At 29.6% G+C, this 64,079-nt stretch overlaps 6 protein-coding genes across 6 annotated transcripts; 3 read left to right on the forward strand and 3 right to left on the reverse strand.

The window, feature by feature from the left end:
- Positions 1-3,368: 3,368 nt before the first annotated feature.
- Positions 3,369-14,399, forward strand: LOC139093014 (dual specificity tyrosine-phosphorylation-regulated kinase 2-like). Its single transcript, XM_070643597.1, has 11 exons — positions 3,369-3,639; positions 5,248-5,494; positions 5,898-6,061; positions 6,131-6,408; positions 10,141-10,256; positions 10,333-10,355; positions 10,437-10,608; positions 11,610-11,753; positions 11,862-11,991; positions 12,054-12,385; positions 12,453-14,399. The coding sequence occupies exons 1-11, from the start codon at positions 3,622-3,624 to the stop codon at positions 12,683-12,685; spliced, it is 1,857 nt and encodes a 618-aa protein (XP_070499698.1). The 5' UTR covers positions 3,369-3,621; the 3' UTR covers positions 12,686-14,399.
- An 11,627-nt stretch (positions 14,400-26,026) lies between these two features.
- LOC139092956 (eukaryotic translation initiation factor 4 gamma-like) lies at positions 26,027-30,341 on the forward strand. The gene is made up of 6 exons (XM_070643533.1): positions 26,027-26,041; positions 27,023-27,277; positions 27,338-29,747; positions 29,814-29,918; positions 29,977-30,192; positions 30,253-30,341. Exons 1-6 carry the CDS (start codon positions 26,027-26,029, stop codon positions 30,339-30,341), a joined length of 3,090 nt encoding a protein of 1,029 aa, XP_070499634.1.
- A 333-nt stretch (positions 30,342-30,674) lies between these two features.
- On the forward strand, positions 30,675-31,946 carry LOC139093007 (putative inositol monophosphatase 3). The gene is made up of 3 exons (XM_070643590.1): positions 30,675-31,008; positions 31,068-31,471; positions 31,528-31,946. Exons 1-3 carry the CDS (start codon positions 30,750-30,752, stop codon positions 31,873-31,875), a joined length of 1,011 nt encoding a protein of 336 aa, XP_070499691.1. The 5' UTR covers positions 30,675-30,749; the 3' UTR covers positions 31,876-31,946.
- Positions 31,896-35,050, reverse strand: LOC139093005 (GATOR2 complex protein MIOS-like). Its single transcript, XM_070643589.1, has 3 exons — positions 34,889-35,050; positions 33,160-34,653; positions 31,896-33,095 (listed from the first exon to the last, which is right to left on the reverse strand). The coding sequence occupies exons 1-3, from the start codon at positions 35,016-35,018 to the stop codon at positions 32,137-32,139; spliced, it is 2,583 nt and encodes an 860-aa protein (XP_070499690.1). The 5' UTR covers positions 35,019-35,050; the 3' UTR covers positions 31,896-32,136.
- A 377-nt stretch (positions 35,051-35,427) lies between these two features.
- LOC139092989 (histone H2A-like) lies at positions 35,428-35,931 on the reverse strand. Its single transcript, XM_070643568.1, has one exon. It carries the CDS (start codon positions 35,929-35,931, stop codon positions 35,428-35,430), a length of 504 nt encoding a protein of 167 aa, XP_070499669.1.
- Positions 35,932-36,080: 149 nt separating this feature from the next.
- LOC139093008 (small ribosomal subunit protein bS16m-like) lies at positions 36,081-36,689 on the reverse strand. The gene is made up of 2 exons (XM_070643591.1): positions 36,475-36,689; positions 36,081-36,420 (listed from the first exon to the last, which is right to left on the reverse strand). The coding sequence occupies exons 1-2, from the start codon at positions 36,637-36,639 to the stop codon at positions 36,160-36,162; spliced, it is 426 nt and encodes a 141-aa protein (XP_070499692.1). The 5' UTR covers positions 36,640-36,689; the 3' UTR covers positions 36,081-36,159.
- Between the last annotated feature and the right edge of the window lie 27,390 nt (positions 36,690-64,079).

Raw genomic sequence — 64,079 nt, forward strand, 5'->3', positions numbered from 1 at the left:
CGACACTGTCAACTGTGGCTTTTCAAAAAGTCAGACAGACTTTCAAACTTGAAAAGATTCAATAAAATGATTTTATTAAAATTAAATTTAATTAGATATCGCATGTAATGCAATATTTTCTTATTATTATTTGACGCAACTTTTCAAGCTGTTAATTTAAATTAAGATTTCTTCTTTAGTTTGCAAGGACTTTTGAGCTTTGCACAAACTATAACCATTGTTATGACTATATGCAAACTTGTAGTCGTGATCGAAGGTGTCTCTTTGTTAACTGTAATTTACCTATTGAGTCATAGCGTGAACAATTAATCATTACTTGGACAATACTTCCTTATGAATTGGTTTCATCTAGATGTTATATTCACACTTATCTGTGATTAAAATGTCAAGAACATTCCCAAAGAAAGTACAAAGATAGTCTCATATTCAATAATTTCATTTTACAATAGCTGCTTTCTGTGCCTGTGCAATAAATTTCAAAACAAGTTTCAACTAATCTTTGCTAACGGCATGTGTCTATATAATCTCGTAAAATTCATACTGGCTCTTAAAGTAAGATAACAATAATTCCAAGTTCAAAAATTGTTTCATCATATAATTAACTTTAATTGATTAAAAAAAAATCAATCATGATGAATTTAGTATTAAAGTGATATAATAAGTAAAGTTAGATATGATATAGACATTATTCTTTGAACGGCTTCTGATCCATCATACGTCAATAGATATTAACGTTTACACATATATAATTTCAAGTGCATCAAGATGTGTGTGGGTATATAGGAAGCTTGACTTCGTGAACTAAGTGTATACTGCTTTTTTGTCGAATTGAGTTTATTACGCTATGTCGTTCCAATTTATCTCTTCTACATTATTATTTTTTTGTTTCTGTTGTGTTCATTGACCGTAAGATTGCAATACATTTTCACATTTACATGTAAAAAACAAAATTTGTGTGTAAAGCACTTTATTTCCATTTCAGTTCCAGTTTGTTTTTTATTGCTTATATTTAGCTTGTGTCATTTCATTTAGACTTTACTGTTCTTTTCTTTTTTTCTTCTAAAAATCTTTAATTTCTTTTTAAATTCACAAGTTTTTAATGAATCATAAAGAGACGTCTACCTGCCATCACGTACATATGCGAATGTTTCATTCACTAATGATGCATAAAAATGTGTAATTAATCCACAGAAAAAATTCACAAATACATACACATAACATAAATAAATAACGATGACTGATAAGAATACAGCCATACAGCGACACATTTATTCTCTTTAATGTGTCAGTGACACGGTTCTAAAATAAATCCTATTTTTCGTTTCCAAAACAAAAACAAAAAGATTCGTCTTAAGACTTCAGTATATAAATTTTAATTTCATAATAAATCAACACATGTAGATGATTCCATAAGACATATTGACTTAACATATTAAATGTGAGTCAACACAGATAAATCTTTTCATATTTCGTAATTTTTGAAAAAAAAAAAAAATGAGAAATTTTCGAGTTCGCATATAAATAGAAGTGATTTTATTTGTGTCGTTTGAAGCTAGTTGTGCAATATTTTTTTTCTTACATACACTAACAAGAGGAAACGCGAGACCCGTGATGGGCTTGCAAATTTTAAAAAATAATTGAATTTTAATAATATAAATATTATTGATGTAGGAAATATCAATACATTTTATAGCTACATTTTAACGTGCATTTAAACAGTCGAGAGTAAACAAATGAACAGTATACTTAATTGCATTTAAAGTCTACAAAATAAATAGGAACCCATAAATATTTTTTTATACATATTAAATGTTCCCCAAATGCTGTATTGAAAAGCAAATGTCATGAATTTCAAGATAATAATTAAATTTAACAATATATCTCTCCATATTTGCAACTAACTAGTGGGTTAGTATTACTATTACTTTTATTTTGTAGTAAGAGAAAGTTGAAGTGATGGACATAGATAACTCGTTTGGTATACATATGCGAATTCCCATATATCTATGATCAATGATTTTCACTATTCCTCTCATTAAAACTACAGCTATTTTAAGAACATCACTTTAATTTCACTTTTATTTAGTCAGCCTAGTTATGACCAAGAGTTTAATTTAAGAATCGACCTCAATAGCTGATACTTGACCATGAAAACTCACAAAAATATAATAACATGGCAAACACATGCCTGGGAGTCCCATTTAATCTCCATGAAAATGTGTGTATTGTTTTTGTTTCACATATGGGATCGTTCAGTAGTAATGGACAATTTTAAGAGGAATACTGAGGGTGGACAATAAGGTGACAAAGTTTGTCACTTTTTGGCAGCTTTTTTGTCATTTGCTACTTAAGTTGACCAACCCCCAAAGGAATGCGTGTCTGTCTCGCGATAATAAAGAAGAACGAAGACAAAAGAAGTGAATTGACTAATTTTTTTCGAAGGAAATAATTTATAAGATTTTCTTAGAAGTCTTCGGTGATCATTCTCAATTTAGACAGTATGAAAGAACCCAACACATTATTAATTTCCTTATTTCTACTGATTTTCATGATTTTTAATTTGATTATCACTATTCTGGTTTAATTAAATTAAAAGCAATAAAATATCTGTTTAGCATATTTAGTGAGACATAAAGCCTTCAGCTAGAGTTCCCCGATGGAGACCTTTTCAATCTATCATCATTTCTTTTTCTTTTTTCATTATTATCTTTACGTATGAATATATACATCTGGCCGAGAAATAAACATTAGTGTATTCTGAAAATACTCTATGAATTATAAAAAAGATTTTCTCGGGAAATCCTCTCAATTCTTAATGGTGACAAGTTTATTGCTTTTTTCATGGCATGAATGAATGAGTGTATTACTGTATTTATCATTTGTCGCGAGTCGTGGTTTTTTATTTTGCGCTTATGAACTCACATTAAGAAGAAGAATGAGAGCAAGTAAAATAAATTTTGTGTCGCGAGACTTCCTGAATGAAAATTTTCATAATTTAGCTTTTCATAATAATATTATTTTATTCATTTACGTAAAATAAAGTCATTACTTATTTATCTCTTATTTTTTATTATACAATAATAAAGTTGTTCATTAAATGGGTCACACATTTGCTGATAGCAAACATTAGCATTGGGTCATTCGATGCGGAAATGTTTATGCTTTTATTGATATAAAATTTGAAATATTCATTGGATCATCTTAATCGTAATAAAATAGTTTTGCAAGCTAATCAATTCTATAACTCTATAAGTGTTCATTTTTTATTATTTCTACAACAAAAACCTCTTTTTATTCTTTTTCTTAATTTAGATTATTGTTCAATGCTGACATGATTTGCTGAGTTACACAAGAGCAAGGGGAAAAAATTTTCTTTTCACTGTTTATAAGTAATGCTTTAGAAGCACATGCTTTTGAAGAAGAAAAAGAATTACGCTCGATTGTGTTGAAGGAATATTTAAACTTAAAAGTAAACAATTATTGGTCTAAGCGTGCATAAAAGAAAATTAATTTAAAAATAGAATAGAGAAATAGAAAAATTACATCTTGGATTACTTATACAATCTTATTAAAAAAAATTACAACTCTACGATCATTCAACAATAAATTATAAAAGTTGACATGTTGGATCGAGGACCAGTAAGTATAAATAGTTAAAAACAAAACATTATTATTCACATGATCTAATTGACAGCTGCTCATGTGATAAGATGCAAATAATTTTAAACAATATTGGAATGTAAACTAAACTCTTGTTCCCATTGATTAATTGAAAATAAAAGTTTACATGAGTTCAATATGTAGATTAGCTCTACATACTAGTAGCATGTAACTAGATCGTAACTATAAATAATGCAAATTAATGAATTTCATTCATTTACTACTAATTTAAACATTCTTTGTTTTGTCAATCAAACTGAATAATATTTTCATTATTGCATCATAAACTTTGATTAGAAATCGAAGAAATTAAACTTACCTTAAACTTTATACAATGTCAAAGCTTTTATACTGAAACCCTAACAGACAATGAGAGTGCCTTAATCATGTGAAGATACTCATCGATATAATTGAGCATGCTAAAATGTGTGGATATGCACATGAGCACCCTCATTGTCTGTTCGGAAAGTCATTCAAATGTGAATGTTCTGAAAAGAATTTCAATCTAATAATCTCTAAACAATTTCATCCTTTGTTCTAAAACACTTGTTTGCTAGTTTTTCTTGCATAAATTATTGATAAATTATTATCATCAAATATAGAATACTAATGAAGTACGAGGGCGTGTTTGAAAGCTTATGAGCTTCACAATATATTAGAATTAATATTGATTTAATTAGAAATTCCAATACAGTGAGTTTTTCATAAATGCTCCTAAAAGACAAAGAGCATGCTCCCGGGAACTTGCTCACTTTAAGTATAGTAGATGAGCTACCCTACTCTGTTCTTGAAACCATACTCTTTGCATGCAAGGGAATTTTTACATGAAATTGCGATTAAAACATGCTCTAATTAATTAAGTATATTTAGTTTTTCTGGTGTTTATGATACAAAGTATAATTTGAAAACATTTTGATAAAATATTTTGCCTCAGTTCTTCCTATGTTTACCTAACGAATGCGCGTCAAATTTATGTAAACATTCAACAAAACATTAAATGTTATGAAAAGCCTCCCCAACTTATCGTTTCATACATGTATGTACAAATTAAAAAGAACTGAAAGAGAATTATGAATACCAATAGAGTGTAGCGGAGATACGGCATGTGAAAAAAGTATCTAATAAAGCTAAACAAATCACATATACAAAACGTTTTTCTATAAAAAGCTGAGAAAAATGCTTTTAGGAAACGAATGAAAAAATAGCGAAATAGTAAAGTCATATTGCTTAACTTCTATATATATATTTTATTGTATTCAAGTATTTTTTTCGTCAAACCTGTTGCTTGTACTTAGATATTGCAGTAGAAAGATACATAATAATATATTCAATTATTTTATCACATCACGACATGCTAGCAAGCAATTCTTTTTATATTGAACATAAGAATCAATTTTATTCGTGCGCATAGTAAGGTCTATACTTAAATGCAAACAAAGTAAATATGTAAATCATATGAAGTGCATGTTCTATGTGATGAAATTGATAAAATCATAATTATACCTTATTCCTTATAATGCAATAAAATATGCCTTTATGAATAAAACTTTATTACAATATTTTTTCCTTATTTTACTATTTTTCTAGGTTCAATTAGAGAACGATAAATTGCGTCGTGATTCACGAATTGATTTGTCAAATTTATGTGTATCATCAAATGCAATGAGACAACATAGTGATCAAAAAACGTCAACGACACGTGTTCGTAATTCCAATGGTCTCTTCATAGATTCACAGGGAAACAGCATCCCACTAAGTCCAGTCAGTAGTAGTAATTCATCAAGTAGCAGTGATAATGTTGAACACCATAAGCCAGTTTCAATGACAACATCAGGTAAGCTTAATACCTTTTCATATTAAAATGATATGAGTTAAAATCAAAAAAGAGCAGTTGCGTGGGAAGTAAAAAAATATTTTTCGCCCTGGTTATTATGGATTTATGAAAAGTCTTATTAAAGGTTAAAAGAAGAAAGTTGAGGCATACAAAAGTTCAAAGATAAAACTTTTAGAATTGAATTCGTTCCACATATTTTCTATACTGTATGGATATTACCCTTTAACTGTTTAGCACCGCTTTTCTTTATACCATACAATTATTATGACTTTTTTGCAAAACTATTCCTATTTTCACTTTCAATTCTCCTCAGTTTATGACTTAATTTGATTAGAAAAAATCATAATGTAGTTAAATACAATGGTGTCATATGATTAATGATGTTATTTTTAATATTCTACAGAGGTTCTTAAACAGTATGGAAGTAGACTTAGTGATTATGAGAAGCAAGAGATTGAAAAGTATCCAGAAATATGGTACGTAGGATTAGAATCGGTAAAGATTAATGCAAAACCTGGAACTCCATTAAATTGCGGATATGATGATGAAAACGGAAGTTATAATAAGGTACAATATTTATTTAATGACTAATAATGACATACTTACAAGTATTATTTTTCATTTGAAATAACACAGGTCATTCATGATCACATTTGCTATCGGTATGAGATTTTGGAAGTGATTGGCAAGGGAAGTTTTGGTCAAGTAATTCGTGCATTAGACCATAAAACCAATCAGTATGTTGCAATCAAAATCATTCGTAATAAGAAACGATTTCATCATCAAGCTCTAGTAGAAGTTCGAATTTTGGACGAACTTAGAAAGAAAGATGCCGATGGATCTCATAATATTATCCATATGTTGGATTATTTTTACTTCAGGAATCATTTGTGCATAAGTTTTGAGTTAATGAGGTGAGTATTTTAATCATGAAACATGATACTTTTATAGATATATAAAATTATACATTCCCCATATGACAAGCGTATTAAGTTTAATATATGCAAAACTATCGATCAGCTTTAAACGAACAGAAATTGATAAAATTTTGGGGTTTCTTGCATAGTCACTTGGTGTTTGAAAGGAAATTGTTCTCTTGTCAATTCTCATTCAGAAGCTTGCTATTTATAGACAGTGTAATATAAGGACAATAAAAGCAATAACAATAGTTGTAATAATACGGAAATAGAATTTTATTTCATTTTACTATATGTAAAGTAAATTCCTTGTAGAATTTTATTTCTACTTCTTTTCCATTTTTAGTCTATATTCTTCCTCAATCAGTAAATATGAAAAAAAATATCGAGACTAAACTTATCGAATATAATTTATTGCATTGTTTTTATTGTCACGATATTAAATAAAGTTGCACCCTTCTAATAAAAAGAGCCGCGCAATATGCGACTTCTTCATTTTTCAAAAAAACAAGATAAATGTTATGTAGAAAATCAAAGAAAAAAAAAATGAAAATTATAGAAAAATTATTTACCCACATACATATTAGATGTCGTTTAAATATGAAATAAAAAATAAACAGAATAATGGAATCGACAGACAGGATAAGATTTATATATAAATACAAAAAAATAGGTACAAAAACAGAGATAGTCAGACAGACATGACAAAAATCGATAAAATGTCAGCAAGGACATTGAAATGTGCACACGATTATCATTACAACAAATTTTCTTCCTTTATTTTGCACGAGGAAGAAAATGCCTTTGTTTGGCATATGAGAATGTTGCAAATCACATGCATATGGTACAATGTAGATGCAAGAATCTTCATTATTAAAGGATGATTATAGGAATCGTGATTAAAGTTCTATTTCTGATAATTATAATATAGCATGATGGGGATAATCAAGAATATGAGGATAATGATAATGGAAATGGTGAAATTTGTTCAATCAAACTTAAATCTAACTTTCAAGAGTCTTCAATTATAGTTCGTTAAGGGATTAAAAATGTCCTTCAATATTTCTCAGCTTATGAATGAAAAATATCCAAAATCGTTAGAATTCCTCATTAACTAGGCATTACCAATTATAACGACTTTTGTACTATATAAAGAAGGAGTTAGCTTTTTATTCAGACTTCAAATGTGCAGCAAGTAAATTTCTTAAGGTTGCTCATTTCCCCACATTTCATATAAAAAACAACAATAGTAATTTCTCAAGCAAATCTATTTTAAATTATGCCAAGATTCGTAATCAGTACTTTTATCAAGAATAATGATAAGTTGAATGAATTTAAAAAATTCCGTCTTTAAAAGTGACTGACTACTAAATTTTTTCTTTTTTTACTTTCGTCGTTACCGATAAGCATTGAAATTTTTACTGTTGTAGCACGAATGAAATTAAAAGTTATCATGGAATATAAATAAAAAATTTTACCGAATTCTGTGCAAAGTATTAACTTCAAAATTACAAACTGATGTAGTTGCAATAAAACTCAAAGTGATTAACAACAATCGATGTTGTCAATGAAAAATCTGTAAAGGAACTTTCAGAACTTACATTATTTTGATTGTTTAATGAACAAAAATTTGTTTTCAACATTCAAATTTTATTTACCTCCAATAAATTATGTCCTGATTTTTTTTAAATCGCATCGCGTCAATATTTCATTTGACTGTATGCTACTTTTCCCTTCAAATCAAATTACAATAAGTAAAATTTTGATGATAAAAAATTGGAAGGGAAGTCTTATAATATTTATTACATTTTATTATATTCCAAAAAGCTTCATTGAACTTCTGTTGAAAAACATCACAATTTGTAGTGCAAGTTCTTATAGAAGAACAAGGTTTTAGTGTGCAGTTTTTCCTGTCTGTCTAGAACAATGGTGAGCAACCTGTATGCAGCGGCACACTAGTATGATCACTGCTGATCTAGAACTCTAGAGTTCAGAATTTTGGATCTTATAGCTTCGACTCAGAATAGCACAAGTCGGTTGATCGATCAAATGTTCGGTAACATGGTCAAAAATGCTATAAGTACAAATCTTGGTGCTTAATTTCAGAGTTTTAATTGAAAAAAAATGGTCAAATTCTAACCATGCAAACCCTGAACATGAAAAATCGTTCCAGAAATATCCAATGTTCGTGAAAACAAAAATTATGAAAAAAAGTAAGAAGAAAAATTATACTTCACTTTATTCTTATAATTCCGAACCTGAAGACATTAGCATAATCGGAAATAATCTTCTCGAAACGGTACCATCGTGTAACAAGAAAGGAAACTTTGATAAGGCAAAATATGAGCAGTAGTTTTTCATTAATTTTTATGTCAGTTTAATTAAGTATTTGTATAAAGTAAGAAAGTCAGCAATGAGAAGTAACAAAAAAGAATTTTTTTATTGAAAAACTTTTTTTTTTCTCATAATTTTTTTTCCAGTCGTTAGCAACAAATTAAATTATTTTTATTGTAATGTCCTTTTGTAAAGTTATTTTTACCATACTGGAAAATTTGTGTATGAAAAATAGGGTTGTGCATGATCATAAAGTTTACTAACAATATAATGATAATGCTTCTATTATTATCACAACATAATATATATGCACATGAAAATTATCAAGGGGTAGAACAAATCAGTTCTTCTTGACATTCTACAAGGCTTTATATCTAATTGATTAGATATGGATTATGCAGCATAACAAGCTTAGTCAACTTTAATAATATAGAATAAATTTTCATAAGTTATTAATTTATCACTTATTTTTGGGATCAAGTTTATAAATCTTTCTAAAGTACATAAAATGCTTAATAACCACAGTATATAATAAAGTGTCTAGTTAAAAATTCAAAAAGTCTTAAGTATTGAAAATGTAATTTGAAAACATTTTCATTAACAATTTATGAGATAACAGATTTATAGCCCGATCTACACATAATTAAATGTTGCTATCATCACGGCGACAAAAAGGCAGTATACCAAATGATTTTGTAACTTACTTACTGCAACTAAGTACCGATGTGAAGCTTAGGTTACAACAAATGGCTTTTCATCGGAATCTGTTGCTGGCTCTATTGCCTACTTCTTCTTCTTTGCTGGCAGTAACGATCAGTTGTGATTCATGACCTTCCTTAGATGTCACCTATTTTGTACAATACCTAGTGACAATCAATTTCCAAATTCGGTTGTTGTCGCCAAGCATTTTGCTTCCAAATATACTTCCAAGTCTTTGTTGTGGTGGAAACAGTTCAACATGTGTCGCTTGGGATGATTATATTGCTTGGCATTATTTCATGAAAATTTATATGCACAAACTTTAAATGAGGTTTATTATCGATAGTAATTTTCATTAGATTTATTGCAATAAAAATTATCAAAATAATAAAAACAATAGGAGAGTGTGAGTGACAAAACCAAGGAACTTAAAAGTCAAATGTAGTATCTTCATCGTGTGAAAAAGAAATTAATTAGTAAAGAAATACGTTTTACTTTCATTTCTGTAAGTTCAAATTCACGTCTTTCGTAAGCAAATTCCCTTCATACACGAAAGCTGACGTAGTTTGGAAATGTGATTCATTAACTTATTTTGAAGGGGAATACGCCAAAAAAAGAAGTCAAACACAAACAAAAATGTAAATCAAAATTTCATTAATATTTATTTTTTTCCTTTTTTTGTTTCTTTACTTTCAGCTTAAATCTTTATGAACTAATAAAAAAGAATAATTATCAAGGCTTCAGCTTAAGTCTAATTCGTCGTTTTTGCAATTCTATAGTTAAATGTTTGCGCTTACTTTATTATGAAAATGGTAATGACTAAATTTATTTTTACCAATTTTAACGATAATTAATTCCATTTTTTTTTTTTTCTATTTTTGTTTTCAGTAATTCACTGTGATCTCAAACCGGTAAGTTCAATGAAATTCTACTTTTATCTCATCTTACGGAATTATTTATTTGCAAATATTTGCTTATTTTAAAATTCACAGGAAAATGTTTTACTAAAGCAACGAGGAAGTAGTTCGATAAAGGTTATCGATTTCGGCAGTTCATGTTATTCTCATAGGAAAGTTTACACCTACATCCAATCTCGCTTTTATCGTGCTCCGGAGGTTATCCTTGGACTCTCTTATGGTACAGGAATCGATATGTGGAGTTTAGGTAATTTATAAATGTCAAAAATTTCCATTTTGTCGAGCTCACGTCAAACATTTTCCCAAGATCATTGATGTACTTGCTGTATTCGATTAAAGCTTCAGAAATTCTAATACATCACGAAAATGTCCTTCCATTTAATAATAATTATAGTCTAAGGTCACTTACACAAAAATGTGTAGTTAATATTCATCATATTCTTACTTCGCACCTAATTGATTTAATTTTTAAAAAAATAATGATGAAAAATGAAAATCAAAACATTCACCTATTAATTGATTTACACGCACGTTGTTCAAACGGTTGTTCCTTGCATCGCACGTGTTAAAAACACAATAGTTGAGATTTATTCTACTATGTAATACAATAGTTAGCTTATTTGACGGCTAGAAGAACAATTTATATTATTTGACCATTATTTTGACCTAAACGTACTCCCTGAAACATCGTGTGCGCTATATTAGCTTGTCATGTTATTTCATTTCTTTTCTAATTAAGCTTGTGGTCAGCAAGGGCAAATAAACTTTTTTTTTCTAGCATTTCTAGTCACAATGTTTTATGCTAACGAAGCAATTTTTTGTTGTTTACGTCAAGGAAAAACGTGGAAAAAGAGAGAGAGAAAAAATTAAGAAATTTTGGTTAGACGGTTGACGCAAAAGTGCTCACTATAATTGAATAATAATGTTTTCCTTGTGGACAACATTAAAGTAATGTGCTTTGAGAAATCTGATTTATTTTATATATTTTCGTTATTTTCTCATTTGCGTAAGCAAATCAATGCATAAAGTATGAAATAAATTGTATGCGTGCTAAAATAAATTTAATAAATTATAATTGACCAATAATTACACAAATCTATGTCAATGACAATAAAGGGATAATAAAAATATTAAAAATTCAAACTAAAAAGGCACAAATTGAACTCTTCGTGTCATTCTCAACATTTTTATGCATTTTATGGAATTTTCAACACGTTTCTTATTGTTCATTTTTTAATTTCTTTATAGGGTGTATTCTTGCAGAACTCTACACCGGATATCCTTTGTTTCCGGGCGAAAATGAAGTGGAGCAATTAGCATGTATTATGGAATTATTGGGTACACCGCCCGATGAGTTAATAAATCAAGCTACACGTCGTCGTCTCTTTTTTGGTATGTTTCACACATCGCTCTCATATTTCCATATTTATTTAATCAATTATTCCAGCTATAAATAGAATTTTTTGTGCAAATTATATTAATTAATTATATTTTTCGCAGATTCACGAGGAGTACCACGTTGTATAACAAATTCTAAAGGTCGTAAACGTAAACCTGGATCAAAAACCTTATCACAATCATTAAGATGTAATGATACATTGTTTATTGACTTTGTTAGCAGATGTCTTGAGTAAGTTTTAATATTTTTGCTAATTAATATACAAATTTTAATACTTTAATAATTGCTTATAGATGGGATCCAAAGAAGAGAATGACACCAGATGAAGCTATTCATCATGAATGGTTACAACCAAGCAGCTCATCATCAACATTTGTTTTGACATCATCAACATCTGCCACATCACTCGTCAAACACAATCGATCAAATGATCAACTTAAAGAGAATGATCAAAGTCAGCAACAGCAAATATTGCAAAAATTTCAACGATCTCAACCTATAACACCATTAACAATTTTACCACAAATTAAAACACCAGCATCAACAAATCATCGTAATCAGCGAAACAATGCAACAACAACATCATCCATTACAAATGATTCCAAGGATGGTAATCGAATAAAAGGTAATAATTACAAGACTGACTTGAAGCAAATATTAATTGCTAAATAATAAATGTTGATAATATACAGTTCTTGGAACATCTACAACTGAATTAGATGTATCAACTCAAAAACAATGCCAGTACTATCAGCCGCCACAATTCCGAAAGATATCGACTACCATAAATAATCATGCAATGCAATATTCGACAATTTCTAACACATCATCATCTTCGTCATCATCAATAAATAGTTCAGGAAAATATGGAATGTCACATTCTCAAAGCACCGGAGATGTTTCAGCTATTTATGGAAAAGCGTGACATGTACATACATTTGATAAGAAAATCAAACCTAATCAGACACATAAATTTATTAGATATGCGAACAAGTAATTATGTGATTTAGCATTATGAGTGTGATAAAATCTGTAACAAAAAAAAATGTTTAAAAAATTCTCTTAAAGGAACCAATTAATTGATAATTGAAAATTGGAACAAAATTACTATATATACGATTTATAAATGATATCATCTTATTATGATTCTATTGCTGAAAAATTATTTTTCTTTTTTGTTCATATTTTATTTTCATCATATGTGCGAAATATACCCATGAGAAAGGAATAAAAATGCTTGACATGCTACAATTTTTAATGACTGACTATTGGGCATGTCAAAAAAATATACATAATGTAACTTGCTGTCAGTAACACCACTGATATTGTGGCAAGTCAAAGATGAAAATTGTCGCTAATTAGGATAATAATCAACATTAAATTACATAATATGCATACATAAAAAAAAGTTATTACAATAAAAACATTGTTCATGAGACTGCAATTTCTCTGCTTTAATCTTTAAGATATTAATGCTTATATATATACAAGCAAAACAAAGATTTTACGTTTCATTTTACTTACTAATCAAAATTAGCAGCAAAGGTTTTCTTTACTTTGTGAGTCGTTTGGGAACTTTATTACACATTATTAAGTCCTAAAGGTATGAGTATTAGGATATGCTACAATATACGGTGATCCCTTGTAACATTGACAACAATCTATTGATTTAGAAACCATTTCTAGTATAAACTGAGTCCACGTTTACAAAAATGTGGGACTAGAAACAAGAGGCCTTACTTTTGAGCTATCAGATCCTGAGACACACAAGAATAATAAGCCGAGAACTGAAATTTAAGTAAATTCACAAAACAGAACCTTAATGAGAAATTTTATACACGTAATATGCTAGTCACTGTTGGCTAACGGTAACTAATATATCTGGTTCTTAAATGTGAACATAAAATGTTCCGAAATTCACAGTTAATTGTCTTACAGAACAAGAACTACCGCCTCTATAAGCAACAATGTTCACAAGAACATTCAAAAATTTATTTAATTAAAAAACATTTTAAACACCATATGAAGTGGTGGACAACAAAGTTCAGGAAACCTTAGCAGTAAAACATATGACAAAATCGGTCAACAAACAAGAAGTGATAAAATGGATTAACATAGGTAGAATTTTTTTTTGTATTAATGTCGCTATTCTCGAATTTGAGATATGTATGATGAAACTGTATGTTAATTTTTTTATTTAATTAATTTTTGCAATTTCTCTCATTTTTGTCTTCTATGCATAAGCTTTAAAAGGAAGAAACTTGTCTATACATTTTCTTATGAATTTTTATCTATAGCCATTTTTATTGTACTAAAACAAAATATGATAATAATAAAACAAAAAATAACTTCCACTGGATTTGAAAAAAAAAAACAAATAAAATATTATTACGTAAACATGGATGTGAAATGTTGAACAGAAATGACAAGTGAAAAAAATTGTATAATCATAAAAGCATACACATTTTTAACTTAGTGAATGAGACAAATCGTTTAAAGAATTTCTGTTGTAGATAAATAAAAAAACAAAAAAAAAACGAATGCTTCTTAAAAATTAAAGAGACCAAACATGTAAATCTACTTCCTTTTCATTAACTTTACATTAAATCCTCAAATAAAATCAATTATGTCAACCTAAATCAATAATAATTTTAAAGAAAACAAAAAGAAAAAAAAAATAGAGAAAATCATACAATAAAAATGATTCGAATTTGAAAACTGTTTGAGTTTTATTTACATCACTATTTTGACAGGCCAATTAATAATATGTCAATTCTGAAAATTATCTCAATATGCTTTACAACAATTCTATCCCTAAGCAACTCAGGCATATGAATATGTACATATGAAATACATACGAAGTCTTAATGGACATCGGACTTCGTATGTCTTCTAAATGACTGTCAAACTGAGATCTTAGCCTATAGTCATTTCGCTGGCCGTGCAGATCAATAGCCTAATCAAAATAATATCCCATAGTCATTTAATCATTCAAATGTTGTTAGGAAGCATCACTTATTAACAAATTTTTAGACCCCAATCCCTACAAAATTTCTTTTAAAAACCTTTTTTTTTTGAAAATTGAAACCATATTGAGTTGATGATACAAGAAGTTGATGACTAGTTCTAACGTATTTTTGTCAACTCGATCGTAGACCTCAACCTTCCTGTCATCTTTCTCGTTCGTCTCAAAAAGCGAGCGTATTAAGAAAACGATCCCTAATTAGATCTTGATGGAAAGAAAAATTATCTTCAGATGGACTTTTTCTATTTTACAAGAAAATATTCTCATATAAAGAAAGTGTTCAAAAGCATGTCAAATGCTAATAAATTATTTAAAAACATTTGAGGAGTTTCGAAGTCAAAAATGTGAAAATTTTTTAAATTTTTCGGAAACCGTTAAAAAATGTTATCATCATACAAAAGCTTCATTTGTAAGCTTTATGCATGACATTTATCTGAAATTAAATAACAACAAACATTTCCCGACATCTCATAGCTTTTAATTTTCTTACACTAATTATTCGCATGGTCGTTCTTTCATTCATTGATCATACTTTCAATTTCAATTCATTCTATGAAATAACAAATGAAAAATCAAAAATATTAATTATAACATAAATTATAATTGCACGGTAATCTATCGAGAAAAAAAAGTAAATTTTAAAGTTCGAGAGATAAAAGCATTTCCGCCGCTTTTTTGATACTTTTTCAGAGATCGTGAAGTTTCTTGTTTAATACTTTTGCGTGCATGTTAAAATCATTTTGTCTGGCAATTCATAAAATTCGTAAATAATCGAGAGGGAGAGACAAAACAAGCTGGAAAGAGCAATATGCAATTCTTTGTTGTAGTACTTACAAAAAAAAATTCATTTTACATGGTAAGTATGAGCTGAGAAATGATCAAAAAAAATACTATGAATAAAGTAGCAAAACAAAACGAACAGAAGAAAAAGAAGCAGACTCAAGCATCAGCCGTAGTAGACACGGAAAGAAAAATAAAAACTGTATACAATATACACACGCTCATCTTAATTGTTGTTTTTTGAGAGAAGTTTTGCGATATGAAGATGAAAGGTAAAAGAAATTTTCATTTCTACCAAAAAGAAATTTTTTTGTATTATTTTATTCAGTTACGTTTATTCGGTCGTGCTGTTCAGTCGCAATAATTTAAGGAGTGAGCAGATATTTGTAAAAAGTTAAATAAATAAAAAATTATATTTATAAAGTAAATCCAAGGAAAGCAGTAAAGAAGAAAAGAGATTGTAAGACTTCAAGTTCGATAAGTCATCGCATTGCATAGTTCAATTTCGAAAGGAAATTTTTACTCCACACAACACTATTAGTCTGAAGATATAAATGAAATAAAGTTGTGAAGGAGAGAAGTAAAGAAGTTGAAATTTCAAGTATTGGAAGATAAAAAAAGGAAATAAATAAAAATTAAGCAACGATAGTTCGAGGAAGAATAAGAAATAAAATAAATTATCATGGGCACAATGAAAGTGATATTTGTGCTTTATTGTGTATTATTAGCAGAAATTAATTCGCAAGGTATTGCGCCATATCGACAAGTAAGTATATGTCAAAACATGTATATTTTAAGTAATTTTATTTCGGGTTTTTTGGCATCAAAAAGGAAAAAGAAAGAGTTTAAAAATTTGGGGATGATTAAATTTATTAAAGGTTAGGCCTTAAATCAGTTGCTATTATGAATTAACAAGTCTCGACACACTTCAAAAGTTGGGACTTTTTGACTAAAATAAGATATGATGAAATCGTAAAAATTCAAATTTTAATAAAATTCTCAGAAATCATCTCAATAAAAAATTTGTGTCTGTCCGAAATTGCAGGCTTTTAGCCTTGGTCGAATTTTATGGTACATCCTAAAACTACAAGCCTGTGATTCTGGGAAATGCAGGCCTGAAATCGATTCTTGACCGAACTCTAATAAATCCTGTAATTTATACAAATTCCTTATCTTGATAACGATTTTAGTATCAAAAGTTAAGGAATGTCATCCGGGTATTCAATCATACATCAGATTAAAATTCATAAATATTAAGTTAAAGGTGCAAAGTTAGGGACCGATTGTACCAACATTCCAAATATTAACCTGTTTCGTTCACATACAATCAAGAAACAATATGTCATAATGATTCCTGCCAATTTTATAACTACATAAAAAAGGAAGGAAAGAAATGACGAAATAAATTTCTCCTCATTTTATTGCGATGTGATATTCGCAGCAATACAGCCGAGATTTTTCGAAAAGGAAAAAAAATGAATGAAATCATAAAATTTGTCTTCAACATTATCTTATTATGCAGTTGAAGATTCACAGCCGCGCGTTGTTGTCTTTTTCACTTTCTTTCAGTTTTATTTGAAGAAGAAAAAGAAATATATTAAAAATATGCATTTTCTCTTGATAGCACACAGGGAGATGTAAAAATTGCATATTTTTAAAGTTATATAGGAATGTTTATAGCCTGCCTTTATATTTGAAAACGAAAATTTCTAGTATTGTATCGACCTACTCATCGGAATTTTTAAGCTAATAGCATCTATCTTTTCCTATTATCAATCTGACGATGTATTTTTAAATTTCAATCAGCTAGGCTTCAAATATTGTTGTCTTTAGACAATATCATTAATCATATGGACTTGTAACATTTTCAAACAGATGGAAATTTTACTTTTATTACAAGTATGATATCATTATTAGAAAACTGGGTACTAATGACACTCTAACATGCAGTCGATAACCTTTTGAAGTCTTAATGTGCATTTTAATATCCCTCAATTCCAAAGAGAAAATTTGATGTATTTCCTTATGATGAATTTAAGCATAAGAGTGATCATTTAGCATTTTATGGTTTTTTAAAGATGTTTTAGCCATCATAAGCTGAACATCAGCTTGAACTAATGCTGCATTTATAAAACTATTTAAATCCAAGTGACATAAATGGAGAAGGCTCAGTCATGGAACTTTTAGGGTTCCGCTAATGCTTCTTATATTAACAGTAAATTTAAGTCGCCTAAATTTGGCACTCATATGGGATAGCTTAAGGGAGCATTAAAAGCTCGACAAAGGAACTATCTCTTTTTATGTCACTCGGGATATAAACGAAAATTGAGGTTGATTGCGATTTTTAATTTTCATAAAATGCCACATCAACTCCTCCTTCTCGCAAGATATATTACAAATTCATTTTTATTGTCATTTCATGTCATTCAATTATCACTTGTAAAAAAATTAACATTCTTGAATGAAGACAATTGTTGTTTACAATATAGTCCTCTTCATTTCCGAACATGAAAAAAAAAACTTCATTTCGCCATGCGAACATTTTTTTACACGATTTTAAAGTAATTAATCTAGTAATAAATACATCCGCATATGAGTATCATAAAAAGAAATAAATGTAATCATCATTGTCATAAAGAAAGCCTCAATGGTTGTGGGTTATGTAAATATTTGTGCAAATTTACCATTAAAGTGTCTTCTTTTGTATTGGTCCTATGATTCTCTTTCAAAGTTTAACATTTGCTTCAATACTGAATGAAATAAATTTCCAACCGTCCACCGCTCATTACGAGTAGGTAAAATGAGTACTTAGATGAATTAACATTTTTCTCTGTATAATTTTAACAATTCAAGATGGACAATATACTGTCATTTAACACTCTGTGGTTGGAATAAATATTAAAAGATAAAATAAAAACACTTATAGAGAAGCATAAAAAAACTTTTTCTTTCATTTAATGCTTTGCAAAGCACAATCAAACATGCCTAAGGTATGAGAAGATAGTAAAATTAATTTTATTTTTTGCTAGCCAGGTGGTACATAGAGATATTAAGTGAAAATTGTTTAATCAATTGTTCAAAATTTCTTTTGAATGTACCAAACGATTTGTACATTTAAATCTCATCTGACCCATACTTTAAATTAAATTTCACACTACTTTTATTACTTCCGAAAGTTTCGCAATATTTAATTGTCATTTTCACATCAAAAGGTTATTCAACCCACCAATCAATCGACATATCCCAATGAGAAATCATGAAATGACCTCACGTATGATGATCAGAGACTTTACTCATCTTCATCTTGTATTAAATATTTATCAACCAAATATAACCTAAATACTTTTGTCGAAAGTATTTTCTTCATTCCTCACAAAAAAAAACAACATCTTCATAGTCGATAGCAGTAATAAATAGTATATGGTACCGCAATCGGAAGAACAGGGTACTAAAGCGACAAAATGAAGAAGAAACAAAACTCACATATCTGCGAGAAAATGAAATTGAGCGTCAGCGAAAATGAAAACGAAAATGAAAGGTCTTTTTTTAAAAATTCCTTTCCTACATCTTCTTTTTCTTCTTATTTATCTCGAAATGGTCAGCAAGTAAATAATCTTTCACATGTAATTTTACGTGATCGGAATGTTAAAAAGTGTATGTTCAATATTTTATTGTTACATGATCTTAAAATATTTATAATATACTGAAAAAGAATCTGTTGCCTCTTAATTTCAAGTGGATGGAATAAAAGAAATCTTATTCATCTGACTTCGTGAAAAGTAATCAGTCATCAATGAAAAGCTTTACATGAATCACACAAATGATATCTTTTGTTATTTGACAAATAATGTAATTCGCCCCAGGTCTCAAAGTCAAAAATTTTGATTGCTTCACTTAATGATCATACACATAAAGTACATTATGATTTGTATGCATAGATTCCAAACTTTAAGAGGTGCGAATCATTTAAAGTGAAATATTTCTTTAAGTATCCATAAAACAATTTTTAACTGCGAAAATGAGTTTAAAATTGGTAAATAAATTTTTTAACGATTTTTAAGTGTGTTTAGTTCATTAACATTGAGCATTACTCAACAGACGATTCTTGTAATATTTTTAAAATTACTCACTATACCACATAGATCACAACAATTATGATAACAATACATGTGAATGTAATAAATATCATGCCGATGCTTAATAGTTTTTGAATTTCTCTTAAATATTATCATAAAAAATCATTCACACTTTTATAAGAAAGTCAATTTAATATATTTAGAGAAAAAGTATGAATAAATTAAATTTTACGTTTTATTGATTTTATTTTATAATATTATAAACTTTTTAAAGCATTCCTGTCACTTTGCAAATTAATTTCAATATATTAGTTCCTCAGTTTCCTACTCAGTTTCTATAGTGTAATTTGATACACAATATTGTAGGTTTTTGATAATTTATTCTAAATCATTAAAATTTATTAGCTATTTTTATATTGTTTGACAATATTAATAAGAGCAAATAAGAGTTAATCTTTGTGAAACTTTAAACAACGTACAGCAAGCACTTTGCCAATAAAAATTTGAAGATAACTTCATCAAGGATGATATCAGTTAGGGGATCCAAAGGACACATATTGCTAATTAACAGAGCTCGAAGTCTTCTTGAATGAAATAAGGAGTCGTGTCAACTTTTTCATGCAAAATCCGAGACGACTTCGAGCTCTGTTAATCATCTTTACTTAATTCATTTATCAATGCAAAATTGAAATTGAAGAAGTAGATCAAGCACATGTTTTAAATGGCTAAAACTAATAATTTGTTATATGCACGACCATTTAATTTGATAACTTTTATTGTATTAAGAAAGCAAACAGATAATCTTTTTTATTTAATTTACAAAGTGAGCACGACCGAAAAGAGTAAATAATTCAAATCCAAAAGAAATCGAAAGTTATAGAAGCTTATTAAATAAACACACTTAAACCTTAACGCATTGACATAATCGTTTAAGATATTATTATTATTTTAATCCAATTTTGTAAATCTCAAAATTTAAAATTAAGCTCGATAATTCTGATACGATCAAGTGTAATTATTCAATTAAGTGAGAGGATAGAGTATCGACGTGAAAAAGTGATGTGTAATACCTTCAATTACACTTGATATAAAATTATCGAAACAAGCTTGTTAAGTTTTAACGCCACAATTATTAATGACAGACAATTACCGTTACGTAAATCTTTAATCTCTCGAATCATCACCATAAACTAGATGTCAAAAAGTAAAGTAAGTCAAAAGTCAACCAACATTACACTTTGAACTACATACATTAAAGAAATATATCTTATAATCTTTACGCAAAGTTTGTAATGAATATGCTTGAATTAAGTAAATTTCGGGTTTTATTGTCATGTCATTTTGTATGTTTTTCATAAATTACCGACAATGAAAAGGTAGTGAAAAATTTTAAAGAGCCTAATTTACTTAATAACTTTCTTTAACTGCAAGATCAATTTGGATCAAAGATAAATGAAGAGCTTATTAACCGCAAACGGATGATAAATTGAAAGCATACATTACACAATAAAAACTAATTAGATTTACATTTTGGAAATGCCAGAAAAATTTTGGAAAAATATTATTTGTGATTGATTGATTCCTTTAGTATTTTTTGAACTTAGTTACATAATGGGTAAATCCTTGAATGCATCATTAACACCAATGATGTGTGCAAATTCAAAATACCGCAGATTCAAAACATATTTTTCACTTTTATTTCTTATCCATTAACTAAACCAAGATACAACTTTTCAATATATCATTAAAAATGTATTTTAATTTACTTGAATGAAAACAACTGATGCATTATCTTTTAATAATAAGTCGATAATTTGAATAACAACAAGCATCATAAATGAAAAATTGAAAAACACAAAAATTGTAAGTAATTTACAAAATCATATACTCAACAAATAAGTGAAAATAATGCTTTATGAAGTGAGAGAGAAACTAAGATAAAGTATAAAAACTTATCACAAAATTGAAATAGAGCATATATGGAATATAAAAATATTAATTTATGGGTATGCAACATGATTTTCGTGCAGCAAAAATTTAATTTTAAAAATGGATAAGAAATTTATTTATGAAGCGAGGATTACCTAAGAATTCGAAATTGTAATCAGTGTTGGTCTTTGGAAATCTTACTGGACATAAGGTATAACAATCCTGAGCTAACCAAATGAAGAAGACTCTGTCAAGGAGCTTTTAAGGCACCGCTAAACTTCTTTTATTAGCACCAAACAGAAACCGTCCCAATGTGGCATCCAAATGGCTGATTAATTTGAATCAGCTCCGTGGCGGCTCCTTGTCTGTTTGGGTTGCTTATAAGTATTTATATCAGATAACTTAATTAGTACACATTTTTTAAATCTCCAAAATAAGTTTGATACTTTCATTAGTGTCCAATCCTATTTAAGCGTATCTCATTTCATAAACATTTCTGCAACCTAATGTTCAAATTAAGTATTAATTGGAAATCATCAGCTAACAAAATTATTGAGATTTCCATTTTCAGCACAATTTTACAATCATTTTTTCGATCGGATGCTTTCATTTCGATCAAATAAAACTGAATTTTCTCAATCGCTTTATTTTGTGATTTGAGGAACTGAATGTAATTTTTGGATATATTTAATGATAAACATTTATACACAATTTATCATATTCATTTTCATCATTAAATTTGTGGAAAAAAGTCAGTTTTCCTACCTTATTAAATTGATTTCCATATTAGTATAACGATCATCATCATTTACCATCAAGAGGCTTATTACACATTTACTTGTTACTTTTGTATTATGTAGCATTCAAACTTGATCTTACCTACTGTTAATCAAAAAACAATACTCCAGAAACAGAGTAACAATAACATGCGGAATAATTTATTATGCGCAGTCGGCACTAGCATGCATCGTGTACCAACAGCATGCGCTTAAAGTAAAGAAGAGATTAAATAAGAAAAAGAAAAAAATTGCGTAAAGTGAGAAATTTAAACATCATAAATTCTTCTTCCTCTTTCAAGAGTTCATTCATAGGAAAAGGTTAATTATTTTTTTCATTTTATACTGTGAATAAAATTAAATAATTTATTCGGCTCTTCACTCTTTGTGTCTCTATCATCTTCTCTTCTTCTTGCTTTGAATCATTTCGCATTACAGAATTGTTACTACTTAAGTAAATGAATTGATTGTATAATCAACACATTTTCTGCGTAAACAATTTTTACGTTTATTGTATTGAATGAAAGTAAGATGACGAGCTTACTCAGTAAATTATTCATGCTTTGTTCTTCATTCAGAGATCTTCATGACTCAACGGCGCAATTATTTAGCATTTTCGCAATATTTTGGTATTTTAAGATTGTTTCGAATAGCATACGTCGGTTAATCCTTTCAAAATCCGCAATCAAGACCAACGTGACTATAGTATGATTCTCCAATCCGAATCCGGTTACAAATCAGAGTCACGTCGATCTGAAACCTAATTTTTGATCGATTTTCCGATTTGTACTATTCGGATCATACCTGTGTGTTACATCCATCACGTGTAGGAGTCTCTATCACGTGTAGGAGACTTGATGGTGTGGTAAATGAACCTTTTTTATTTGTACTGTCAAGTTAAGTCCTGTAAAATTAAGCACACCACCTCCAATTGTAAGTCATTGCCAAAAACTTTCATCTTTGAAGTAGATTAGATTAGATTAGTTCCATTAAATAAATTAATTAAATTTAGTGTTAACAAAAAATAACAAAAGACTTCAATTTTTCAATTTAAGAAGTCAAGCAAGTAACTTCAATGAAAAGTGGCATTAAATTTGTCTGAAAAATTTAAAACGTTTTTCTTCTTTTTTCGTCTATTGATTGACACATTCCGACTCAAAGAAGCAGAAATTGCTTGAGCTAACAATAATAATGGTAAAATTGCTCATTTCATCCACTACATTTTTATTCAAGCGACTGATGACAGTGAAAAATTTTTTTTATTATGTTTTACTCTTTAAGCAAAAATACTGATGCGGAAACTTTTCTTTTTCGAAAGCATTTCATACCTTACTATTTTGTTGAGATTCCAAATCAATTTGTAATTTAATATTTGGAATATTGAATTAAAAGTTAAAAACATTGAGGTACTTTATATTTATTGCAAAATGATTTTTAATAGCTATTTTATACGGGCATCATTATATTCACAATTAGCAATTGAATTCTGTGTTTGGTGCTATACTATTCACATAACATTTGGTACACCCAACAGAAATTTTTTTACGATACATCCTTTCTAATTTTTTTGATTATATGAATATTAAAAAGGCAAATTTCTCCTTAACTAAATTTTTTTGTCAATAATTTAACGACATGCTGTAAAACAAAAAACGTGTGAAAAAATTTGATACCTAATCTACAATATTTTCAATTAATAATTTGATCGTGCAGCTCGGAATTCAATTTTATGATATTGAAATATTTTCCATAAATAATGATATTTGATGGATTTCATGATCAATGATTGTGCTTGCTATTTAATAGGCATTTCAACTTTTGATCTTGAACTTTATTCATATCATGTTGAAGAGAGATATTTGCATGCCTGCTTTCATTGTTTACTCAAATAATACACACTTTAAATTTTAAATTTCATTCATATTGATATTATATAGGAAGCGAGAGAAATCATAGACATACATACATTTTTGAAAGAATTAAAATTCAGTTCATCATAAAACTCAATAAAAAAATTAAATTACAATCGGAAACATCTTACAATCTTGTATCCATAACATAACATAAATCAGTTGATATTATCTCAATTCAATTTCGGGCTATTCATCATCAATACAAATCACATGTGTTTACATAAAAATGCGGATGTCTCTCTTTTTTTCTCGAGACAAAATCACATCAACTCAGTTTTTTAGAGGAAAACTTTCGAAATTTCATTATTTCAAACATATAAGTAACGGCATGGCGAGTCTATAGTGGTCAAAAAAAAAAGAAAGATGAAAGAAATTCGCAAAAATGTATGCAAATGATGACACTTTTTGGGAAGGAAGAATTAGCAAAGAAAGAGTCGATTTTAAGACATTGATTATAATCAATTTTTTACATAACATCCCTTCACATCACCAAAGACTGATTGAATAATATTAGAGAAAATAACAAATTAATTATTATGTAAAGGTGAAGTGACAAAGATGTATCTACAGTGCTTATTATTGCTGGAATTCAATTTCTCAATTATTGGATGAAAGATAGGTTTATGACTAATATACTTCACACTTAGCCTCTCAGTCTATTAAAGCGATAAGCTTTCACTCTTAATACAAAATTATGATTATTTCATCTATAGGCTGTATAAAAAACACCTACGGTCTTTATCGTACATTTGATCGTCATGTGAATTAAGCACAGTAATTGTAGGATATGCAATGAACAGCGCTGATTTTTTTTATTATTTATTTTTTTACAATGAGACTAATTTACCTAAGTATTTAAATAAATAATCAGTAATTAAAGCGACCAGCATAGCCACCATTAGTGCTTCCTGATATATGTTTTGGAACATCCTTTACTTCTGATTGATAATTGTCTCGACGATAACCATTTGAATTAACAAAATCAACGTCAGCATCAATACGTATGTCAAGTCCGCCACATGCATCTCTTTCAACTATTGTAAAGGTTCCAGTGAAACGACGATTTCCATTTTTTCTTCGCTAAATTTCATGACATTAATCAAATCCATTAATTATTTATTTTCTAATACCTCAATATACACAATTTTAAATGCTCCTACAACGGCGACGGTGTGCATACTTTCCTAACAGACACTTAAAGCATGCCAATAATAAAAGGAACGCTTGAGTGAACTCAGTGAGCCTTGGAGATTAAAATTTTATTTCTTTAATCCCCCAAGCATGTTACTTATTAGAGTTTACAAGTAAAAGGTAGTCACATGTCAAAGAAATCATAAAAGCTACTTCATTCCTTTAAATCTTGGTATACTGCACATAGAAAAATACTTACATATGAATTAGAATTGGAAGTTAATGCGGCACGCAGTGCAGTTCCAGCAAACTTCAACTCCTGTTCTGTCAAAATCAAGGTCCTCGGACCTCTACCTTGACATTGTATGAAGCTTCCAAAATATGACACAATGAAGATCACTAAAAGTATTGTTCGCATTTTCATTTAAATGACAGAAATTTTGGATGAACAGCTGAATGTCAAATGAAATATTTTAAATAACTTTGCGTAACTTTTATAGTCACCTTAATAATCTGCACGGAGTAATTACTTCCCATTTTTATCTTGAAAGTACTTCCGTTTAATACTTTAATATTTTAATTACTCTTACAAATTTGACCATTATTGAGCTAATGACCGAATTGCAATAAAAGCAAATGGCCATCACAGAAGTAAGAGGTAAAAACAGACTCAATTGCGATCAACAACCTGGATTGATGTCTGTGCTTATGATGCAATTTCAAAGTAAAATTTATTGATAATTATTGCACATCACAAGTCTTGTTTCATCTTCTCAACATATATAGACTTAAATATTTATTATGTGAACTTGTACATGACGCAATGTAATGAATGTGAAAAGTGTGGAAGAAGAGATAATAGACATACAATTATCCATAAAAGAGCAAAGAAATATGTAATGTTTTGAATTTATTTACTTTTATCTTTTTTTGCTATTAAAATGAGGCTATCGTCATTATTTTGCAAACATAAAGTAGAAGCATGCGAAATAGATCAATCACTCAACGCAAAATTGATGCCTTTTATTTGAAAATGTCAAACACAAAAGTTGCAAAAAGAGATAAATTAAATATAATTTTATCATCTTATAGGAATGCGATTTTGCAAATAAAACCACTAAAACCAAAAATAATCATCACAGTCAAAGACCAAAAGACCAAAAAAAGATAGATTACGTAAGAGGATCATTAAGATGAAGCCACCAAAAAATAATAACAATAATTTCTTGCTTGATTGTAGGAAAAAATTTCTTTAACGTGTGAACATTTCTTTCTCTTCTCAAGTATTCGGCCTTACAACGAAGAGTAAGCACATTGTATTTGTATGGATCAACAATCTTTTTTACTTCTTTCTCTGTAGCTGTTTCTTCTTTCACTTTCGTTTCATAAATTTCACTTTTCGGCTCTTCTTTTCATTCCAACTTGTCGGGTGTTATTAAATATTTTTTTTGCCCATTTATTTATGCGTGATTAAACCTTTTATTTTATTGTAGATGTAAGAAGTAAGAGAAGTTATGTGTCATGTGGTTGTAAAGATGGGTTTTGTTTCCTTTTGGCCATTCTTTTCTTTGTTTTTAATAATTTCAGTTACGCAATTTACTAACAATGTCTTTAATTTAATTTTTTCGATAGGCACCAATACAGCGTAGACAGTTAAATCATGTACAACAAAATCATATATTAACAGACATACAAAAGCATCAACATCGATTTAATGTTCAACAGCCACAATTGAGAAATCAATTTGGTGGATTTGTTCAGCAACAATCACAACAATCCTTTGCTTTTCCACAACCACAGACAAATCCTAATACAAGATTTTTCCCATCACAACCGCAACCATCTCAACAGCTTCCAAATCAACAACCACCTCAACTTTTTAGACAAGTAAATTTAATTAATCCTTTTAGATTCCATAGTAATTTCATACCCGAATTTATTATTCAGCCATCCATTCAAGCACCAGTACAACCTCAAAATACACAATTCCAAAGATCCGTACAAAATCAAGTTGGTCAAGTGTCCTTCAATCAACCACAACCTCAATTTTTGGCACCACAATCAGGTCCAATTTTCAAAGATGCTAATGGATTCGGTCCAATTGCAGCACCATTAGTTCAGCAACCTCCAATTCGTCCACAACAAAACTTCTTCCCAAATGGAAATGTACAATTTGCACCACAACAACAATCACAACAGCCACCAGTTTTTACTAATTTCCAACCTCAAAATCAAAATCCTTTCATCCATCAAAGTCAATCACTTCCATTAGAGCAGAGATCAAATGTATTTTTCGATACACGTACAGAAGAACAAAAAAGAAATGAAGAATTGGGCCGTCAAAAGCTCATTGAGAAGCACGAAAAATTCGCCCAGAAATACTTCCAAAATCAACAAGCACAAGTTCAACGTCTTCACGAAGATTTTGTACAAAAACAAAAGATATTACAAGTGCAAACACAAGAAAAGTTACGTGCACAACAATCACCTTCAGTTCAAGCACCAAACTTTGTTAGACAGCAAGGTGTTAAGCCGACAGATTTGACAGCATTCGAAAAATCCGTTCAACAATATTATCAGCAATTCCCAACAACTCAAGCTTCTACCACCACTACAAAAGCTCCTACAACAACAACAACAACAACTGAAAGTTCGCTAAATGTCGTTCCACTTAAAAAGAGTAAAGTTAAACAAGAGATTAAAATATTGAATGCGGAAGATATTAAGCAATTGTTACAGGGAGATCGCCAAAGTACATTATTAAGCCAATTGAAACAAGATGCATTGAAAGGCTCAAAATCAGCTAAAGCAAAATCGCCACTTTCACGTGACGAGCTATTGAAACAATTGAAACAGACATTGGCTGAAGAGACACCCGATTTAGGAGGTAAAGATTTCACAGCACAAGATATTGTTTTACCAAATGGCGAAAAAGTTCAAGTAATAAGAACTACTGACCCGGAATTGATTAGAAAAGCACAAGGTGGTCAACTTGTTGAGCCAATTGCAACTGGAACTACACAAGCACCATTATCGATTGAAGACTTAGCAAAGAGTGGATTTTTGCCAGCGGGCGGTACTGACTTTGAGGTCATAAAACAATCAGAGAGTGGATTACAAAAGGTACAAAAAGTTCCATCACAAAAGAAAGTAACATTTGTGTATCTTGAAGAGCAAGACGATGGAAGTTATAAAGTTCAAGGCGTAAAGTCAAATAATGATAAAGAAGTCAAGACCGCAGGCTCAGAAGTTGATACTATACTTAAACGCATTAAAAATGGAGACATTCAATTACCACCAGCAGCAAAGAAAGTTGTTGCTCCAATTGAAGTTCCTACACCAAAAACTACAGTTGCACAGCCAACAACAACAACGACCCAACAACAACAAACTACAATTTCAACACGTTTACCAGTAATTTCAACAACTGTCCCGAAAAATCATCGAGCTACAAATGGCAACATAATCAGTACAGCAGCAAAATCATCACCATCGACAATTAAATACACAGCATCGACTACTGCTCCACAGACAGTAACACCTGTCAAAACACCAATCACACGCGGTTCATCAGCTTTCCATTATTCATTCTCGGCAACGACACAAAAGGAAGATAATGGACGATCACCATACTCGACATTGCCAACATTCGAAACGACAGAAAGAAATAACATCTTCTCCGTAACACCACGTGTACAAAGATTATCAACAACTGAGGCACCTGATTATGCCACAGCAAGTTCAATTAATTACATTCGCAATGCGGAAGCACAAAAATTAGTTCAAACTGTAAGTGCATCAACAGTTTCACCTGCATTTTCAACGCCTGTCCGTTCATCAATCTCATATTCACCTACATTTACCACAACACCACCAACAACCGTCCAAGCTACTACACAAAAGACACCAGATTTGGCTGAAATTCTAAGAAACAGTGGATTATTCGCAATGGCTAAATACTTGCGTCAATCAGGATTAGACAGCATCTTGAATGAAACAGGTCCATACACAATCTTCGCACCAACTGATAAGGCATTCAAGAGTTTATTGGTACAACTTGGAGGACCTGAAAAGGCTGAAGAAAAGTTCAGAAATAATCCAAGATTATTGAGCGGTCTTTTGCTCCATCACGTAATTCCAGGCTCATTCAAAATTGAAGAATTACAAGACGAAATGACTGGAGTTTCCCTTGCCGGTACACAACTTAGAGTTAATCAATATCAAATGCAAGACATCGAATGGAATGACATTAAAGTGACGACAATTAATGGCGCAACAATTTCACCAGACAATAACGACATTGTAATTCCACAAGGCATTGCTCATGCAATCGACAGATGCATGTTCCCTCTTCCAGGTACTTAAACTTTCCTTGTTATTCAATAGTTGTGACTGATGAAAAAATTTCTATTTCAATTCCTAGTCGGAGATATTTTACAGACACTTCAATCAGACAGAGAAAGAAGGTTCACGAATTTCTTGAGAGCTGTATTCGCATCTAACATGGCTGATACATTACAAAATAAAGGTATGATGAATTTATATGATTTTTTGGGCGTAGATATTGACCATAAAATTTCACATAGGTATCAAAACATACACGATATTTGCACCAACTGATTTTGCATTCAGTCACTTGACACCAGAGGAATTGAATACAATGATTAGCGATAAAGATTCCGCACAACAATTAGTCAATCGACATATTGTACCAGGTACTCTATTTACATCAGGCATGCGATTCTATCAAGTTAAAGACACTTTGGCTGAAGATAAATCCATTACAGTACAAAAGAATGGTGGTAAGTAAAGCTAAGTTATAGCTGATATTTGTTATCTATAATTCTTATACTTTTTTACAGGCAAAGTAAAAGTCAATGAAAGCACAATTCTAACATCAAACATTCCAGCAACAAATGGAGTTATCCATGCCATTGATACTCTTCTTTAAGCCATTTATTTCATTATATAATTTATTAATGTACATATAGCAAAAGATGCGATTTCTTGTTTTGTTATGTTATTATTTTTGTTTTCAATTATTTTATAATTTTAATAATATTAATTTAAAAAACTTCTCATAATATGTATGAAAAATTGAACAAAAGTTTTCTCGTATAGAAAATTTAATAATAAAAGCTTAAATTTAAATCAACTTGAGAGCTTTTTTAATAACGATTAAAAAATATTTGAATATTTTCCTTCAAGGGCAGAGTCTACGTTGTTGATTTTCAGTCAATTTAACGGTCAAAATAAATTCAAAAATCTATTGAAAAATTTTTCATCAAAAATAACAACACAGCAAAATTTTTGATTTTCTATGATTCAATAAGATAATATAATTAATAAGAGGCTATAAATGAATCTTGGAGGAGCGATAAAAGTCAATAAATGTGCAGTTTTAACGCTTATAGGCGTAGTTTTATTTATAATCTATGTTTTTTCTGCAACTTCATTAACAATAGCCAGTATTAAAAAATCTAGCAAAAATGAAGTAAATATAAGGAAATTAATTATAGGAATGATATTAGCTGCCAAATCAGGCGGTAATCAAGTTATAAAAATATCAAATGAGCCAGATTTTGGTGGTGTTAAGACAAAAGGAAAGACTCAAGAAGGTAATTAAAAATTTCATAAAATAATTCTGATCAGAAAGTTTATTGCTTATTTATTTTAGGTGTTAATGACTATATAACATTAGCAGATGTAAATTCACATTGTCAAATAGCATATTCACTATGGCACATATTTCCAAAGCTCAATTTAATTTCTGAAGAAGACGTCCAGAAGAAAAATTGTCCAACAGATCTTGATTTCTTTGACTTGGATCCTTCTGTACTTGGAAGTGTCCAATTACCTGATATTCATGTTCCCGCACAAGATCTTACATTATGGATTGATCCTTTAGATGCCACAAAAGAATTTACAGAGAAATTGTTCAAATATGTATCAGTGATGATTTGTGTTGCTGATAAAAAAGGAGAGGCTGTGGTTGGTGTTGTGTATTTCCCATTTAGCCAGAAGCTATATTGGTCTTGGAGAGGACACGGTGTGTCTGAAAATTTAGCTAATATTAAAGCAGTAAGTTATTTAATAATATCTTTAAGAATTCACAATAACATTTTAAATCATTTAAGGATCTCGACGATAACGTACAAAATCCTATAGCGATAGTATCCCTTAGTCATGCAGGCAAAGTTAAAGATCTCGCCAAAAGTATGTTGGGAGAAAAGACCTCAATTATTGGTGCCGCCGGAAGTGGCTATAAAATTGTTCAAGTGCTGGAAGGAAATGCCACAATATATTTACACAACACAAGGATAAAGAAATGGGATTTGTGTGCTGGAAATGCTTTAATAAATTCTGTAGGTGGTAGAATGGTGACGCTTAAGCGTGATAAAATATCATACAGTGCAGATACAGATCACGTAGTGGAAGATGGCTTATTAGTAGAAATTAATAATCATGTAATAAACAAAACGTAATTTCATTGCATTTAACTGTATTTAATTTAATGTGAAATAAAGGATAAGCTTTATTTTTAAAATCTTTTAAATATTTAGACATTTTCAATTTTTTTGACCCATATATTTCATCCTTCTCCTCAATACTGAATGCAAAGGACAGAATTTAAAGTCAACAATAATAAAAGATACAGTCATAACATAAACAGCATTGTCCATTGGTTTAAAATAAAAATATTGCAGGAATTCATGTACAGATTCTGGTCTATTGTCGTTTTCTTTTTACTGTCCATTGAGGCTCGGATCGTCTTTTTTCTCCTTCAAAAGAGGCAGATCAATTGCAAAACAATTACAATTACAGCTTGTTACAGGACACACAGTATTAGTCTTGAACCATTCGTTTATATGCACGAAATGTGCACCATGTCGACATGATTGACACCACGTAAACCATGACTTGATATTCCTCGATTTTATATTTGATTGATTGTAGACGTTTGAAGGCAAAGAAGTTCCCATGTGTAGTAAGCATAAAGAGCATCGTGGAAGTGGCTTTTTACAATTTGGACATGATGATAGTTTGTTGCCTTGAATTTGATTCCTTTGGCGAGCATCTTCTTGAAGATGGGAAATAGAAGCAGATACAGACTTTCCACAAAATGAGCATAACAAAAATATAGACTTTGGAGTTTTCTGTGAGTTTTTGGTTGATGCGATGGATATATCAAAGGCTGCACGTTTCTCATACATTTCCCATGTATTCATCATATTTCTCATTATTGCAATCCACGTTTGAAGACGATTGTCTGTTTGTAAATCAGCTGGCAATATTTTTTGACCAATTATTGCAGCTGTTTGTACATCATCAGTTCTGTCCACAAAGGCTTGAAGTAATTGAATTCCATCAATCGTTGCACCCGTAATTAAAAGTCCTTGTAAATCTCCCTGATCAATTGATTGTTGAATCATTTGCTTTATGTATTCTGAAAGCTGACGATCATTCAAGAATGTGCATGCAAATGCCATCCGGTCACTTATCGATATTCCTTCTTCATACAGAACACCGTTAAAAGAATCATCTGATAAAAAGCTAAAAATGGCACGCAAATGAGGATCATCAATTTGCTTTTGTGCTGATCCACACTGCATTTTCCACATGTTTCCACTGCTGTATCCTGCTAAAGCTATTGCAGATATCCGCAAAGAACTTTTTTCGTCGTCCATTTCATTTGCACCTCGCGCTAAAAATAAGGAATGTAAAGTTTTAAATTATTTTAATGGAATTAAAAAAACTAATGAAATTACCTAAAATATCACAAGCAAGTCGTATCCTTAAATGAAAAACAGCAAGCATGGCAGCTCGAGTATATCTCTTTTTCTTACACAGTTCCTCAATATACATTTGAAGACTTCCATTTAAATCGCTTTTCATGAATTTCCAGTCACAAAGTTCCATAGCAAATTCTCTTTCTTCACTTTTGTACACCTTTATAGCACCTCCGTTTGGAAAATCAAAGAATGCTCTAGTTTCTGCAACAGATTGTGCAATAGTCAGCTCTTCACTTTTCGAATCAATTCCAAGTATAGTTCTAAGGCCAATAAAGCAGTCTGCATTTTTCATTTGTACCAACATTTTCCAGACACTCGCAAGGGATGAATCCATGCATACTTTAGCATTTCTCTCAAAATCCATTTGTCCATAATCCTGAAGAATTCGCTGTTGAAATAATTCTGAAATATCTCCTTCCATTATACCTGCATTTGGATACCAGGAATTAGTAGAATTTGTCGGTGACGATGGAGGCGAAACCATTGGAATTTCTCGAATTTCTGGAGATAATGGAGTGTATAGCTTGTTCCATTTGTCAAATACAGCTATTCTTCGTTCAGGCACTTCAAGATCCATCAATAAAATAGAAGATGCTGTGTTAGAAGGATTGGAGGCAGCAACAAGCATTTGATTTGAATATTTTGGATCCCAACAGATATTTTCAAGTGATGTTGCTTTGGATAGAAGCTGAAACTTATTCTTTCTGTCAACAATCTCGAATGGTGCAATTATGCGTTTAATAAAGTGGGCATCATTATCATCTTCAATTCCGTTCCAGTGTATGTCAATTATATTAATCGCTAATGAGGAATCTTTTTGAAGACACAAGAGGCAGTTTTCAGTTGTTGGACACCAAGAAATTTGCGCAAGATGATTAGCAAGTTGAAACTGATTGATTGGCTCAGTAAATTTCCTCAGATCAAAAATGCTTACAACATTTTCAAAGTAACCGCTCAATAATCTACTATTTGATGAAATTGTAACTCCATTTACAGCTCTTGTATTAACTGTCAATGCAGTTGGAGCACCTCTCAAATCCATCATTTTTATATACTTTGAACTCATTCCAGCAATTAAATTCTTTTTATCCCAACACATTGAATGTGCACTTTCTGATAAGCCAATGAGATTTACAATCGAACTATCTGATGCAGCTCCCCTAGATATATCCCAAACAGATATCGAATGATCAAATTTGTTTTTATCAAAACCCATAGCAAGTAGATTTAATTCTTCTTCATTCCATGCTATCGATAATGATGGTCGATTTTGTCGAGGTGTAAATTCCAAATTACTCTCAGCTGTTGGCAAGAAATTGACAATTGAAACTTTTCCAGATATTTGACCTGCTGCGACTAGCATTTCGTTCTCGTGGTGTGATGTTGCTATACATTTTATGTACTGGTATCTCTTTTCAGAATTTAAATAGCTTAATGTCTTATTATGTTGACTGATGAATTTCACTTGATCTAAAAAAATACAATAAAAGTGATAAGAACAAAGACTTAGTATGGACATATACACAATTTGTGGCGGAAATTGTCAAATATTGAAGATCACAATTTGTATTAATTCTTTCAACTTCCTAACAACAATTTTTGTAGTTTGGCATAGAATAGCGCAATAAATTGATTAAAATCCAGTCTGAATCACCCAAAATCATCAAGTAATGAAAATGTAAAAATTTAATATTTTTAAACTCACTTATACATTGCGGCTTTATGTCTTCATAAATGAATTCCTCGACATTCTCCTTTTCTTGGAGTTGAAATAGGCTGATTTCTGAGCCAGTAGCAAGCACAAATTTCGTAGAATTTTTAAAATAGCTGATCATTTCTGTAAGAATTTCTTTAATGTTTTGATAAAGTAGGCGACTAATTTGGAGGGAAACTGTGAAAAATTCAATCATCTCGGTTTGTTTACAAACAAAACAAATTTTTCTTTAAGATTTGCTTAAATTATCATTTTATTAAGTTTACTAGCTCGTCTTTGTTTGTCACCTTTAATTAATCTACATTTTATAATTGTAGAAAAACAAGGAATAATTTTCGTACAAAATATTTGTATCTTCTTAATCCTAAATGTTTAATTCAACACAGATTCAATCTGAATCATCTGAATCGCTCATATTCTGAACTGGAAGAAGTTTCTTTGACTTCTTTTTTGGGGTTTTCGAAGGTTCTGATCTGCAATAAAAGACGGTAATGATGAATTAAGCTAATTAATAATAAATCAGTATGTTTTTACTGTTCTGAAGTACGTTTTCCAAGCATAGGACTTGGACTTCTTGAAGGCAGTAAACAATCCTGAATGAAAGGAACCACTCCTGTGCTTGGAAATGTGACATCTTTAAGTAATTCATTAAAATCTTGATCACTCTTTATTGCTAGCATTATATGTCTTGGTTGTATTCTCTTCTTTTGATTTATATCTGCACATTCTTTTGATATCTCCAATACTTCAGAAACCAAATATTCCAGTACACCAGCCATTGCTACAGCCGCTTCTTTAGCAACCTTCTTTGCATACTTGCCACTTATTAGCTTCTTGTGAAATATATTTGGTGGAAGTAAAAGTCCTGCATCTTTCCATTTTCTTTTTGTTTTACGAGTATTTAGATTAGTTTGATTTATAGTTGGAGCTGTTGGCTCATAATATTCGTTGTCTGAACTTGAATCACTTGACGTGTTTTCATCGTTAGTCTGTACAATAACTCTTGGAATTATTGGTTGTTTTTGAGATGCCATTCATTAATTAAATTCACAAATTACAAGAACACAAAATTTTGGAAATGACAACAAGAAAAAAATTCAAAATCTTAATTTCCGTTAAAAATTTAAATTTCTGAAAGGCATTAAGTCTGTTATTGATATGTCTATGTATTTAAAAGCCTAAATGAATGTAGCTCATCAGCATTTATTCTTGATTTTTTAAAATCTATATTAACTAAAAAATTTCTTATGATCTACGATTTTTTATTCCTTTACTGGTTCTGTTTCTTTCTTTTCTTCCGCTGCCCGTGTTCTCCATGCTTTCATGTATGTTTTTGGATAGACTGGATAGAATCCGGAAATTCCTAAAAGCTCTAATACAGGTCGACTTACATGAGCTCCACTTCCAATCCAGTGTCGAATTCTTTCATAATTCAAGGAAACTAAAATTTCGCTATTACTGTTTGGCATTGGGTCATAAGTTCCAACTTGTTCTATTACAGGCTCGTATTGTGCTTTTCGTCTCTAAAAATAGCAAGATTTAATGCAATTAAATACAAAAGAATTTTAAAAACAAACCTCCATAACAACGATTTGATAGAACGGCCGATTTGTACATCCTTGCTTGAAAAGTCGTATCGATTTTGCTGATTTTGGATAGTACTGTCCTGTACCTGATGCTGGAAATAATGCATTCCTGATTCTCGGAAGCATTTTCACATTTTCCATCGCACTTCTAGACATTTTAATAAAATTTTAGAAAAAATTTCCACAATTTTAAATGCAAACTTCCGCGTTTGATTTTGGGGAATAAACTTTTTTAAATTTTATCATCTCGGAAATATTTTTGGATTCAAATTTTTTTCAGTCGTTGATTTTTATTTTTTGTAGAAGTGAAGGATTGCGATTTGCATTCGATAGATTGTAATTCGAAAAAAAAAATGCCTAACACTTCTGGTTTTTTGAAATTTGCTAGCATTAAGTGTTTATATTAATTTTCTTATTTTAGTGGTAACATCATTGATATTGGATTTGTTTGAATTTCAAAAAACCGTTATAATTTAAATCTCAAATACCCGTTAAATGAAAATCAATGTAAATTGTTCAATTTCGGAATAATTGACAGGGTAATTGAACAACAATATATGAAAAGTCAGCATTATAGATTTCATGTGCATGATCAATTCATAAAGGATGAAAAATTATTTTTACAAAATATGCAACCTTTATAAATGCTTACCGAGAGCAAAATTGAAGCACACGAACCTGCAATTTTGCATCATAGAAGTTATTGAATTCATGCATGTATGAATTATTTAAATTTATGTCAAGAGAGCAATAAATTTGAAGAAGTTTAAGAATCGAACTGAAATTGCAAATGCACTAACAGGAATGAATTGATTTCCAATAAAGCCTTTTCATGTATTACAAAAGCCAATTTAATCATCATGCTTCGAATTTACATGAATCTATGTATTTGGGAAATTGAAAATGCATCAAATGTACAAATGGGACATTTAAGTTTCAAATATGCACGAAATTTTAAGTAAAGGAAATGTTTAGGCATGGGCAATTGAATTCAAAATTTTATTTACCTTAACATGAATATGTTTACGATTTCTATACATGCATAACCTTCAAGACAAAGTGAGTTAGCTACAGTTCTGTGAGAATCAATTAAAATTCATATGAAATGTTATACTTCGCAAGTGTCAGCAGAAAAAAATTCCTTGCAAATTTGAATCGGTTTTTAGCAAACCGGAACGAATTCAAAACGACTTTGTGATGGACAATCTTTTATTTTTCGCAGCACACCTTGAAGATTAGCCTAGACTAAATCTGCCCACAGCATACAGTTCATGGCATTTCCAAAAAAATTTAACGGCTTACAGGTTGCCCACCACTGCTCTATATAATACCCCCGGGTTCCTATAAATTTATTCCTTTGCCATTCTTTACTGCTTCATTGATTTCTAAATTATTGCAAGCAACATTGCACTACACAGCAAGTATGTACACATATGTTTGTTATTGCATGTCAATCTCTTTGAAAAATGCATTAATAAAAACACTTATTGCTAATTATATACAATTCATAGATAATTTAGTTTGGTATATCATTTATTTGACTTGTACAGCATGAAAGTTTAAATTGCGATTTAATAAAAGTAAAAAAATGTTGGTTTAGGTATGTTGGACAGCAAATGATTTTTTGCTTCCAGCGCCAATTTTTCATTCCTTAATTTCCTCTAGCAGGCAATTTTTTAAAATTTTCATCCCTTCATCAGCTGGATTACTAAATTTATCATTGATTTATTTCTGTGGCTTCCGGTGCTAATTTTGTGAAGAACAATAATTTTGTACCTGAATATTGAGATCATTATAAATAATATTATGTTTGTTTTAAACCTACCTAACCATAGATGTGTGGTCGAAGGATAATAAGAAAATTTTTTATATAATATCCTTTCCAACTAGGTAGACTTTAAATTCGGTAAAGATAAAAAGAAAAGAGAAAATTATTGATGATAAAGCCACAAAGAATTCACATGTGTTGTTTGTTTGTTAATTTAATATATCGATAGAACTTACGAGATAATTAAAGATTATGATCAATTCTTTTATGTTGATCCGATAAAAATCCCACATTTCTTTCATATTGTATTGATTGACCTTAATATTGAAAATATCTTATTAAATGTAATTTTAAGGATATTTCATTTTTTACGGATATTAAGATGATTTGTAAGATTTTATAGCTTTTTAATTATGTTTGTTATTAAAAATCATATTTTTACAGGAAATCTAATCATAATTTTAAAGTTTTGCCGAACCATCTGTATGAAGTAATTAAAATATTTTAAATTTGTCAAGTCATTTAGAGGTATAGTAAGGATTTTTGATGCCAGAGGCAAAATCAGAGTATTGTATGGAACACTTAGTTTTGTATGAACAGTTCCGTAATTTCACACTACGGGCTCCACGGCAAGGAGTATTTTAGCATTTTTTTATAACGAAGTCTCAGAAAGCTGACGAACAACGCTTCAATACATTTTGATCTTATACCCCTAAATATTTCATCATATTTGCTTGAAACAATGCGAAAGTGAGAACTTTTGTAATTCTGTCCTGGTACGTTTTTACACAATGTTTTATTTTTCACGGCTCAACTTGCGAGTAACCCTCGATTTGAACCGCACACGGTTTACGGTTTATAAAATTTTCAAAAAAATGGTGTCAAATTAGTATATCGCGTCACCAGGTTGCCCACCCGGGTGGGAGTGCACAAGTACCAGGATGATCAAGGATGATCAAGTTGGACAATATATGGGTCTCATATCTGGTCCTAATTTCTGCCGATTGTGCTATTCAAGGGGCAGGCATAAACATCAGGGTTTATAACAAAAACATAGAAAAAGTTGAAAAAAACCTTCAGATTTCTTGTTAAGCCTCCTTTAAATTCAATTAAATAGAACCACATGTTTACAAAGGTTGCAAATGCATTTAATTTCAGTAACTATTAGGTATTTTTCAAAAATTAAATGAAAATTTTACGCACGTTTCATAGCACCAAAGTCAGATTTTTTTGTATAATTCGATTTTTCACTATTTCCAGCAATACCTCATTTCATCATGTAATTTATTTATTAAAAACCACAACAAAATCCAATACAAAGAGCGTGACAAATTTGTACATTGTTAGAATATTGTCTAATAATGCAGTGTAATATCTTTTATTGTATCTGAAACAATGTTTACGTACATATTCATTGAATTTCATAAATTCAATCAAATTAAGTGATTTTTTTTGTTGTGAATTAACTTAAAAGGATACAAGATGTTCCTTTTGTTCATCATTATCAATAATACAAAAGGGGATATAAGGAAGGAAGTATGAATTATTGATAGTGACTTTGCAAAAACAAATTTTATTTTTTCATCCAAAACCTCAAAACATTTGATAAAGTATAGAAAATCCACCTGACAATCAAGAGTATATTCTTTCATCATCATAACCACAAAATAAACCCTATTATTTAAATTATTTTCACTTTTGGTATCATAATATCATAATTGGAAATTACATGGTACAAGCACATGGAACTATAATCCAAGAGTGAGCTGAACACACAAAATAAGGAATTATCTCTGTCTATAGTGCTACATTGAAGCATCAAATTATCAAATTATTTACGGAATTAATGCATGCATAGTATATGGATGAACCTGTTCTCTTTTACACACGATTGTACTTCTCGATGGATATTATGTCTGTGGGCAATCATTAATCGTATTATAATTTTTTTTCTATCCCTTCCGTCTTCATATATGACCCAAAAAATAATCAGCTGCAAAATGTTGAATTAGAACTTAGTTTCATTCATATAATTTAGATCAAGGTCTGATTCAAGCGACTGTAACTAATAAATGCACATTTGTGCATATATCCTTTTTGATGTCTATATTTATTGAATTAAAATAGCGATTCTCAGACGTTTTTGGATGCGATTATAGTAAACCACATTTATGTGAAGGGTAAATTTGGAGTTATGGCATAATTTTAGCGGCATATCTGAAGGTTTTAGCAAAATACATAGTTTGAGAGAGTGTCAGGAAGCAAGGGAATCGCTACGATGCCGTATTAACAGTATGACGCAAGTTTGACGGATTACGACAGGTTTTGATTTATTTTTGTACTAAGATGATTATTTAAGCGATAATAAAAATATGTAAAAAAAAAGTTTTTAAAGAAGCTTTAAGACAAATTTTTAAAAACTACCTTTTGTATTGATTATTTAAAATATATTTAGAAAATCTTTTAATTTGAGATCTGAATTCAACCTATCAAAAATTGTTAGTATCCGAATTATCAATACTGAAGACTAAAAATTGCTTTTAAATGTCAATTTAAATTTTAATTCGAAATGAATTTGGTCCTAAATAGAAAAGAGTACACACATTTTAAAAAATTTGATTACGAATTAGATTACAACAGGTTTTGATTTATTTTAAATTTGGCAATCTATTGCTAAGATGATTATCACATTGCTGCAACATTGCTGTTCCAAGCACTAGTGGTAAGTGATAAAGATTAATATATGACTGCAAAATCAGACCTCCTGATGCGGACAACAATAAACTTTCTTACACCAAAATCTAGCCTAAAGACAAGAAATATTTGTAGTTCCTTCAATATTGTGCCTTCATATTAACATGTGCACTCAACTGTAATTAATCTCAAAATAATTTTCTCCAAACACGATAAGCGATCTACCGAAAATGTTCTAGGTATGTATGTACAAAAACAAACTATTATTGAATGAAATTATGTAATTTACGTTACAAATTGACCCCTAATAAATTATTACTTATTACTCTAATTCATGAACATTGATACACCTTCGTATTTTATGGTGTGGGATCAGACATTCGACCGTCATTGTTGTGTTCCCGGAAAGCACAAAAATGAATCAATTACAAATTTGTTTTTCGTGCGTGCTATACAATGATCATGCTTTACATAATGAATTATTTGAATTATTAAAACAAGAAATGGAAATCAACAGATTTCTTTATTGTTCATTATATCGTAGATAAATTACTTAATTTGGTTATAAAGCCATTATGATATGGTTTAGTATGTACAGTATGAAATCATTATATGAGGAAATCTAGATTTATTCCGAATTTTTAAGCATGCCTCAATAAACGTAGACATTTCTGTTGGTTATATCTATTGATAAATATAATTACGAATTTGATTGGAGAGTCAAATAGAATAAAAGTTTCATTTAAATCCATAATTGAACGATGAAATGCTATATTTGTACAACATCAGTAAAAATGAATTAAATTCACATGTGGCGCCATGCCAAAATGTTATTCTCTATTTTCTGAATACTCATTCTCTAATTAAAGTAACATGGTCCAATCTTTTAATATATCGAAAGGCTTTAAAGTAACATCATTTAATCTCATAAATTGATGATGCCGATAAAGAAAAAATAAAAAAAGGAATGGAAAGAGAGATAGAAACCAACAGAAAAAAGTTATAAGATTGAAACTTACTTTTGTTAATTACATTTGTATCAAAATATTTATGATTTTTAATTTCATATTTGTTTTCGATTTCCATTCTCTACACTATTTATGTATATACACAAATGTGAATAACGCCAAACGATGAAAGAAAGTGAATAAGCAACAAGGAGAATCAGAAAAATAAATATGAAGGAAAAGATAAATTTAATAAGAAAATGGATTTTGTGTCGATAAAAGATGAGATATTAAACATTACATTGTATTTAAATTTATTTTATTAACCATTGAGGAGACTTGTAGTTGGGAATGAGTGGAAAAAGGCACTCATTTAACTGTTCTTCATTAATACAGTCCTTTGAGTAATGTTAAGATAATGAATATTTAGGGGGAGTTTCTTGAGTGGCCTAGGAGAGACAAATTTGTAAAACTTTAATATAAGACCATTTCAATCATTTTTTTTTCAAAATTAAATTTCAAAACCAAGATTCTAATAAATTTAGGTTCAATTTTTGATCCCATAGAAGGGGATCAATTTTCTATAAATTTCATTTGATAGGTTAGATTACGTATATTGCCGTATATTACACCTTGAAGGCACACTTTGTAAGCGAAAATCTATCTTCAAACCAACATGACAGATTTAATGAAATCCAATCTCAAGCCATAATAAATTCAGCCATTTCTTCGACGTGAGCTTTTCGAGACAATTTTGAATTTGGATTGGATTCAACCAATCTACACCAAGTTGACACCAAGAAAAATGTTAGTTTAAGGACTTTAGTCTGATCTTAAAATCATTAAATTATTGCAATCAAATTAAAGTCTAAGCCTAACAGATAAAATCATGTTACAGTGATGTCACTACGGTACCTAAATCTTTATTTTTGACTGTTAAGGAATTAAACAATTTATCACCAGATGTGATCCCCGAATATGTTGTTGTAAAAAATACAGGATTTGTGATATTTCATTCGATTATTTTTTCCTTATATGTTACCATCAAAAGGTTGATGCAGTTTTGATAGGGTGGTCAGAGGATTTTCGCAAAATATCGAGACACATTTGGAAAAATCTGGACACCTTCTTTTGGACTATTTTGAGTATTAATATTCAAAAATTTAGTTTAATTACGTTAGAAACTTGCAAAACAGTGCAGAAAATAATTGAAATTCCGAAAAAAATCTTGGGCTTGAACCCGGACCTTCAAAACGGAAAATGTTCAAAATTTGTAAAAAAAAATTCCAATATTTGTATGAAGTTTTTTGGCTTATTGAAAAATTGGGACATTTTGAGACTTTGTCGGGACACAGCAGCAAGGTAGAAAAGTACAGCAGCGTCCCGAGAAAAATACAACAGATGACCCCCTAAGTTATGATCATATTTGTAAACATTTCAGATCATCTTTAAAATCCTAAATAACTTAATAATTTTATCATAATGAAAAAATTTTAATTAAAAATTTCCAGGATAAAAACAAAAAATAAAATATCACTTTTTACCTATTTTAATATTAAGCATATTAAGTTTTATAAATAAAATAAAAAAATACACAAGACAAGAGATTTTTGATTAAAATAATATCATGATGACGATGCTATATCCAATAAATAATATAATAAAAGGAAAATAATCTTCAATTTACATTTTAAAATTGTACGTGATTGCATTTACTTGAACTAACTTAACCACAAGTCCAATTTTCTTATTGTATTAAAAAAGATATGTTTATAATGACGATCACATACACACGTCATAATATAATATGAATTAATGTAATGTAAAAAAATTGAGTCCTATTATGTGAGCTTAAACGCCATTTTCCAAGCTTTATTTTAATCAAAAGAGCGAAGCTAATGGTAAAATCAGAATGTTTTGATTTTAAATTAAAGAAATCACTTCTCATCATTGCAATCGTATTATAGTATTAATGACGTTTAATGCCTCACAATTTTCATGGGATTGATTTGACTTTAACGTATAATTTTGTATTAACATCTTCCATTTCTCTTACCATTCTCAATCAGATCCATGTGAAATATTTTTTTAGTACTAGGTATTAATGTAATAAGAAATGGTTCATTATTATGCATAAATCAATTTGATTGTGACGCATATACGTTTATGTATATTTTACATGACATAAATGTGATTAAGAATCGTGAAAGAATTTTATTAAAAGAATAGAGAGCTGCATTGAGTAGAAGGAAAGACATAAAGAGATTGAAACCAGAACAAATTGACAGAAGCTGTTGTTAGTGCTGCAAATACACTTAATTATAACTACTTACTTATTTATCCGCATTGAATTGCGGCTTTTGATAGTCTGTGGTAGAAAGATAATTTCAATTCCTCATTTACCACGGACAACAACGTTTTAACAGCTTTTAGTAGCAACAGCCACACTAGCAATAACAAATTAAACATATGACTTAAGACAGATTCCAATTAAAGCTAATCAAAAGAAAAACGACTTTTCATGTTCCTTGAAAGCGGTTTCCACACACCAACCGCTATTGCTTGCCTTTATTAACCATATCACGAAATTAATATAGCTTCTGGGCATAACATTGCCTTCCTTTTCAACTTTTTACATGTATTGTACAAGTATGAAGTGTTGAAAGTTGAAAGCTGATAGAGTAAATTAGCTATGGACTTTGAATAGATAGAAACGCATTTTATAGAGACTGTGCTAAAAATATTATAAAGAACTGAGAACAACAACTGATAAAATGTATATGTGACGGATAGTCGAAGTCACGAAGTCTACTGCTAGGGTGGCTGTTGATTATAGATGTCATATTGAATTGTCAAGAAACATTACATTTCCGAACCATTGAGCTTGAATTCTAGAATCCTCTTGTTCGGACTTTAAACAGTATAGCTAAAATATGCCAAGACCGCCAAAGAATTCATGGCTGTTAAGGACATTATGCATCTGGTTTTGGAAATTAAGCTATGGGTATGTTTCAATTTCTGGTGGCGTAATTGAAAGAGGCCATTATAATTGATCTGATTGGGGGATCATCCTTGTCATTCGAAAGCTTAGGCTGTACATAAAGATTGAGAGATCGGTCTTGGGTGGAATCGAACCCACGTATCTACAAAAGAGAGAATCAGTTTTGTTATGTTGCCTAACCACTCTGTCACAGAGGCTTAACTATTGCACTAGCAAATTAGCCGATATCTCACTCGATGCCCATGATTTCGTTCTACTCAGGCACTATCGAGATGTAGGACTATCTATATTAGATTTAAAATATAGACAGGCAAGCATTCTGTTGATGTAAAAATTTCGCACTCGCAAAAAACAAAATATTAGACAGGCAAGCATTTTTTTAAAAAACTGCAAGTAACTTGTATTTATGATGAAATTGACTTCTGGTTTTATTTTTCTTGTTTCTGTTTCCTTTACTGTATTATATATTTTCTCGCTTCACACACATTATATATAATAAAACGATCGAAGTTTAAAGAGAAAGAAGGCGCTTAAAATTACAATTGTCTATTTAATAATAATAGCACCACATTAATAACAACTATTATTCTTTCCTTACATTTCTTCAAAACAAGCTAAACAGCCTACATCGATGAACCTGATGATAATTATTATGATGATGTGTTTAGAACTTTTCTATATGAGCACCTATAAATTAAGCATTTTTCAATGGTGAGAGAAAAAGACAAAAACAAAAAAAAGTTTTAAGACACTAGCTGTGACCATCAATTTGTAGATTTTATTTTTATGATATAAAACGAGCCACACAGCACCATAATAGGATTTGAATATAATATTATATTAGATTCAAGTCACAACTTTTTGGGTCTTGTAAATAAGATTTTAAGAACGACATAATAAAGACAACTGTTTGTTAATTTTCAATAACAAGTCAACGAGCACACGAAATGAGGAAATACATCATGAAGACGTTTGATGATGGCAGGTGAAATAATCATGTCTTCTATTTTACTGTCTCTCCATTATAATCAATTAAGAATTAAGATGTATATTGTTAAATTTAGATGAATCATTGCGGTATATTTCTATTATTATGATTTTGTTTTTGAAATTTCTTGGCTTTAACTATGCTGATTAAGCTCATGAGACACGCCACGATTAATAATTTTCCTCTTGATTCCGTTAACAAAAATTAATCACAAGGAAAAAAAATTTTGTATTTTGTAAATTATTGTTGAGTGCAAAATGACGATTAAATGTAATTAACAAAATCAAATTCCGTTTTTCGTGGAAAATCAAAAAAGAAATTCTTTTGTTCCGCTGTTCAATCCTTCTTTTGCGTACTCATAATCACAACCGATTTCCAGTTAATTACGCGAATCCAAAAAATATGAAACAATGTAATTACGTATTTATTTTTAAGGCAGTGAATTATTTTAGGCCATAATATTTAATTTTAAAGGCATTATGAAACTAGATATCAATTAATGTTTTATACTGTAGTCATTTACCTACAATTTATAATGAATGCCTTATATCTCTTGTAGCTGAATTATAAACTTGTTTTGTAGGATAATTAAGCGAATCATAAAGTCAGATCATAGAATTTAGAGGAAAGCAAAGAGATGACAATGCAACGATAATATACACGAAACTTAAAATAGTTGAATGAATTAAATAATGTTTTATTTTTTGAGCCTATGATCTTTATCTCAATGATAATTTTAACGCCTCTGTGATAGTTTTAAATGAACTTTTCTACTGTTTTTATATTTAAAATAGACGATATTAAGACAACGGCATGTGAAAATGTCATTAGATCAATTAAATAAAAATTAAACTTTCAAAAAACTATATACATACAGAATTAACCATAATTAAGGTATTCATAGAGTTGAACTTGATCAAAAAGGTAATACTACGTGACATGAAAATCGGTAAAAATGATTAAGGGGGTCGGTGTGATGTGATGTATATATACATTTAAATATTTTGTTTAGAGTGCTAAAGAAATTAAGCTCATTTGTCTTATCATACAATTGCTATCTAACCGTGAAAATTGTTTTTTTCAGAACTAGGCTTACCCGAGCGACACAAATGAAGAAGGCTCCGTCAAATGGAAGCAGTCTATTTCTGGCAGCCAAATGAAGATCAAATGGATCTATAAAGGAAGTTAAACGGAGCGTTCTTCTTGTGTGTCGCTCGGGTTAGTAGATTTTTTGTATTATTTTATATTACTACACAAAACCGTTTTGTAATTCCAAAAAAACTATGAATGTTATAACAAAAAGTTAATGAGTTGTGTGAATTCTCTTTATTCAAGTGCGAGATGCGATGCTGATAATAATTATATGATTTTTTGACATTAATTTCAACGGCTTTTCGAGAACAAAACAAGTGTTCACGCTAATGTTTGAAATTAAATCGTCTTGATCGTTTCATTCATTTGACACTGAATCCAAAAAGTGTTGCTGTTCATTATTTTAAATGTTAATCTCTACGTTTTCATTCTTTTTTTTTGGGTCATAAAATGCTATATATTAAAAAATGACTTTATGGACATAAAAGTAAATTAAAATGCCAATCAAGGAAATGGAAAATTTAAAAAAATAATAATAATGCCTATATGAAATTTTGATTCTAATCATAAATTTAAATTTATTATTTTTCATACTTTATTTCTGTGTATTGCAATTAAATTATGAATTTATTCTGCTATTCATACCAATTACATTAATTTTAATTAGTTTTTAAAACTCATTTTAAAAATTGAAATTGCATTCTTTTCATTGGGGGTAGGAATTTGCTCCATTAAAACTAGTGCATTATTTATTTGTGGATAAAAAATTCCATATTGCAATGCATAATGCACTTGTATTGTAAGGCATACATTTAAAAATGAATTTATGAGCTTAATAATTGTATAAAATATTTGTTATAATGTATGAGTGCCTTCATATATGCGTATATCTACAAAACAATCATGAAAGAGATATCGGAGGTGGAGCTTATGTTCGAAAAAAAAAATATAAATTTATGATTGTTTTATTTTATTTTGTTGCTGTGTGATGTCACACAATGATGCAAGTTTTATAGTATAAAACAACAGACTAAAAATGTGAGGATATTGAAGCCAATAAGCTTTAAAAAAATACCCGAACTATATTAAGTTAATTAACAAAATTGATCTAATTTCATTTATCTACTAATCGAAACTAATTTCATAAATTAAGGAAATACCCAATTTCCAAAATTGAAGAGTTAAGTTAATTGAATTAATGGTAATATTTTTTTATTGAAGCATAGGTCAAAGATAATAATCCCCGTGGACCGTACCTTTATAATGCTCCATATTTGATTACCGAAAATGCCAATTATCATGCAATACTTACGTCCACTTTGTTTCCATTATGAATATAATAAATGTTATGGTTGTTTAATAAAAATCAATAATGAAAATGTATTGATACTGTTGCTTGATTTATACTATTAGGATTCATTTGATTAATTTTATTACTTTCGGTTCAAATTTTTATAGCCATTTTTAATTAAATTTTGTGAGTCATTAGAGATCCAAATATTTTACCCATGTTTGAAATATTAATATTTAAATTCGATAAATCCAATATCAAATCAAATATTATTCTGATATTGATAATCTGTTATTAACAGTTTAAAATCATACAGGCGGATTATTTTCACATTGTCAAGTGTTTTCAATTGATTTTTAAATTTTTTACTATATTAGGGTCTAAGCATCTTACACTTACTCAAGATAACAAATGAAATTAAATATGAGTCATTCACATATGGCATTAAAATTTTTATAAGTTCTTTTTCGCCACCTAATGGTGTATTCTAAATTTTTATGTAAAATAAAAGCACATGAATCACATTAGTCCAGGCTAACCATTTGATTTTCAGAGAATATCACAATCGGAATATATTGAGGACATTTCTAAGTTGATACTATTGAGGTTCTTTTTGAACTATTTTGAGTTGAATTGAAAAATTATGGAAGAATGTCAACGGCACATTGAAATTTCGAAAATAATTTGGGCTTGATACGGACCTTCAATAGAAATTTTTCATGCACCAGAAAATTGCATATGTAAAACTGTATATTGATGATATATCTTTTGTTATGAGCAATTCATAAATTAATTTATGCATTCATAATTTGTTCATTTAATTTTTCAAAATTTTCACATTTGCCGGGACACAGCAGCAAAATTGAAAAGTAAAGCAGCGTCCTGGCAAAAATACAGCAGATGGCCGCCTTATCATAAGTCTTATAAGTGTTCTAAAAGTTCAATAAACATCTCAAGTACCCCAAAAATATAAAATAGGTATCAACTGAAAACAAGATAATTCCTGTAATGATAACGAATCCATTTAATAAAGGAAATTTGATAAACTCCAAAAAAGTAAATCAATAAAAATAGAAAATCAAAAAAACTTTTTCTTTCATAGAGTTCCGCACAGTAACAGAAGAAATAAAATATCATTTTTCAAGTGAAAAACACTTAAAATCAATTAGTCCAGACGAAAACATGACAAATTAAATTAATTGTGTTTATATATCATATTTACAATTGTTCATTTCATTGTGCCACTTATCTTTTGTATTCATGACACATAACAACTTAATTGAATTAATTGATTGTAGGTTCTCACTTGTTGCCCCTCTTTTCTTTATCAGTTGTCTAATTTTTTTATTATGACAAATAATTGGTACACTATTTTTTTATCATTTCTGTGCTGAATATGACTTTATCAACTGACCATCAATGAAGCGGTTTGTTTCTGTTTTCATTTTACAAAATATATGGCCTAGACACCTAAGTAGTTAAGAAATTTGATAAAGTACTAAATAAAAATCAGTGAAAAGTGGCATTCATTAAATTGATAAGATAAGAAAAAAAAGGTTCAATTACGTTAATACTGTGTTATGTGCTATTTTTCACGTGTTCTTCAATTAACGTCATTTTCAAGACTTGAGATATTTAATTTGTCTCGTGTGGTGATAGATTAACTTACTTTAAAGATTAATGAGTCTTATGAGTGTAAACGATATTTTATCAGAAACTTTGTGATAGATCGCATGAGAGGTTATGGATAAGTTCACGTATACCAGCAAATTCACAAATATAACAAACAACGGATTTGAGATAAGAAATTGGGTTATTTTTAAATTAAATTTATTGAGTTATTTTTTAGAGCTTAAATGTATAATTATAATTGACGTCAGATAAGAGCACTTATCGATATTTTGTCCCTTCTATATAAAATTTCAAACATGAACAGAGAAAATCACTGTACAAATAATTTTTAATCAAATACTTCTGATAGCAGAAATAAATGTAAAATAAAGTCTTTGTAACTGGTTAATGTTGGCCACTTATCAAAGCTCGCGTGGCCAAAATTATCTATTTTTAGCAGTTGTCATGCGTTTACTGAGTGGTCTATAGTAAATAAAATTTGCAGGCCTGCAGTTTCTATTGCTCTAAATGCGCAATCCTGCTAGTTTTTTGCATCTACGCAGGCTTGCGCATCTAATTTTGACAAATCCTAGTTCCATACTATCAATAATCAGTTAATTAATGCATGCATTTTCTTTATATACAAACAGCATATCCAATCTATCCGAATGTCTAAGCTTAAACAAAACAACGAAGAAGAAAGAATTTATTATCATAAATCATTGAAAAGCGGGCGGTCTAAAGCTCAACATTGATTTATGAAAAATTATAATTCACTACAACACCTTTCCAAATTGGTTTAATTGAGTAAAAAGGAAGGTGGAACAGCGAATGAATCGCACTGCAAATGAAATAAATTAAATACCATTTTCAACTCTCTTGACGATGTTTAATTAAAACATTTTGATTGTAGCAAACGATATGGCACCCTCCTTTTTCCTCTTTCACAATATTTTTTTCAAGCAAGAATATCTTACATAAAAATGAAAAGTTTCAGTTCTGGCTTAGAATTTGTACCTAAATTAATGTGTGTGCTTATTTAACATTTTAGAATTCTTAATCAAGTGATGAGTTTTGAATTTGTTGAAATGAAACCTAGGTTCCTATATTATTGTTTGATACTAAGGCTTAGACGCTCTTGAATTTTTGGAAATTACGTAAATCTTAGAGAAGGAGGGGGAGAGGATACGATATTGTTACGGAGTACAAATTTTGGTTCATGATTTGGTTGGTAATCATTAAGGTAGGGTCTTAAAAAGACAGTTCTAGCACAATTTTCTGAGAAATATATCAAAATTCAAAGTATATTTTAATAAGAGTTTATGAAGCAAGGTGCAAAATTTTTCAGAAATTTTGAATAATTATCCTGACTTTCTACACCTTGTTAGACACAAACATATTGTAAGCTGACATTTTAATTACACAAAATACTTAATCAAGTTTAAATACAAAATGTTTCAATCCTTTTACAATAATTAGATTTTCTGTAATTGCAATAGACACTCACTTAGTAGTGAAAGCAATATGAAAATTGTAATATAAATTAAAAGATATTGTAATTTACTAATTAAAACTAACATAAATGCAATACTAAATGACTCGTATATGAGATTACTATCTGACATATCAAACCTGTTATTTAGTTTACTTCAAACCTGAAATTTATTACTAATTGCATTGAAATATAAAATGAAGTGTTGGAGTTTTTTACATTTTTATTAAAACTTGTTACAATGTATAGAACTTACACTTAATTAACATTTGAATTAAAAAGGAAGGAAATGAAGGAGGACGATATCAAATTACTGAAATAATGGTAAGGATTGTCTTTGGTGATTTATTATACATTTTGCAATAAACACAGAGATCGGGAATCTTCTAAGAAAACGACATGAAATCCACTAAAAATAAAAATTATTCTTATTGTTCATGCACTCCGCCTCTTATATGAATATCGATGTATCGGTTATTTAACCAACAAAAATAAGTTATTATTAAATGTGCAAAATGGGGCATTAATTTTTACTCGAAGCAATAGGCAATTAAGAATTTTTGTTTTATTTTAATTAAGCGGATGAGCTCACAGCATGGAATGACCGCATTATAAGTATTATTGGAGCTATTGGAAGATTCACCTCTATACACATACATGTTCATTAATATGTATGGGAATTTTTTAAGAATTAATGAATGAATGTATGCAAAAATGGATTTGAAAATTGACTTAAAAGCAATCAATTAAAGTCAAATGATTAATTATTCAATTATTAGTATAATGCCTACATTGTGAAGATAATGAGAACAATAATGATGAGAAATGATTCATTATCCAATTTTCAATTAATAATTTTTGAAATAATTTTGACAGTTTGTAATTAAGGTATGAAAGGAGGCATTTCTTCATATATAATTAATTTCCTTTTAGTAGAATGATGATTGTTTCACTTAAAACTGAATCGTTAGAAATCATAATATTAAGTCACATGTTATTCTCGAAACCTTATAATCTCGAATGATGAACTTGAATTAATGATAAACTAAATCATATTAACGCATAAAGACAGGACATTGGATCATTGCTATACAATCCATTTTACATGCACAAAGGCAATTATTGATGATTGATTATTATTTTCTGTTATCTACATATATATATATACTCACATGTAGGCATAAAGTGATGGTAACATGTCATAACTACATTCAGTTTAGGGTAATAAATCATATAATTGTATTACTTGAAGGACTGAAAAGACTTATGTTTCTCGAAGACACAATTAGTAGCACAGAGGAAAACGACTCTTTTATGATCATAAATTTTTTAATGATATTGAAAATTTGCTAAAGGAAGAAAAATCTTTCAAAATTGAATTTAATGGAAATTTAAGTAGTTTATATACAGAATATATATTTTTTGCGATACACCCGGAGCAAGAAATCTTTATGCAGTAAAATTTATTTTCTCATCTTATGTAGGTAATCAAAAGAACATAATACCGACACATACATGTTTCAACTGTCAGGTAGTTGTTCATAAATTCCAACATCTTTTGGCTGAAATTTCTTTTCTTTCTACGTATCTAACAAGAGATGTGCAACATAAATGCATCATATAATTATTTAATTAATTTCATTATATATGAAAAATTAATAACCATTTTATGATGATGTACTTTTGCGTGATGCGGCATCTCTTCTTTCATATTATTTTTTATTTTATTATTTTCTTCTTTTTCATATGACTATTTCATGTGCTTTTTTATTTTTTAAGCACATGACTAAGAGAGACCACCACCAAACAACTTCTTAAATCATTGTCTGGAGAAATGAAACTGCTTCTGATGTAGCTGCTGTCTACTTATTAAATTTTTCTTTTATAGATGATTGTATAGTTCCGAAAAGGTAAAAGTCAATTATTATTATGTCGGAAGCAATTTCATGTTGAACATTGAAGTTAATCGACAGTAAAAGAATGAAAATTTGATTAAATTCACGAAAATTAGTGTTATTGAAATTTTCCCAGTGTGTCCTGAAATGCTTACAATTAAATTGCTTTTTACTATCAATTTATGACTATTTCCGAACAGACTATTCTCTTTGCTCTTGAGTATGCTCACATAATTGAGCATGTTCATTAATACTGATTGAGAACCTCGGAAGCCACGCGACGAGTACCTAGTCTAGGCTAAATTCGATGAAACCTGCCTTTGGACCAGAGTTTAGTCAACCTGTGGCCATTTTTACGCCATGTGCTTTCCGAGTACACTCATGAGCACGCTAATTTCAGAGTAAGCTGAGAACAATGCTCATGACCATGCTCATCTAGTATATTTAAGGTGAGCAAGCTCTCCAGAGCATGATCATTGCCTATTAGGGATAATTTAAACTGAATTCAGTAATTTGAGTTTAATAAAGATCACCACGATTACCTGGGCTTCATTTGTAATTTCTCTATTTTACTACAACCCCAAACTTCAGATTTATAATGAATCTATGTCACGACTTTTCAATGAATCTCTCATTTCTGTTTTATTTAGTGCCGAAGAACTTTTTTCATTAGTGATTCAAATTAAATTTTCTCTCGCTTTTTGCTCTTCTTTTTCTTAATGGTCATTCTTTTTCCGTTATTGATTCGTGAAATAAAATTAGTCATCTATGAATTGGCAGCTGCTTAGCTGTACAAAAATCATTGAGCTGATTAATTCTCAACTTTTTTTTTGTTATTTCACTGCTCTCAAAATTAGTTAGTTTTACTTTTATTTTGTTTCATTCAAACGAAACGCGATATTAAATAAAGCAGATTTCTTCTTATTGATTAATAATTAGGCAAAATCCGATTAAAATTTTTTTAAATTTTAAATCTTTTTAATTAAGGTTTGATTGAAACTCGTTAAATACTTTGCATAAATCATAAATCTATTAATTTATAAAATAAATATACTAAGCTCTGTTTAAATAAATATATTAAAGAATTAATTCATGTAAAATTATAATCTCTTAAACCGTATAATAAAGGAATAATCAGCCATTTGGTATCCAACACGATCGAGACAAATTAGGAGAAGGTGTATGGAGTCGGATCCAAATGGACTCTTAAGAAGATTTAGTAGGATTTTGGAGTCCGTACTATAATGAAGAAGATTCCGATTCAGACAATTCTTGTTTACGCTCAATCAGAGTTCAAAATCAACTCGGATTTATTATGAAAAAGTTGACTTGAATCGACTCGAATCGACTCGAATCAAAATGGAAAAGTTGGTTCAAATCGACTAATTACTTCGAGCTCTCGTTCAATATTTGTGGACCCCAAAAGTAATCGCACTTTCTTGATGCACCACTGAAGCTAATTTTCTTCTTATATGCATTAAAAATTACGTGTTAAAAAATATTAGCTGAACAAATTGAAATGCATAGGCATTAATGGCAGTTTAATTAAATAAAGTTTTGTTCATCCCTAATATTTCCAGCTAAATGTTGAATTTTTATATTCCTTAATGAATTTTCAACAATGCAATATTATTGAACATAAAAAGGAAGTATTTAACAGGTATTGAACTTCCTTTCATTTTCTGCTATCTATATTCACAGTTAGTTGTTCTTCTGTTTATTTCATTTTTAATTTCAATTCAAATAAATTCTTCAAAGTAATTGAAATTGTTATTTTTGTTTTCTTCGAAGAATTGAAACGTGTCGGAAGTGAAGAAAAAATTTTTTTATTGCAAATTTAAATTTAATTTTTAGCACATGTCAATATAATATTTTATTTTAACATAAGTCATTTTTTATTGCTTCATGACAATTGAAATAATTCATTAAAAGGATCATGAAACGAGTCAATTGTTGAATAGATTTGAAGAATTGTTGCTTACTTTAATAAATCATATATGTGTGCTTTTAAAATTTCATGCCATGTTGTCATCAACAATTCAACTATCATATACATACTATATAATTTGCCATCCATGAAATATACATGAGCATGAGCTTATAAATCAATCATTATTATGCTTCTGATTTCACTTTATTATGCGAATGAAAAATTGTTGGTTTTCTTCTTTCAAAAAAAGTGCAGAGCATGAGGGCATTTATCAGTTGCGTAACATGGTTTTTGAGTCTGTTGGTCAAATCAAAATTGTCTGATTAAATAAAATACCATTGAATTAATTCAAGGATAAACTGTTAGTAAGTGGGCGTATTGTACATGGAATCGGAAATTGGCAAGCAGTAGCACACGATAGAGTTGTAGGTAGCATCTATGATTTGCCTTTGATCACAATTGATCTATACGGCCAGCGAGGTAAGAAAGTAGGTAAAAACTTGCAAGTGGTTTGGATCTCATGATAAACTGTATCTGGGTCTTAAGGTTGTGACACAATAGGTTATTATTCGCAGTACCTCCAGCTCATAAGTCTGGACTCTTCAAACATTCAAACAAGCGAGTAGATCACTAAAAAGTGAATTTGAGTGAGGAGTAAGTATTAATTTACGTAATAGACGAACGACCCTCGATTGATTGTAGATTTATTTTTCAATGATCGAGCAAGTGATTTCTAAAAAGTATAATTAAATTTAAATTGCTTGAAGCAATATATCAAGTCCATTCAAAGAGACGATCTTCACTTAAGAAAGAAAAAAAATGTGAGAAGATATCAAAAGTTATTATGATTGTGAATGAAATCATCAATGATTGCGATCAAGCGAGATAATCCAATTAAATTCCCCTCGCCTCTAAAAACCTTAATCTTCTGTTAATTACAGTGATTTTCATTCAAAATGAATATGAATGCTTTCCGTTCGTCATAAAAATCCTCTGAAAACACGATCTTAATGTCGTTTTGGATGAAAATACAAAAGATTAAACGAAGACAAAAATATGAAAAGTGATGGCGCAAAAATTATGATTTTTTTTTTGGATAAAAAAAAATTTCTTTTTGGCAAATTAAAAATATTTTTATGAATAATTAAATTTCGATATGATGATGATGATGATGATAGTGATAATCAAAAAATAAAAAGGAACAGAAAAAGATACACACATAAGATATAAAATGAAATTATCGATTTTGATCAGCAAAATATCGATGAATCGATAAATATTTTCGATATAAGACAACAGGTGATTATCTTTTTTTCCTCTCTTTTTCATATATATTAATAATATTTGCCGGCAAATTATCAAACGTTATGAATGAAGAGTCCCCTCAGAGTCAAATTAGATTATCGACATAGCGTCATGCAGTGATTTCGTTAACACACAACATCACTAGAAATGGAAACAAAATTATACATTTATATTCACATTTAATAATGTTTTATTCTTGATCAAACATTTAAAATGGATATAAGACCTTTACAAAAAAAATACTGAATGGACCGAGCATCATTTACTTCTTCTTTATTTTAATTATCACGAAATGATCGTAAAAATTTCCGAAGGTTCTTTGTTGGTGTAAAGATTTCGTTTATAAATTTTATAGAGATTCAAATTTATTGGATCACAATAATAAAACCCCCAAACTAAAACTGTTTGCCTATTTAATATGTTTGCTCATTCGGTATGATACTCAAAAAATATATAATCATATGATTTACTATCAACTCTTAGCTCACTCAATTTCAATTTATGTTAATGATATCATCGTTAAAATATTAACAAAACCAATTATGAAATGTCTATTTTTAAAAATTTAGATTTTCATTACATTAAATTTAACGTCATAAAAAAATTATGATTAATTTATTAGTGGAATGATCATAAATTTTTACTTTTTTACTTTTCTCCTTTCTTGCTCCGCTGTCCATCTATTTTCATTTCATTTTAATGGTGCTACAATCATAAAAATATTTACTAAAAACATTTGTTGAATTATTTGAAATACTCTTATGAAGATCATGTAATTTTTATGTTATTACAGCTGTTTTTTTGGCTGTTTTTGAATTATTTTGTAATTTTTCCAGGTGGACTGCTTTTTAAGTTGAAGGCAGAGTTGTAACCAAGTTGTAACTTACAGCAATCTATACATACTATTCTCAAGCTCGTCTTAGACAAGATAAAGTCAACAAATCAAGCATAATTTTGGTAGGCTTCATTTTTCGAATAGAACTCACCCTAACATACAAGCATATAAGCATCTTCCAGTACTTAGTGAGCATGATCATTATTTTACGATAGCATGCTCTTTGATACCATAGGAGGTACATTGTGCATGTTCATTTGATGGAAATGATCATGAACATTAATATTTTAATTTTAAAAGGCTAGTTTCAAAGAAGTAACCAAATGATGAGTAAAATTTAGTGTCTAAATAAGGAATGGCAACAAACATTTAATATTAAAGTAAAAAAAGTTATAAAAAAATAGAAATTAGTAAAACAAATGGAATAAAATATTTAAGTTCACTACGGTCCGAATAAAGAGGGTAATAAAAACCCTCAGCAATCAACGTTTTTTTATTACCTTTCTCTGTTCTCTTCACTCACTCATGCTCTTCTTGTTTGCATGTTGTAGTTTTGCTTGTTGTGGGCCTTTAACTTGATTAGCTTTAATTACTGAAAATTTAATTTGTTTTCAATTTACTCGCATTCTCTATATCTATCGAAGCATTATTGGGGGCGATGAGGTATTAAAAATATATATTGGTAAAGAAGGCGGCAGTAAAACGAAATTAACTGTGAGCACACGATCGCATAAAAAGGATGTAAGGTATCAAACATCAACAGCAGCAACAAAAACTAAAAAAAAAATGTTTGCCATCTGCCGATTTTTTTTTCACAATTGTTTTACAATATATTAAGCTTGTGTATCTTATATTTTTTGTACTCATTTCCTGGACACTCTCTCTAATGAAAAATTAGCTTCATGTTGTGCTGTTTTACTACGAAACAATATTAAGAACCTGCTGATGTGCGGATGAATATATCGATGTAGAATATATTGAAAAAAGAACCATTAGTTGCAATCAATAATTAATTATCCACTCAGTAAAAATTTCTAAACCGTTTTTTGCTTACTTGCTTTGCTTATACAGGGTTGTAGATGGAATTGAAAAATGGTAATTATCTACATTATAGTATGGATTTTGGGCATATGAAATAAGATTTCTGAAACTATTCAATACTCTATGTATTGGAAGAATAAGAGGTTCTTAGTGCTGGAATTTAAAAGCCTTGCATCCTGTGTTTCCTGTCATTGAACTAGGGATTGCCAACATTTCTAAAATTGTTTTTTAATTTGAAATTTGGAATGAAACAATATTTTCGAAAACTTTATCTAAACAGTCTATGTAAGACACCCCTGTCAAAGTCACATGATTGATTCGTAGTATGATTCTTTTAGGTACCTTTGTGATCAATTTTAATTTTTTATAAAAATTATTAGCACATTATACAATTTGATACACATACAAGAGTCATGTGCTTGAGGCAACATAATGCAAATTAATTAGTTAATTGAAAAAATGTGCATTTTTGTTACAATGTAGTTAATTGTTTAAATTTATTGAAGGACAGGAGTTCTGTTAATATTGACAGCAAGATCCATCTCAATAATATATTTAGTACCGTATAGGGACAAGCTTGAAACGTAGGATAAAATGTCTCCAGACCAGCGTGACGTAGGTATTAAAAACAGGTTAGGTTAAGAAGGATTTCACCCAAATGACATCTACCACAAGGACCCTATCCCAAGTGGACAAAAATACGTTATAACTAGTCATCAACTGGACATTAACTTGTCTTCAACTGGTTATAACGTATTTTTAACTGCTCGGTTATTTTCCAACTTTTTTACGCCTTATGCTTTTTGGGATAAGGATTATAGCATTAAGAAGCACAGTAATAAAAAAGTAATCAAGTTTATGTCATTCCCAAAATTACCTGAAATTGAATGCGGAAAGTAATTTCACTTAAAACGTCTTAATATCAATTAAGACTTCCTTAGAAAATGTAATGATCGATGCAGTTTAACCAGCATTTAGCACTATAACAAATATTATTCTCTAAAGAAAAAGCCCTACTGCAAAAGTGATCATAAAATTCTTAAACTTTTTCTGCGTTCACATTTTAAATACCTTTCGGTTATAGCTTTCCATTGTGTATTAATGAAACAAGTTAATTGAAATTTATTTTATGAGTTTGCCTTCAACATTTTCTCTCTTTCTCTCCTGATTCTACTTCTTCTTTCCACCACTTCGAGCATTAACAATTTACTTCTTTTTTTTCGACACAGCACACAAAAAATTATTATTAAAAATTAATTTCATTTTGTGTTTTGTGGCTTGATTGTTTTTTCTTTCTGCTCCTCGCTCTTCTTTTTTTGGCAATTCCTTTTCCTGATTTTTTGTTATACTCAAACGATGAATGAAATTTTTAAATTAAAGTTTATTAATTTTAATTAATTTTTGATTTATGTTAATTTTTTTCGGATGAAAGAAAAAGTTTTTTTGAATTTTTTTATTAATTCTCATACCTAACAGAAATGATCATTAAATGTTGCGTAGCTAAACTAAAGCGGAAATTCAAAAATATTTTCATATTTATTATTATGCTATAAATAAATTAAAAATTTAAATTTTCAATCTTTCTACACACGAGTTAAAGAATTATTTGTAATTTTTCAAAAATCATCGACGAGAAATTGTTGATTAAATAAATAAGAAATAAACGTAAAACAAATAAATTTACAAATTTTCAAAACAAATTGAGCAGACATAATATAAGAAGAGAAGTGAAGTGAACAACAAAAAAAAGTATCGAAGGGAAGAAAAGAAGAATTGAGAAAACCAGAAAAAATCTTCCAACCGTATCATATCATTGAGTTACTGAAAATTTGAATGGAAAGAAAAGTACACAAAATAATAAAATAACGAGGATAAGCGAGTATAGTTGGGTTAAAACCAAATTAACGATTGTTATTTCATACTGATTTATTTTTGTGTTAATCCGTGTTAATGTTCAACAAAAGAAATAAAATGAAAAAAGTCTAGGGATTACTCTCTAGCTGTACCTGATTATTGATTTTATAATTCTTGACGAATAGAAAGTTCTTAAAAACAAGAACGATTAGGGCATCAATGAACTCGAATAGCGCAACTTGCTCGCTAAGGGACCGCTACGTCATCATAAAAACGTTAAGACTTAAAGTTGCCTTGACGGCAATGTGACGACTAATAGACCCGTTTATATGCCACAATTTGTAGCTTGTGAAGTCTTAGAGTTAGTATTGCATTTATAATGAATAATGGAAGCCAGCTGTAGATTCCAATTTAGGCGAAACTTTCAGGCAAAAAGAAAGAGGAATCCTTTTCAAACATTCCAGCAAATAAAATCCTTTATATTTCAGTTTTGATATGATTGATGTGTGATCAATCCTTGGACGTTGACCAAAGATCATAATATAATTTTTCAATGGTTTTTCTTCGCATTTTTAAGCATGCAAATATTACGCAGCGTGTCTTGTAAATTTGAGAGGTTTATGCGGTTTTAACATAACAAATGAACATTACGAACTGTCGTCCTCAATTTGATGTAAAGTTGAAACTGAAATTTTAAATTATTTCCTTCTTCAATGACTTTTTGGATTATTTCCAATTTTACGCGATCTTTAAACTATCAAAAAGATCCTAGATAGCTTGGAAATTTCTAAAAGAATTTATTCAATTAAAAATTAAAATTCGTTGAGCTAAGCAAAATTTCCTGGACAGTCATAGCTAATATTAACAGAAATGAGTTTTATAAATATTTATTGGAAGTATCATGCATCGCAACAAGTACAGTCATTTGTGAACTTTATGTTTGAAAATCGTTACAGTGATTGCATTCTGTCAGCTGATGGGAAAGTGATCTATGCTCATAAAATAATTTTGGCATCTGCAAGTCCTGTGTTTTTAGAGCTATTTCAATTTACACAATTTGTGCCATCGATTGTACATTTAATAAATGGTGTAAAGTATCAAGATTTGCGTAATTTCATCGAATTTATTTACACTGGATTTATTCGACTTCCAAAATGTCAAACGAGGTCTTTTCTCAATTTATGTCAAATTTTTAGGATAAGAGGAATTGATGAAATTGAAGATGCTGTGCTCAAAGGTGCCATATCCAAACCATTGCTCAAAAAATCTCCTAAACGTCTAACAAATAAGTCATCTGGAATCAAAAAGAAGTTATCTCCACGACAAAATATCACTATGAAGGAATTTGAAAATTGTTATGAAACATTGAAAAACTGCAAGCAATTCTCGTTTTACAAAAACACTCGTCGATCATTGAACTTTAATGTTGAAGCAATGGAAACAGACTGATTCAGGCAATATTCGTGGCTTTAATTTTTCTTATCGATGCTTAATTGCCATTACAATATTTAATAAAATCTATTTTCTAATAAAAATCAAACATTTTGGACGCATTTACTTTAAAAGTTCCCATCACTTCCCTATTATATTTTCAAATTTAGATCTACCCTTAAAAATTATGTCTAACCGCGTTATGCAATTTTTAATGACAATATTCATAGAAAAGTGAAATTCCGTGAAACTCTACATTATAATATAAATACGCAATTGGTCATTCAGGCATGAAATTTGCAATAGTTTTAGGCGGAAAGGAACGTTTGTATCTTTGTCCAGTCTTCTGTCTTTTAACCATGCCTTTATAAACTAATTAAGTCCGCATATAAAGAATACAAGAATTGGCTAAACTCCTGTTGAAAATCAAGTCCTGATCATAAGATCCCGACACCTTCTTAAGATCAACCACAATCTGGATCATTCAGAAAATGCGCTTTTGTCTGTTATCAATAACTTGTTCTGTTTATTACGAATGTATTTTTCGAAAATTGACAAATTCTTAATATCGATGAAGGAAATTAATTGAATGACTTTTTTCCGCCTTCTTTTTATATCAAATTGGGTTGTTTTTCATGAGAATTTTTATTTTTTGTTGTTTTCAACTCACATAAATATGAACATTTCAGCATGACATAACACATCAGTATATGAGAACACGATATGGTAACATCTAACTCGAAATGAAGCGCATGAAAAAAAAGTTCAATTTCATTTATTTGGCGTCTGGTGAGTGATGTTGGCAGGAAGCATAAAAGGAATATGATGAAAGCATATTTTAACGAATATTAAATTAAAAATTGGTTTCTTCTTTTAAAAGTATGCGAAGTCTGAATGAACAAGTTGTAAATGGGGGTACACAAGTGTATGGAAGGATGAGACGCATTTGATAGAGTCTTATGGTAGATTTGCTTAAAATTCAGGCATTAAATTCATAATTTCGAGAATATTATTCTTTCTAGAATTCAATTAGTTCCCCAATAATCGCAAATATTAGGAATAATTACTATAAAATTAGAAAAGCTCAGCACCATGCTAAATATGCATGATCAAAATGTAGCCACTACGCAGCACAAAAAAGTGTTCAAAATAAACTAAAAGAAGAAATTCAATTAAGAGAGCGAAATGTAAAATAAAAGATGTGGCGTCAACGTGGATTTCAACTCAATGCCCTCACACACAGGATAGATGGATGAATGGATAGATATGTAGACACACAAGATGAGATGAGAAAAATAAACAAACAAACAAATATGATTAAAGCTAATCTTCTTGTAATTGAACATATTTTTTTTATTTGAAAAACCGATGGGTGGTATCTTATTTGCCAAGTCATGTAGTTTCATAAGAGAACTTCTCAACTAAAGTCATATCATATGAACTGTTCAGTAACAGAAAAATTTAAATATTTTGATATATGTTATAATAATTTGACATGAGAAATTTATTAAATTGAATAGGATTTAAACTACAACTTCTAATCTTGATGTCGATATTCAATAATATCGAAGAGGATCGTACGATTGGCACTTAAAATTGAGTTTCTTAGGAAATGAGCTTTTCATGTGTGACACACACTTATACACTTACACACATTAATGTCAGTTAGATTAGAAAATGGATAATTTGGACAAACTTTACCTTTCATCTAGTAAATTTGAGATGATTAAGATCTTTAAAGCATACTCTTTGCCTGTTAGGGTTTGTGAAAGAGCTCAAAGTCGACTAGATTTTAATAAGAGGTTGAGTCGATTTGCGTCGACAAATTCATACAATATTCGAGTTCTGCTTTGTGATAAAGCCAGCAAAAGAGTCAGATAGAACTCCATTTTTAGGCATAAGGAATTCATTGAAAGATGCTGTTGATAGAGATGATAATTCACTTGGCATCGGCAATTGACAAGTGATTACCACCGATATAGCCAGTTTCAGATGCAAACTTAGTGATGCCATATATCACAATTGATCTGTACGGCCAGCAAATAAGCAAGTAAGGCTCCACAATGAAGTATGGTTCGAGTAAGTAAGCAAGTACACATTTACACTAGAGTAGTACTTCCATCAACATTTTGAAAGCATGTAAAAGTAACTTTTTTATTAAATTCTCAAAAAGACAAGTCCAAATTATACGTTTAATCGTTGATGGAGTACCAAAAATTTTCATCCTCTCAAATGCATACGTATGTATCAAAAATTCATCACAAAAAAGAATAAAAATTAAATATCAGAAGAAAAAAAAGGTATACGAAGGAATTTTTCGATGTTGTTATTAAAACAACCATAGCTAGGGAGAGATTTCATTAAATAATATAATTACGAGCTGAAATGATCCATGATTATATAGAGTTATCATAATTTAAT

This window comes from Chironomus tepperi, unplaced genomic scaffold (assembly GCF_022539635.2).
Source record: "Chironomus tepperi strain 1889 unplaced genomic scaffold, CSIRO-AGI_Ctep_v1 contig_319, whole genome shotgun sequence".
Taxonomy (NCBI): domain Eukaryota; kingdom Metazoa; phylum Arthropoda; class Insecta; order Diptera; family Chironomidae; genus Chironomus; species Chironomus tepperi.

Coding starts and splice junctions, on each gene's coding strand:
- LOC139093014 (XM_070643597.1), top strand. Junction 6,409..10,140: donor ATAAGTTTTGAGTTAATGAG/GTGAGTATTTTA, acceptor CTTTACTTTCAG/CTTAAATCTTTATGAACTAA. Junction 10,257..10,332: donor CTTACTTTATTATGAAAATG/GTAATGACTAAA, acceptor TTTTGTTTTCAG/TAATTCACTGTGATCTCAAA.
- LOC139092956 (XM_070643533.1), top strand. Junction 29,919..29,976: donor TGATACATTACAAAATAAAG/GTATGATGAATT, acceptor AATTTCACATAG/GTATCAAAACATACACGATA. Junction 30,193..30,252: donor TACAGTACAAAAGAATGGTG/GTAAGTAAAGCT, acceptor ACTTTTTTACAG/GCAAAGTAAAAGTCAATGAA.
- LOC139093007 (XM_070643590.1), top strand. CDS start 30,750: ATGAATCTTGGAGGAGCGATAAAAGTCAATAAATGTGCAGTTTTAACG. Junction 31,009..31,067: donor AAAAGGAAAGACTCAAGAAG/GTAATTAAAAAT, acceptor TATTTATTTTAG/GTGTTAATGACTATATAACA. Junction 31,472..31,527: donor ATTTAGCTAATATTAAAGCA/GTAAGTTATTTA, acceptor AAATCATTTAAG/GATCTCGACGATAACGTACA.
- LOC139093005 (XM_070643589.1), bottom strand. CDS start 35,018: ATGATCAGCTATTTTAAAAATTCTACGAAATTTGTGCTTGCTACTGGC. Junction 34,654..34,888: donor CATAAAGCCGCAATGTATAA/GTGAGTTTAAAA, acceptor GTATTTTTTTAG/ATCAAGTGAAATTCATCAGT. Junction 33,096..33,159: donor ACTTGCTTGTGATATTTTAG/GTAATTTCATTA, acceptor CCTTATTTTTAG/CGCGAGGTGCAAATGAAATG.
- LOC139092989 (XM_070643568.1), bottom strand. CDS start 35,931: ATGGCATCTCAAAAACAACCAATAATTCCAAGAGTTATTGTACAGACT.
- LOC139093008 (XM_070643591.1), bottom strand. CDS start 36,639: ATGTCTAGAAGTGCGATGGAAAATGTGAAAATGCTTCCGAGAATCAGG. Junction 36,421..36,474: donor ATCAAATCGTTGTTATGGAG/GTTTGTTTTTAA, acceptor TGCTATTTTTAG/AGACGAAAAGCACAATACGA.